This window comes from Trachypithecus francoisi, unplaced genomic scaffold (genome assembly GCF_009764315.1).
Source record: "Trachypithecus francoisi isolate TF-2019V2 unplaced genomic scaffold, Tfra_2.0 Lachesis_group7, whole genome shotgun sequence".
Lineage (NCBI taxonomy): Eukaryota > Metazoa > Chordata > Mammalia > Primates > Cercopithecidae > Trachypithecus > Trachypithecus francoisi.
In genome coordinates, this window is record NW_022681472.1 from 79,873,115 (window position 1) to 79,934,062 (window position 60,948).

A 60,948-nucleotide genomic window follows, 5' to 3' on the forward strand; every position below is an offset into this window, starting at 1 on the left:
GTTTCACTTGTTCCAAAATCACGGAACAAGTAATATATTACCTTTACAATTTGAGAATAACAAATCCAGATATTTTTAAAACCGGAAGTCCATTAGAGACCTGGGCTTCTGACCTGAAACTGCCACCTACTATCTCTATTTCCTTGAGCTAGTTCTGTAACCTTTTCAATTCTCAGTGTTCTCCTCTACAAAATGGGGATGATAGCCTCTGACTCATAAATAGGAAGATAAATAAATTCATCCAATGAAAAAAGCATGGTACCCAGCAAATAGGAAGTACTTCATTAAGTGTTTGCTGTTATTATTACTATTTTTTTTTTTTTTTTTTGAGACAGAGTCTCGCTCTGTTGCCCAGGCTGGAGTGCAACTGTGCAATCTCACCTCACTGCACCCTCCACCTCCCGGGTTCAAGTGATTCTCCTGCCTCAGCCTCCCGAGTAGCTGGGATCACAGGCGCACACCACCATGCCCAGCTAATTTTTGTATTTTTAGTAGAGATGGGGGTTTCACCATGTTGGTCAGGCCAGTCTCGAACTCCTGACCTCAGGTGATCCAAAGTCTATCCTTGGCCTCCCAAATTGCTGGGATTACAGCCGTGAGCCACCATGCCCGGCCTATTATTACTGTTACTATCATTATTGCTCCTCCTCCTCCTATACTACAGCAAGAGTGCTTGAACCAGATGTAGGGGAGATAGCAGCTGGAGAGCATAACAGAGGCACTGACATGTGAGCAGCTAATGAGGCCTTTTACAAGACATCTGTGACCACGCTGACAGGTAGAAGAAAGCCGTTAAAAGCATCAAGGTAGTTAGATAAAGCTGAGTCTGAAGTAAGTAAAACATTGTTATGGAATCCTTGGGGTGTTGCTTTTCTGGTCAGAAACCTCTGTAGCCAGTGGCACATTTGCCTGACCTTTGCTCAGGCCCGTTGGGCTCTTCCTGCCCACTTGGCCTGGCAACTTATATGTATTTTTGTATTTTGTGTGTATATTCGTATCTATCTGTCTGTCTATCTATCTATCTATCTATCTATCTATCTATCCATCCATCCATCCATCCATCCCCCACAGTGAAAATAATCTACAGGATAGGTAAATAAATTAAGGCATATTCATGCAGTGCGATACAATACAGTGATGAAAATGAACTAATTAGAGCTACATGAAGCTATACTCATGAACACAATTTGGGTAAAAGAAACTAGAAACAAGAATACACAGGGTTTTTGACAGCTGTACTATTTTACATTCCCAATAACAGTGCACAGGGTTTCAGTTTCTCCACATCCTTATCAACATTTGTGATTTTCTGGTTTTTTGATAGTAGCTGTGAAAGGAAAACAAAAACTCGGGCCAGGCACGGGGGCTCACACCTGTAATCCTAGCACTTTGGAGGCCAAGGCAGGCGGATCACAAGGTCAGGAGATTGAGACCATCCTCGCTAACTCGATGAAAACCTGTCTCTACTAAAAATACAAAAACAAAAAACTAGCCAGGCGTGGTGGCGGGCGCCTGTAGTCCCAGCTACTGGGGAGGCTGGGGCGGGAGAATGGCGTGAACCCGGGAGGCAGAGCTTGCAGTGAGCCGAGATGGTGCCACTGCACTCCAGCCTGGAGGACAGAGCGAGACTCCGTCTCAAAAAAAACAAAAACAAAAACAAAAAAAAACTTGGTACCCCAATTCCCTCTGCCAAAAGGAAAAAATTAAGCCAAAAGCTGAATCATGCAAGAATTTGCCTTTTCTTTTGTCCCTAAGCAGAGAGCTACAACTAAAGGTTAAACATCTCCACAGCTAGCTACTCTGTGTTCACCTTATCTTATGTAAAGTTCCGATTTTCTGAGCATGAGACATGAATACATAATTAACTATTCCCCAACTTGCTGCTTTTCTCTTGCAACATGTGGATTACCATACCCTTCCTCTTTCCTCTGCAGCCCACTTTTCCCCTTTAAATATGGAAGCCCTCAAATTCACCTTTGAAGAAAGACACAGACCACAGACTGCTTCTGGGGTTGTGTGCTTTTTTTCTTCTGGGCATGTCCTTAACTTTGGCAAAATAAACTTCTAAATTGATTGAGACCTGTCTCAGATACTTTTTGGTTTACATAACCATCCTAATGGATGTGATGTGGTATCTCATTGTGGTTTTGATTTGCATTTCTCTAATGATTAGCGATGTTGAGCATCTTTTCATGTGCTTATTGGTCATTAGTATATCTTCTTTGGAGAAATGTCTATTCAAGTCACTTGCCCATTTTGTAATCAGGTTGAGTTTTTTTAGTTGTTGAATTGCGGGGTTTCTGTATATATTCTGGATATCAATCTCTTGTCAGATATATGATTTACAAATATCTTCACCAATTCTGTGGGTTGCCTTTTTACTCTGTTGATAGTGTTGTTGTTGTTGTTGTTGTTGTTTTCGAGACAGGGTCTCACTCTGTCACCCAGGCTGGGGTGCAGTGGCATGATCTCAGCTCACTGTAACTTCTGCCTCCCAGGTTCAAGTGATCCTCCCACCTCAGCCTCTCCAGTAGCCGGGATTAGAGGCAAACACAACCACACCTGGCTGATTTTGTATTGTTAGTATAGACAGCCTGGCCATGTTGGTCAGACTGGTCTTGAACTCCTGACCTCAAGTGATCCACCCGCCTTGGCCTCCTAAAGTGCTGGGATTACAGGCATGAGTCACTGGGACCAGTCAATAGTATCTTTTGATATACAGTTTTTTTTCAATGTTCATGAAATCTAATTTGTCTATTTTTTCTTTTGTTGCCTGTACCTTTGGTGTTATGTCCAAAAAATCAGTGCTAAATCCAGTGTTATGAAGTTTTGCCCTATGTTTTCTTCTAAGCATTTGCATACTTTCAGGTCTTACATTTAACTCTATTTTGAGTTCATTTTTTAATATGATGTTAGGTAAAAGTCTAGCTTCATTCTTTTGCATAGGGATATCCAGTTTTCTCAGCACCATTTGTTTTTTTGTTTAGTTCTGCTTTTATTTTTTGTAGAGATGGGGTCTTACTTTGTTGCCTAGGCTGGTCTCAAACTCCTGGCTTTAAGTGATCCTCCTGCTTCAGCCTCTCAAAGTGCTGGGGTTATAGGCATAAGTCACTGTACCTGGCTCCAGCATCATTTGTTGAAAAGACTGTCCTTTTCCCATTGAATGGTTTTGGCACCCTTGTCAAAAATCATTTGGCTAAAAACATAAGGATTTTATTTTTTAGACAGGATGTCATTCTGTCACCTAAGCTGGAGTACAGCCTCAACCTCCTGGCCTCAAGGGATCCTCCTGCTTCAGCCTCCCACGTAGCTAGAACTACAGGTGGACACCAACATGCTCAGTTAATTTTTTAAAAATTTTTGTAGAGACAGGGTCTCACTATGTTGCCCAGGCTGGTCTCAAACTCCTGGGCTCCAGAGATCCTTCAACCTCGGCCTCCCAAAGTGATGAGATTACAGGTGTGAGCCATGTACCCAGCCATATGAGAGTTCATTTCTCACAAAATTAAAAATAGAATTACTATATGATGCAGCAATGCCACTTCTGGGTATATACCCAAAAGAACCGAAAGCAAGATCTCGAAGAGATATTTGTACATCCATGTCCACAGAAGCATTCTTCACAATAACTAAAATATATAAGCAACCCAACTGACCATTGACAGATGAATAGATAAGCAAAATGCAGTATACACCTATAATGGTATATTGTTCAGTCTTAAAGAGGAAGGAAATTCCAATATATACTACAACATTAATGAATCTTGAGGACATTGTGCTGAGTAAAATAAACCATTTACAAAAAGACAAATACATATTATTTCACTTATATAGTCAAAATTATAGAGACAGAAAGTATTAATAGAATGGTGGTTGCAAAGGGCTGGGGATGGGGTAAATGGGGAGTTGTGGTTCGATGAGTACAGAGTTTCAGTTTTACAAGATGAAAGGAATTATGGAAGTGGATGATGGTGATGATTACAAAACATTATGAATGTATTTAATACCTTTGAATTGTATACTTAAAAATGATTAAGATGGTAAATTTTATGTTATATTTTACCACAATCACGACAAATATTTAAAATGTTTTTAACAAAAGAATGCACACTGTGTGCTTCCATTTGTATATAATTCAAAAACAGGCAAAAACCGACCCATGGTATTAGAAATCAGAATAGGGGCTACCTTGGGGAGGAAGACAAAGATACTGATGCAGAAGGAGGGCAGAGGGACCTCGAGAGTGTCACTAAGGCTCTATTTCCTGACCTGAGAGGTACAGGTAGAGGATGTAGATTACCTGTGGTGATTCACTGAGTGTTTTTGATGTATGCACTTTTCTGCAGGCATGTTATAGTCCAAGAAAAAAATAAAAGTTTTTAAAAATAGAGAAAAATAGACTCTGAGTGAAGACCTGAGGAGGTTTCCTTTTATAGCTCCTCATGTTACCATTGAAATTGAAAAATCGGAAGAGCCAAGGTCAGGTACCCAACAGAGAGGGTGTGGTGGCTACAATTAGATCTGCAGGAGAATAGGACTTGGGAGAATGGGCTGGAAGCAGAAATCTAGTCAACAGCGGGAAATGCCCATTCAAACCAGAATGGAAGGTACAGCCCAAGGTCAGAGGTTGGCAGGAAGGAAAGGCTGGGCCACCAAAAGACTATGTAGCATGCATTAACTGAACTTTCTATTGAAGAGGTGCAGGAGGTGCAGGGGTGCCTGGCAATGAGTAACACTAGGGCTTATTGCCTAGGGGCCAGAGCTGGACCAGGGGGTTGCAACCCAAGGCAGCTAGTGAGGTGTGTTCAAACCCACGTTAGTGTTTACCCAAGAATGAGCTGGGGAAACTGAGATCTGCTGGCACATTCTGAAAGAGAGGTAGGAATAAAAAATTGGGTTAAAAACCAAAAAGTAGGCGCTATGACCTGGACTAGGTGGGGGGATTAGAAGAGAGTTAAAAATCTGAAGGAACTGTAGTCAATGTGTTACAGTAGGTAGCTAGTCAGACATGAGCAGAGAAGGAGAGCCCCTCCCGACCCCAACTAGGAATGTCAGGTGAGCATCAGGTGATGGTCAGGCAGTTGTTAACTGTCTCTAAAATAATAATTCGTTATAGCCAGTGCCAGGGAAAGGCAGTTTCCCAATAGATAGAAAAAAACCCGAAGTTGGTGATCAGCAGCTTCCCGATAAGATCTCAGGAGTTGGGCAAGTGGACTCAAGCATACGTGCTAAGAGGCAAAATGGCAGAGTTTAACTTGTATATGACCTTCTTCTAGGAACATTCGACTGGTAAGGGAATAATGCCTCAAGCGAGCATGTGTAAAACTCCAGTAAACACATTGCACATTCTTCCTTCTCAAGTGCTGGCAGGCCACTGCACATGTGGACAGCCCACCTCAAAGGAAAAATTGGGTGGAGAAGTAACGCAACCCTGGAAGCATGCCAGCGTGTCAGACCCCAAGTCAAAGGTCAGACCACGCACTTGATCTCTCAAGCCACCCAGCTGACCCTCTTCTAAGTGTGCTTTACTTTCTTTCGTTCCTGCTCTGAAGCTTTTTATAAACATTCATTCCTGCTCTAAAACTTGTCTTTTGTTTTGCTATCATTGTTTTGAGATAAAATTTTGTAATCCCAGGAGCCCCACCCCTTCCTGCTCGTTTCTTTAGGGAAGAGATTATGTATTAAGGGGTGAGGTCTGCTTTAAGGATAAGGGCTTTCCCCTTTATCATGAGCCCAAGTTGTTGGAGAGGAGGGCTGCCTTTCTTCTTGGTGGCCCCCTAATCCCACCTTTTATGCTAAACCTTAATTTTTGAAACATTCATGAAACATAAAACCCCAGATTATAGCTTTCATTAGACCTACCATGGACAACTTAAATTGATCTTGTTGTTGTTAATGTAGTTGTTTTCATCTAGAAAAAAAAAGTCAATAACACACAGATGGGTATTTTGAGTTCAGGAAAATGACTTCCCTTGCCCCTGGCAACTTGTAACCAAAGGACTCAAAGTCCTTTATCCTGCTATCCTGTGAACTAGAGGGTAGCTACCGTAGACGACAAGATGGAGCGTGCAAATTGTGCTTCCTGGAATCCAGGGGTTCGGAAGCCATCAGTTTGCAAGGGAAACCAACAGCCTGATGCTGGTGTCTGGTTAAACTCCACACCAGAAAGACAGGGTTTGCAATGGGAAACGGAGGGGCAAAAGTCAAGTGCTTGGCTATCATGCGGCTAGCAAGCTTGACAAAATGCAGGACACAGAGAGAAATTATTAAGAGCCCAGTCAGCTCCTGCAGACCTCATGTTGCTGCCCTGCACCTCCATGCGTCCTGGTCGCCTGAGTGCTGTGTTCCAACTGTGGAAAATGCCACTGTCCCTTGTTCCTAAGAGCTCCCAGGAAGAACTCTGCAGGCTCAGTCTTTTTTAACTGGCATGCAGAGTGCACTTAATGGCTAGTTCATGATGTCATGCACGTCCGTGTGAAGAGACCACCAACATGCTTTGTGTGAGCAATAAAGCTTTTTAATCACCTGGGTGCAGGTGGGCCGAGTCCGAAAAGAGAGTCAGCAAAGGGAAATAGAGATGGGGCAGTTTTATCGGACTGCGGTAAGCAATGGAAAGTAACAGTTAAAGGTGGTTATCTATTGCCAGCCGAGGAGGGGGTCACAAGGTGCGTGGTGGGGAGATCATGAGACTCATTGTCCAGAAGAAGAATGGCACGAGTTCGATCGATCGATCAGTTGGGACAGGGCAGAAACAAGTCATAATGGAATGTCATAAGGTTGGTCAATCAGTTAAGACAGGAGCTGGCCGTTTCACTTGTTTTGACACATTTTGGTTGCCTCAGGCCATATGGATGTTTATGTACAGGCTTGGGCTCAGAAGCCTGACACATGAAGCAAAGCACTTGCTTACATCTGTTATCCTCCTCTACAGGAGACAAACTTGCATATTTTATTTATTTGTTTGTTTGTTTTTAGATCTAGGGTCTTGCTCTGTTGCCCAGGCTGCAGTGCAGTGACATGATTGTAGCTCACTGCAGCCTTGAATTCCAGGGTTCAAGCTATCTCCCCAAGTAGCTACGACTGCAGACATATGCCACCACTCCTAATTTTTTTTAAAAAAAATACATATGTGTTTTTAGAGATAGCATCCTGCTATTTCCCAGGCTGGTCTCGAACTCCAGAACTTGGGGGCCCTAGCCATCCTCCCAAGTTGTTGAGATTACAAGTGTAAGCCACTGCACCTGGCGGTTGTGTATTAGATATTTAGATGTGCAGATACAGTTGTGTATTAGATATTTAGATGTCTAAATACGTGGGCTCCAAGTCCCTGATTTATTTCTAGAGCAACTGGATAAAGGGCTCAGGAAAACTTCCTCAGCTGGCTTGTGGTGCTAAAGAAAGATTTTTCTAGAATGGAGTCCAAATTAATGCTCAAATGCCTTCTATGGGCAGGCTGGGAATAAGTGAGAGAAAAGATGGGGGAGATTACAAATTCAGTTGTTTGTGTTTTTGTAGAAAGTAAAATGTTTCCTCTTCGAAGTTTCCCTTCTTGTTAAAGAATAAATCATAAGTGTTAGAAATAATAGCTTTTTTAAAGACTAATTTTCTTCAAGCCTCCTTGCTTTGTGCTAACAACTCTTTGTTAAGCCTTATCCTATGTAACTGTTGGACATGCTCACAGGCACATTCCAGTTCATAGCTTATGCCCCTTCCTTATTTGGAAATGTTATTGCTTCCTTAAACATTTTGTAAGCAACTTCCTCTCCTTCTTTTTTCTTCTCTGCACTTACCTATTTAGGAAAGTTTTAGGCTATTAGCAAACCAGGTGTCAGTTTAAGACTGTGAGGTCCTGCTCCAGCCAATGGATGCAGGATACAACAGTAAGGACGACACAAATGCAAAAGGATAAATTTGCTTTTCCTTTGTTCAGAAGTGCTCTCACCATCATTCCATCTGCAACTAAGCACCCTTTCTGCAGTAAGTAAAGATTGCCTTGCTGAGAGACCTTTTGTCTCTGTGCTGACTTTTCTTCAAGGCACCAATTATCTATTTCTAACAAACTTGGTGGCAATTATATGGGGATACATTCTCCTTCAGGGGCGTCTCTAGTCCTCTTTCATGAGGGGGCACCCCAGTGCCTCTTGCAGTGGTCTCAGGGGTAAGGGTCTGAGACCCACCCGGTGTGACGAATAAGCAATGCGGAAAGAAACTGGCCAGCAACCTGGGGTAAAGTATCCTCACATACCACGGCGAGTACTCTGTGCACAGACCAAGGAAGGAAAAGCCAAAGGAGCCAGTAAAGTACTTCCTTGGTGGTCAAATTCTGGAGGGCTGAATGTGTGTGTGCATGAATGATCCCAGACAACCCTCCTTGCGGTATTGTATGGGTGGTGACAAGTCCTACTGCTGGATGGAGTGAGTGGGTCCTCTCTGCAGTTCCATAGCTACCCCATATGGCTTAGGGCAGATCCTGCTGTGGGATTTATACTGGCATGCCAACACTAAGAGGGGCCTAATTCTACCTTGGGGGAACGGCCAGAGAGGGCAACACAAGTGGGAAGGAAGTGTGCAAGGGACCTTCAGAGGGGGAAAGGGAAGAAACAGGTCAACCTCCCAGGGCAGGCAAGGCAAGACACTCCCTGAAGGGTTGAGACTTCCAGGGCAGGCAAGGCAAGACACCCCTCGTTTGAGGGGTTGAGCCTTCCAAGACAGGCACAGCAAGACACCCCTGGTTTCAGGGGTTGAGCCTTCTGCTAATTTCAGGGATTGAACCTCAAAAAGAGGTGAGAAATCCCCGTTGGTGGGGGTTGAACTGTTATGGGTGGGTCTTTGTTCTTAGAGCTTCCAAGATGGTGGCGGCTGCTCTCAAGATATGGACAGCCGCTCCCAAGATGGCAGCAAGCCTTTTATTCTCTGACCTGGGGTTCTTGGACTTACAGATTCCAAGAAATGGAACCTTGGGCCATGTGGTGAGTGTTATAGCTCTATTAGAAACCGTGGGTCACGGAAGAGAACCGTGGAAACCAGTGACTAGTGTTCAGCTCGATTAGGATGAACTTGGGCACTTAGCCATGCAGGAACAATGACTAGCCTCTAGCCTGAATGGGAGCGGCAATGGGCACCTTACTAGATCAGAAACACAGTGGATACCTTGCCAGATCCCGAGGGTTGAAAATCAACAGTGGGTCTGCGATGGCAGCATTTAGCAGTGGGTGGACAGCAAGCAAAAGTTCAGCTCGAGCCGGAACAAACATGGACCAGAAGAGTGTGCAGTTGCGAGATTTAATAGAGTGAAAACAGAGCTCCCGTTCAATGGGAGGGGACCCAAAGGAGGTTGCCACTGCCGGCTCGAATGCCTGCGGTTATATCCCAATCACCATCCCTCCCCCTGTGCTCTCAGGCAATAGATGATTGACTATTTATTTACCTCCTGCTTTTAGCCTAATTGGTATTTTAGTGAGCTCTCTTTACTATCTGATTGGTTGGGTGTGAGCTGAGTTACAAGCCCCATGTTTTAAAGGTGGGTGGGTCACCTTCCCCAGCTAGGCTTAGGAATTCTTAGCCTAGGAAATCCAGCTAGTCCTGTCTTTCAGTCCCACCTCTCAACAGGAAAACCCAAGTGCTGTTGGGGAAGTTGGCCGACGACCGCTCTAACTGCTTCCTGCTGAATTGGGGCGTAGTAGGGGTCTTGCAGTTGAGATTTCCTCGGGAGGGGTGCCTTTGATGTCATCGACATCGGAGCATGGGCTAGCAGGCCAGTCCAGGGGTCTGTGATTGATCTTAGTCATAGACTGCATCTGGGGCTCCATTTGAAGAATAATTTGTAGTTTTACAGCTTCAATTCTGGAAGAGACAAACTTAGCAAGGAGGTTAAAGATACAGGGATTGAAATGTGTGGCCTGAAGTGCAGGGGCATGTAGGTGTGGGTGGTGAAAGTGGGTTTCCTTTAGAAAAACTCCTATGCAAGGGGGCATCAATATTTCCAGGAAGCCGTGCTCTCTATAGAAGCTCTTGGTAAGAGGAGCTACTGGTAGTACAGTGGCATGGAGGAGGTGCAGTGAGAGTGCAAGAGGGTAAGAGAACAGTAAAGAGAAAAATATGACAAGGGAGGGCCATGAGGGTCTATGATTCTAGTTGCTTTCCTTAGGGTTGTCGCTTGAAGAGCAGGTGCAGATCCTCTAGAAGTTCACAGGAATAAGTAGTGTTGTCTCCTGGAGTGAGGGGATTACTTTCAAGTATTCCATTATCACTGACCACTGCACACCCCACGGTTTGAAGTCCTTTTTCTACAAAGGAACTTCCATCAGTATACAGGGTGAGGTTGGGATCAGTCAAGGGAACCTCTAGAAGGTCCCCTCGAGTGGCGTAGGTTTGAGCAATTATTTCTTGAGAGCTATGTATCTTTTCTTCATTGCCTGGAAGAGATGTGGCTGGTTAAGGGTTTCACAAGTGTGCAGTTGCAGCACTGGCCCTTCAAGTAACAGAGCCTGATATTTAAGCAAACTGTTGTCTGACAGCCACAAGTCTCCTTTAGCAGTGAGTATGTCATTCACATCATGAGATGTCCACACAGTAAGATCTCTTCCCTGTATCATTTTAACTGCTTCAGATACTAATACTGCTACTGCTGCCACTACCCATAAACAGTGAGGCCAACCCTTTGCCACTACATCAATTTCCTTACTCAGGTATGCCATGGGTTGCAAGCTGGTCCCTTGGAGCTGTGTAAGGACTCCTAGAGCTATTTCTGTCTTTTCTGTGACATATAAACAAAAGTCTTTCCTGTCCCCAAGTTTAATACTGGGGCTTGGGTTAGGGCCTTCTTTAGGGCCTGGAAAGCAGCTTCTGCTTCAGGTGTCCATTCTACTAAATGGGTATTGGCTTTCTGAGTTTCCTTAATTAGTGTGTATAATGGCCCCTGCTTTTGCTAGAGTGTCTCTCCCTGACACAGGAGTGGGGCTTTCAGGCAAAATTAGAAAGGCATGTGAAAAGAGTAAAGTTCCCTAGTCACAGCTCAGTGTCTGGGAGAAGTATCTAGTGACTGGCTGTCCTACGACCCCTCGGATAGTGACACATCTGGAGGACAGTTGTCCGGGACAGGAGAGTAAGACTCAGAAGGCCATGCCAGTGTCCAGGAGACAGTTAACCTCCTGGCCCTCAATGGCCAAGCATACCTGGGGCTCTGTGAGGGTGATGGCATGAGCTGGAGTTTTCCCTGAGCACCCTCAGTCCTGCTGCTGGATCATCTGGTTGGTGACTTCTGACTCAGAGGACCTTCGTCCCCTGGGGCAGTGGGCCTTCCAGTGATTCCCTTGACATAAGGGGCATGGATGAGGGGGCAGCTTATTTCTATTCAGACAATCTTTTTTCAAGTGTCCTTGTAGACTGCACTGGAAGCAAGCCCTATTAGGCATGCGATTTGCCTAGACTTTCCCTTTTCCAGAGCCTCCAAAGTCCACTTGCCTGAGGGCCATGACTAAAGCAGTGGCCTTTTTTTTTTTTTAATCCCATTTGTCCCGTTCCACCTGCTTCTCCTGATTTCTCTTATAAAAAACCAAAGTTGCCAAGTTCAATAGGGTTTCTAAGTTTTGCTCTGGGCCTAAGGTAGACTTTTGAAGTTTTTTCTAATGTCTGCAACTGACTGAGTGATAAACTTAACTTTTAAGATCAGGTGGCCTTCAATAGAGTCAGGTGACAGAGAGGTATGCTTCCTCAATGCCTCCCTTAATCTCTTCAGAACGGCAGTAGGATTTTCTTCCTTTCCCTGTGTTATAGTGGACATCATTGAATAATTTATAGGCTTCTTCCTAGTTTTCCTTAGTCCTTTTAGCACTCAAGTTAGCAAATGTCTGCAGCACCAATCTCCATGTTCTGATTCTGCGTCCCAATGAGGGTTTACACTGGGAACTACCTGCTGGCCAGTGGGGAATTTGTCTCTTTCATAGGTTATCATCCTGTCATTGACCTGACTGAGATACGAGAGATCGCCACACTCTCAGGCTGCAGTTACGGTGGCACTTCTCTCATTTGGGGTTAGTGTCTGATCTAGCAGTAACATTATATCTCTCCGTGTCAGATCAAAGGATTGTCCTAACCCTTGTAAAACATCGATATAGCCCTCAGGATTATCTGAGAATTTACCTAGGTCTATTTTAATTTGCTTCAAGTCTGAGAGGGAAAAAGTTACATGCACTCTGGGCCGAATTCTCCTCCTCCCACCACTTGGAGGGGCCATAATCAGGGTATATGGGCACTCTGTGGTTCATTGTTTACCCCTTTTTCTATCTCTTTCTGGACCATGTGGGTTGAAGGGGGTTCCTTATTAGCTGGGGAAGGAGCCGGGGAAACCCCGGGGTAGGGAGGTAGACTCTGAGGGCTTCCTGTAGGGCGTACGTTACACTTTTTACATAATTGTGAGACAAAAAGAAAGTTTGCACATACGGCACTTCACTCCATTTGCCCTCTTTTCTACAAAAGTGTCTAAATGTAAGATGGTGTTATAATTTATACTTCCCTTGGGAGGCCAGGTTTCTTCCCCTTGAAGAGGATATTGTGGCCAGGCAGTACTGCAGAAGAATATAAGTTGATTCTTTCTTAGCGTCTGAGGGTCAAATTGGTCCTAATTCTATAGAATATATCTTAGGGGCGTTTTTGCCTTGAGGGGAACGTTTCCCATCTGGAAAAAGAACATAGGGATGGCAGCACCCCTAGTCATTTTCCAGTGAGCATTAATCTCAGAGCATCCTCTATGGTCCTAATGCTTATTCCTTTCCAGGGTGCCCAACCACCCATAGACCTTAGTTATGTTCACTGATGTAGCAGTCCTGCACCTGTTTTCCCACCTTTCTTGACCACAAAGAAAGGTATCCAGGCTGCTGGATTCTAGTGGTCCTTTACCAGCATGCCCAACATTGCCTTTGCGCTCAGAGGTGAGTTCTAGAGCTGGGCTGGGTTTCTGAATATTTGATAACAAGCCAGTTCCTCCATCAAGATGCATTCCCGGTAAACAACAGTTCTTATGCAAATTCATTTCAGAAGGTGTAGGTAACCTTTTAAGTTAGGATTGAGATAGAGTTTTTTTTGAAGATGATAACCATTTTTTCCAAAGCCAACTTCCTTTATGTCTTTGGACTAGACTGTCTAAGGCCACAAGATTAGAAGTTAGGATAATACAGGTTACACTGTTAACTTTTAGCAAACTTTACTTTTGTTGAAAACCTTGTAAGTTTGGGATTTCAATTATCCTTTGCTATTAATAAGACCTTGTTTAGTCCAAATTAACTTAGAATTGGTATAGATGGTTTTTTGATTATGCAAGGACTTTAAGGCTTGGCTGAGCGCAAACAGCTTGCACATTTGAGCAGACCATTTTTTAGGCAATTTTCCTAACTCTACTTTTACAAGAGTTTCCCTATCAATTACTGAATACCCACTGTATCATTTTTTTCTCAATCACCCGGGAGGAACCATCTATCGTCCCATCCTGAAGGCAGTTCCTCCTAGGTCTGGTTGGACCTTTGTATGGTAATTAAGATTTAAACCCCCTGTTAGGAAATCTGCTGGCTTAAGGGAATTTTTGGTGGTTAAGGTTAAATCATCTTTTTCTAACAGAATAGCCCTATACTTTAAGATTTTTGAGTTAGTAAGCGACATTTTGCCTTTTTTTTTTTTTTTTTTTTTTTTTTTTTTTTTTTTTACTTAGGATACTTCTGAACTGGTGAGGTGTGCTCACAATGACCTTTTCTCTAAAAGTTGTTTTTTCTGCTTGCTTCTACTAGCAAAGCAGTTGCTGCTACAGATTGAATGCATTTGGGCCATCCGTGGGCTACTGGGTTAAGGATTTTTGATAGGAAGGCTATGGGTTGTCAGTGGTCTCAGTGCTTTTGGGCTATGCCCTTGTTTCCACTGACACATTGGTATTGGAGTGTTATAGGGTCACGGAGAAGACCTTCAATGATTAATTATAGGTTCTAAATTTACCTTGCTTTTAAAGGAATAGGGTACACTGTTTTTTCTTTGCTACTTCTCTTTCTCTCTTTGACTTTGACTCCTTCTCTGTCTCTCTCTCTCTCTCTTCTCTATTTCCCTTCTCTCTCTCTCTCTTTTCCCTTTTTCCCTCTTCTCTCTCTCTCTTTCCTCTCTCTCTTTTTGTAGATGGATTTTGGGAACACAGCGGGAGGACGTTCACTCATTGCCCCCATTTGCCACTATAGGAATATGCGCCTCCCTTTACTTTACTCAATTCACTTTCATCCTGATGTTGTCATAGACCTAGTTCTAGTTGTTAAAATATTGGGTTATCAGTTCTAAGGTCCTGGCCAAGGAGCCAAGTCTTGGAGATTGTATTGCAGAGGGGTAAGCTGGGTAGAAATTGGGGGAGGAGAGCATCTTACACAATGGGAGAGCAATCTTCCCAGCCTTTTACAAACTTGGGACCATGGCTCCTAATAGAACTTGGGGCCCTGGCAAGGGTGATGGGGAATGAGTCCCACATAACTGCCCATGTTGAGAGCTATATACCTAAATTGGGAGGGGTACCAGGGGTACCAGGGACAAGACTCCCTGGGTTCATAGCATAGATGCCTAAGGACACAGTGTAGAGCTTCCCTAGATCCCTTTGGAAATACAACTTGCTCTAATACTTGGGCGAGGAAGTGAAAGTCTGAAGCATTAGTATATAGGAGGCAGGGATTGGAAGAAGTAGATTCAGAGGTCAGGAGACTTTTGGGGCTACACTTTCAAGAAAGTCGTGGTCAGGACCAGCAGGTATGGGTCAGAAGGAGAGATAGGGGTGCAACGCATGGGCGACTGTTGAGACTTCCGGGTATACCATGATTCCAACCGGCCAATGCCGGGAGTTCGGGACGACAGCTTTCTGCCTCTAGTCGGCCCTTGGCTTCCCCCAGGAAATTGTGAAAGCAGAAGCTGGTTCCAGGCAGACCAATGCTCCCAACCCAGAAGGGCTGGGGTTATTAGAAAGTCTTTTCCCAGGAAGCTTCACACCTGAGTGTTAAGTCTGGTGGCCATGCTAATCATTTTTAACTGGCCAACAGGTGCCTGGTATTTTCCTCCAATTTTTTTTTTTTTTTTTTCTTTTGAGATGGAGTCTCCCTCTGTTGCCCAGGCTGGAGGTGCGATCTCAGCTCACTGCAAGCTCCACCTCCCAGGTTCAAGTGATTCTGTTGCCTCAGCCCCCCAAGTAGCTGGAATTACAGGCATGTGCCACCACACCCGCCTAATTTTTTTGTATGTTTTAGTAGAGATGGGGCTTCACCGTGTTAGCCAGGATGGTCTCGATCTCCTGACCTCATGATCTGCCCACCTCGGCCTCCCAAAGTGCTGGGATTACAGGTGTGAGCCACCTTGCCCGGCCTATTTTTCTCCAATTCTAAGGAAGGATAGGACAGAATAGCAAGCAAAAGTGGTTCAATATTACTCACCACTTTGGAGAATCCCCATACAGTTGCCACCAAATGTTATGGGTCTTTGTTCTCAGAGCTCCCAAGATGGCGGCAAGCCTTGTGTTCTCTGACCTGGGGTTCTTGGCCTCACAGATTCCAAGGAACAGAACCTTGGGCCATGTGGTGAGTGTTATAGCTCTATTAGAAGCCATGGGTCACGGAAGAGAACCATGGAAACCAGCGACTAGTGTTCAGCTTGATTAGGATGAACTTGGGCACTTAGCCGTGCAGGAACAATGGCAAGTCTTTAGCCCAAACGGGAGCGGCAATGGGCATCTCACCAGTCAGAAACACAGCAGAAACCCTGCCAGATCCGGAGGGGTGAAGTCTATGGCGGGTCTGCCACGGCAGCATTTAACAGTGGTGGACAGCAAGCAAAAGCTGAGCTCGAGCCGGAACAAACATGGACCAGAAGAGTGTGCAGTTGCAAGATTTAATAGAGTGAAAACAGAGCTCCCATTCAACTGGAGGAGAACCAAAGTAGTTTGCCACTGCTGGCTCGAATGCCTGCATTTATATCCCAATCACTGTCCCTCCCGCTGTGCGCTCAGGTGATAGATGATTGACTATTTCTTTACCTCCTGCTTTTAACCTAATTGGTATTTTAGTGCGCTCGCTTTACTACCTGATTGGCCAGGTGTGAGCTGAGTTACAAGCCCCATGTTTTAAAGGTGGGTGCGGTCACCTTCCCCAGCTAAGCTTAGGAATTCTTAGTCGGTCTAGGAAATTCAGCTAGTCCTGTCTCTCAGAACCTCACACAAACCTGCGGTAGTGAGAAAAATATTCAGAAGTCCCCTTTTCCCTTCTTCTCGGGGGAAGAAAGAGGCTAAGCTCCACTCCTGCTGGTCCCTCCCCTAGGGGAAGAGGAAGGACAGGGGAGAACAGCAGCATAAGTGGCTAGCAGAGGCAAGGGAAAGACCAGCAGAGAGGAAAGAGAAACTGGGAGAGGAAGTCAGAGAGAGAGAGAGAGAGAGAAGTAATAAAGAGAAAACAGTGTACCCTATTCCTTTAAAAGCCAGGGTAAATTTTAAACCTGTAATTGATAATTGAAGGTTTTCTCCGTGACCCTTTAACACTCCAATACTGCCTGTAAAGAAGCCAGATGAGTCACACCAGTTAGTGCAAGACCTTAGAGCTATTAATCAGATTGTCCAAACTACCCACCCTGTTGTTACGGTAATAGATTTAAAAGATGCCTTTTGGGCTTGTCCGTTAGCAGAGGACAGCCAGGACCTATTTGCGAGTGAAAAGACCCTCACTCCAACCGAAAGTAGTAATACCAATAGTCTTAGCCCAAGGGTTTACAGAGTCTCCAAATTTATTTAGTCAAATATTTGAACAAGTCATTTAATTAGCAAAGGTAAACGGAAAATTGAGCTTGAACGGATTGAAAGCTCAATTCTTGCCTCTGCCGGAGACTAAACAAGAACTTAGAAAATTTTAGGATTAGTTGGAGGGTAGACTCTTATGCCCTAAAAACAAAACCCTTATACAAAAACCTCACACGAGACAGGCCAAACCCCCTCATTTGGCAATTACCAGAAATCCAGCAGGTGGAAAGTTTAAAACATCTATTAGTAACTGCCCCGTCCTAGCTTTACCCTCCTTGAGCAACCATTCCACCTTGTTGTCGGTGTAAACAAGGGCGTAGTCAGAAAGCACTGAGGCAGCTGACAATACATAGCCTTCCTAATAAAAAAATCCTTAACCCAGTAACCCGTGGATGGCCCAAATGTATTCAATCTGTAGTGGCAACTGCTTTGCCAACAGAATAAAGTAGAAAAATAACTTTTAAAGAAACCTCATTGTGAGCACACCTCACCAGCTCAAAACTACCCTAAATCAAAAAAAAAACAAAAACAAAAACAAACAGCAGAAAGGTAGTTTACTGACTCAAGAATCTTAAAGTATGAGGCTATTCTGTTAGAAAAAGATGACTTAACATTAACCACTGATAATTCCCTTAACCTAGCAGGGGATCTAAATCTTACTCTAAAAGGTCCAGATCTAGAAGGAACTCCCTTCAGGACAGGACAATAGATGGTTCCTCCGGGGTGACTGAGGGAAAAAGCTACAATGGGTATTCAGTAAGTGATAGGGACTCTTGTAGAAGTAGAGTTAGGAAAATTGCCTAGTAATTGGTCTGCTCAAATGTGTAAGCTGTTTACTTTCAGCCAAGCCTTAAAGTACTTACAGAATCAGGAAGGAGTCATCTATATCAATTCTAAGTTGATTTGGACTGAACGAGGTCTTATTAATAGCAAAGAATAATCAAAACCCCAAACTTACAAGGTTTTCAACAAAAGTAACGTTTGCTAAAAGTTAACAGTGTAACACGTTGACTTCTAATTTTGTGGCCTTAGGCAGTCTAGTCCACAGACATGAAGGCAGTTCGCTTTTCTAAAGAATAATTATCATCTTTGGAAAAAAAAAAAAAAGCGGAGAATTTATGTAAAAAGAATGTTATATGGTAAATTCTTGTCCTAAAATAAATTAACTGGTTGTTTAAAGAAAGGGATGTTTATGACAAGTCAGAAAATTGAGGCATGTTGAAGAATTGTCTGTGATAGAAGTTGTAAAAGGGAATTTATGCAAGAAATGTTGTATAATTTAAAAGTAATTAGGCCTCCTGAATGTAAAATTATTGAACAGTTTATGTGCAAGATATGTAAGGAAAGAAGGCACTAAGGACTATAAAGTCCAATGCTGATGTCCCCACATTTAAAACAAAAGATCAGTTCCTCAGAAATTATATACTTGATTTATCTTCCACTTTCCTTTCCCTCAAAACTAAAAATCTTTTAGCACAGGTACCACCCCTAGAATTTCCAGTAAACCAGCACTAGCCTGAGGATCACGTTCTCATCAAAGGGTGGAAAGAAGGGAAACTCAAGCCAGCCTGGGAAGGACCCTACCTTGTGCTGCTAACCACTGAGACTGCTGTTTGTACAATGGGAAAGGGATGGACACATCACACCTGAGTCAAGCAAACATCATTATCATCAGAATCATAGGCCATTGTTCCTGGATCAAGCCCTACCAAATTAAAGCTAAGAAAAGCTTAGTCTATCCATCTTTTCCTTTCTTTTCCTTACCCAGTGTTTTCATCCATTACTATTCCTACCACTAGCAACTCTAACCCCACTTTAGAGTGTTTCTATGGTTTAGGAGCAGAGGACACTGGAAAGGATCCTATAGGCTTCTTTAAGATGCACTTCGTTCTCTCTCCTCCACCTCCTACAACTGTCCCTTTCCCAAACCTATGAAATCAAACTATGCCTTGCCTCAAGCCAAATTACAAAAAGTCTCAGTAATAGAAATAGGAGACCTAAGGCAAACCATAGCCATTGAAACAGGGTATAAAGATGTAAATGCCTGGTTAGCATGGATTAAATATTCCATTCTCACTTTAAACAAAGGCAACTGTTATGCTTGTGCGCACGGTAGGCCAGAGGCCCAGGTTGTCCTCTTTCCACTAGGATGGTCCTCAGATCAAGTGGACATGGAGTACATGGTAGCTCTTTTCCAAGACTCCACCACCTGGAATAACGAATTGTGCCAAGCTTTTTCTCTGCTATTTCCCCTGAAGTTCAACACCCTGCAGGTCAGCCCCCGAGGACCATCCGGCCTCCATCTTCCAAGACCAATTTTACCTCATGTCCCCAGTGACAAGGGGAAAAATTTGGCATTCCTTGGAGACTTAACAGGATGAAGTCAAGCACTTCCAAGAGCTGACCCATCATCAGTCTGCCCTTATTCATCCCTGAGTTGATGTCAGGTGGTATTATGGAGAACCTTTACTGGACACTCTGCCAGATAATTAGGGCAGTACTTATGCTCTAGTTCAATTGGCTGTCCCTTTTACTCTGGCATGTCATCAACCAGAAAAAGAAAAAAGAAAAAAAAAATGTGGCCTCAATTCTTACCTTTTTAACAACTATAAATCTACTCCTTCTTCTTAGGTTATGTTGTACCCATACATCCAGGAGTTAATCAAAACAACTAAGCCAAGACATGTTAAGCAAGTTTGAAGAGGAAAACTATAAAGTAAAAGAGGAGGGAATTATAGAAAGTGAAAAGTTTCCTCTTCAAAGTTTCCCTTCTTGTTAAATAATAAATCATAAGTGTTAAAAATAATAAAGACTAACTTTCTTCAAGCCTCCTTGCTTTGTGCTAATAACTCTTTGTTAAGCCCTATCCTGTGTAACTGTTGGACATGCTCACAGGCACATTCCAGCTCATAGCTTATGCCCCTTCCTTATTTGGAAATGTTATTGCTTCCTTAAACCTTTTGTAAGCAACTTCCTATCCTTTGTTCTTCCCTACACTTACCTATTTAGGAAAGTTTTAGACTATTAGCAAATCAGATATCAGTTTAAGACTGTGAGGTCCCGCTGCAGCCAATGGATGCAGGATAGAGCAGTAAGGATGACCCAGATTCATAAGGCATAAATATGTCTGCTTTTCCTTTGTTCAGGTGTGCTCTCACCATTGTTCCGTGACTTAGCACCCTTTTTGCAGAAAGTAAAGATTGCCTTGCTGAGAAATATTTTGTCTCCGTGCTGACTATTCTTCATGGCACTGATTATTTATTTCTAACAATTTTGGTATTTCTAACAATTTTGGTACTTCTAAGAGGTTTTTAAATCATTGGCCAATGAAACTGAACAGTGCTGTGGATGGGCCATCTTTTGTTGCCAGGTGTGATTCTGTGAAATATTATTTGGTCCCCTTTCCTGGCATACAACTCCTAAAATCCTTGGAATCTCCAAAGTACTGTCTTTTTGTATGCTAGTGTTGACTGATAGCTTTAGGGAAAGACCAAGGCATGATTAGAGGGTTGGGCTCTCAGCCGCACCCCCCTATCTCCTGGGAGCAGGCAGGGCTGAAAGTCAAGTTGACCACCAATGGCTAATGGTTTAATCAATCATGCCTATGTAATGAAGCCTCCTTAGAAATCCAAGAGGAACATGGAGGCTCCTGGAGGGTGGCTCCCTGGGAGGCCATGGCAGCTCCAAGCTCCTTCCCTCACACCTCGCTTTGATACAGGAGCTAAAAATAAATTATTTAGGCAGTTAGTGAGGGTAATAGAGCCCTTGGTAAGGCTTCCTTTTTAACAAAAAGCAGGCCCTAAATCATTTCTTTTCTAACAAAAAGCAGCCTGAAAAATCAAGCTGCAGACATAGAAAAGCAAGCTAGAAGCTTGCACGTGTAAATGCCAGCAGCTGTGCCAGTAAGAAAAGGCCACCTGGTGGCCAGGCATGTTCAACATGGAGGCTTCATCTTCCCTTTTCTTTGTCAACCACATGTACAGTAAGGAACAGACAACTTTGTGTTGACCAGGTAGAGAGCCCATAGCCATAACAAAGATTAGGGTGGGGTGGCCAACTTCTTCATGTAAATGGCGCACCTGCTCTGACCAATCTTTTGGGCCCTACATAAATCAGACACCGCCTCCTTAAGCTTATCTGTAAAACCCTGTGCATTTCACCACAAAGCCAGAAGATCCACATGGGAGCCTCTCTCTCTCTGCAGGGGAAAGAGCTTTTCTCTTTCTCTCTATTAAACTTCCACTCTTAAACTCACTCCTGTGTGTCCATGTCCTTGATTCCCTTGGCGTGAGGCAGTGAAGCTCAGCTATCACCCCAGACAACAACACCGCTTCAGCCCTACACATCTCTTCATCTGCATTCGTTGTGATGTCCTTTATAGGAAACTGGTAAACGTAAGTGTTTTACTGAGTTCTGTGAGCCGCTCTAGCAAATAATCAAACCCAAAGAGGGGATGCAGGAACCCCAACTTGAAGCCAGTCAGTCAGCAGCTGCAGAAGCTGGGAATTACGGCTGGTGTCTGAACTAGGGGGCATCACTTGGTGATGGGGATGACATTTGGTCACAGAAGTCCATCTGTGTTGATAATTGTTGTGGTGTGAGGGCAAGAGACACCACCAGGCCAAAAGCATGCAATCCCCACCCACGCGGTCCCCTGGAAAGGCTGAATGTGCTGTGTTTCCCCACGTGGCCTTGGGTCAGGGATTAGGGGGTCACACAAACCCTCCCCACCCGCAAGCTCCACCCCTTCAGCCCGGTTTCACCCACTTGGTGACTCTGGACAACTCTCTGGCCCTCTCTGAGTCTCAGTGTCTTCATTTGTAAAATGGAGATTACACCCACTGCATAAACTCAGTGTGTGAAGATGAGGCAAGATTCTGCATGCAGAGCATTTGCCACTGTGCCTGACACACATCAGAGATGGCAAGGAAACTGCGAGCCACTTGCACACACCAAGACCCCAGTAAAAAGTAGCCCCAGACAACCAGCCTGGTTATGTCTGAAACCTCCCAGCTGCAGCTTCCACACCCGCCTGGCTCTGTACCTCCTGATCCACTCCTGGGTCTCTTTGGTTCCAGCCCCTGCTTTCCCATCTTTCCCAGGCCCACACTTGATCCTGGGACTCCACTACAGATTCAGCTTCTCTGATTTTGCCTCTGTCCTCCAGATCCATCTAGAGGTACCTGACTCATCCCTCCAACGTATCTGAAATAAGCTTTGCTGTCTCAAGTCTAGGTTCTGGGGAGCCCGGGCTGAAGCACCCATCAGTCGGGGAGACACTTGTGAAATTGAAAACTGATTAAAAATTTGCTGTGGAGCTCTGCTCATAGGGCCCTTCTTGGGGTCCCACCAGTGACCACATTCTATGGCCTTAGAATCTTCACAGACACTGTTTCCTGGCCTATTTCATCTGGCTAAATTCTACTCATCCAGTAAACCCCAGCTTAAATGTCCCTTCCTCAGAGAAGCCTTCCTTGACTGATAATTAGAAACCAGTCCTCCCCTGCTATATTCTCAGGAAAACTCTATGCGTGTTTCCTTCATTGCATTTATTATAATTTGTACTTAGCATACTTGAGTGACGATTTGTTCAATATTTTTCTTCCCTTATATTTATTAGGATACACATATAAAAAAAACTCCTGGCCGGGCGCGGTGGCTCAAGCCTGTAATCCCAGCACTTTGGGAGGCCGAGACGGGCAGATCACGAGGTCAGGAGATCGAGACCATCCTGGCTAACACGGTGAAACCCCGTCTCTACTAAAAATACAAAAACTAGCTGGACAAGGTGGCGGGCGCCTGTAGTCCCAGCTACTGGGGAGGCTGAGGCAGGAGAATGGCGTAAACCCGGGAGGCGGAGCTTGCAGTGAGCTGAGATCCGGCCACTGCACTCCAGTCCGGGCGACAAAGCGAGACTCCGCCTCAAAAAAAAAAAAAAAAAAAAAAACTCCAAAAGACAAAACAAGTTTATTTCTCTCTCACATGAAACTTTCGTTTTGCCATTCCCCGTGTGTCACCTTATTTATAAGGTCTGAAAGAGCTCACCTCAATGTCCTCATTCCTGCCAGTGAAAGGGATGGGGGTGAGGGGGTACGGGGAGGGTAGTCAGACCCTTTTCCTTTAAGGGCTAGAGCCAAAAGTTGCCCTTGTCACTTTCACTCAAATCCAATTGGTCCAAACCCAGCCACAAGACCACATGCAGCTGAAAAGTTGGCTGGGAAATGTAGTCTTTATTCTGGGCATCTATTTACCCGGCTGCCAACCAGAGAATCTATTAGAGCAGAAGGATGAGCAGATGTCAGGAGACAGCTCATGGACCTCTGCCTACTACACCCTGACTGTAAAAAACCTGACTGCGGGGACCCCACTTCTGTCTGTCAAGACTACTTGTACTCAGTCTCAACCCCAGTGCTTCATCCAGGTGAGAGCCAGGGTGCCTTGGGGTAGATGACAGTGGAAATTTAGAGAAGTGGACAGGCTTAGGATCCAAGTTGGTGGTGGGACCCATGGTATTTTCAGATAGATATAAGTGTTACAGGAGATAGAAAGAAATTATTTAGGCAGATAGTGAGGGTCAAACAGTCCTTGGCAAGGTTTCCCTTTGAACAAAAGCAGCCCCCAAAATTATTTTTTTCTAACAAAGAGCAGCCTGAAAAATTGAGCTGCAAACATAGATAAGCAAGCTGGACGCTGACACGGGTGAGTGCCGGCAGCTGTGCCTATAGTAAAGGGCTACCTGGGTGCCAGGCATGTCCAATATGGAGGCTCCATCTTCCCTTTACTTTGTTATCACGTGTACAGTAAAGAAACAAGCAACACAGCACCTGTCAGGCAGAGAATCCCTCTGCATAGTAAAAAATTAGGGTGAGGACAGCCAAAAATCCATGATCTCTGCAAATGGCACACCTATCCCTAACCAGCTCATCTATAAAACCCCCTGCATTTCACCGTGGAAGCAGAAATTTGTTTAGGACCCCTCTCTCTGCAGGAGGAAGCTCTTCTCTTTGTTTTGCCTGTTAAACCTCTGTTCTCACTCCTTGTGTGTCTTTATCCTTGATTTCCTTGAGCATGAGACAATGAACCTCGGGTATCACCCCAGACAATGAGGCTGCTTCATAAGCACAAGTACCTATGGAGGACAATAGAAAGGCACCCTCTTGTATTATTATTTGCTTTTTCAAGCATGTATTCCTTAATTACCCAACAAAACTCTAAGCTGCTCAAGCTGGAAATCAAGGTAGAATATAAACATGGGTCCCAATCTCATTTCTACCATTTAACTAGTTGTAGGAACTTGAGCCTCAGTCTTTTCATCTGTACATTGGGGATTAATATACCACATTGTGGGATGAAATGGGCAAATTCTGACATAAATATAAATGCTGAGCACAGTGCCTGACATATATTAGATACTCAATACATAAATTGGAGCCTTCTACTGCTGCATAGCCCCTCACCCATCCCAGATCCTAGTGCAGGGAGTATCAATCACTGTTTGTTGATGGCAGGATATGCAAGTATACGAGGTAATCATTATGCTCTGAACAAAGCCATACAACATTTTCTCCAGAAGGATTGGTGTCTGCTGGATCCCCACTGGACTTCAGGTTCATAGTGATGCTTTCTTCACATGCTCCTCTTTCCCAGGAAACAGCTTCTTCCTGGATTGGACCCTCTGAGTCTGTGGAGACACCCGTAACTCATTGTCATCGACCCAGCACCCATGCTCCGTTCAAATGTTACCTCTTTTCTTAAGCCTTCCTTGGCCTTCTTCTTCCCACTTGCTCCTGCCCAGGAAGACCTAGAAGAACCAGTCACTTCCTATATACTCTTCCTGCTCCCTGCTTTTGTATCTATTTGAGCGTTGATCTCACTGGTGACAGGGGAAGATCTGGGGCTGGTTCCATTTGGTATCAACCGAGCACAGCCTGTGAGGCTCTTCCTTCCACCCTTTAATTACTCAGGGACTCGGGCCATTAAAAGAAGATTGTCTGTGCAAGATTAGTCAGAATGTGATTGAGCAGAACCTTGCAGGCACACATGGGCACTACTTTTGCTAATTATCAGAGGGCAACATGCTGGTTGCAAATGAGGTCAGATGCCAAGGAGAAAATGTGCACCGTAGCTCCCCAGCATAGGCAAAGTGCATTGCTCAGAAGTATAGAAATGGCACAGGCTGCAGGTGCTAATCAAGTTTTCAGGGAACCCTCTGGTTCTGACATTGGTCTCTGTTTGCTGGGATGGAAGACAGGCAGATCTATGAAGACTGATTCAGCACGGCTCTGCTCTACATGGTTTCTCTAGGCTTGGACCCTTCATCTTGGTCCCCACCATCCCACTGACATTGCCCCTTCAGAGTTCCTGTAAAGACTCTTTTCTAGTCTCAGAGGAAGAAAGTGAAACGTTACCCTGTCTCACCTTGTAATATCGCAACTGCAGATCTCATCTGGGACAAGCTTTTTCCTCAATTGCAGATCTCATCTGTGACAACCTCTCTCCCTTTCTTCCTTCCTTCCTTCCTTCCTTCCTTCTTTCTTTTCTTCCTTCCTTTCTTTCTCTCTTTCTTTCTTTCTCTCTTTCTTTCTTTCTTTCTTTCTTTCTTTCTTTCTCTCTCTCTCTCTCTCTCTCTCTTTTTGTTAGATGGTATCTCACTGTGTCACCCAGGCTGCAGTGCAATGGCATGGTCTTGGCTCACTGCAACCTCTGCCTCTTAGGTTCAAGCAATTCTCCTGCCTCAGCCTCCTGAGTAGCTGGGATTACAGGTGCATTCCACCACGCTCAGCTAATTTTTGTATTTTTAGTAGAGAAGGGATTTCACCACATTGGCCAGGCTGGTCTTGAACTCCTGACCTTGTGATCCACCCACCTCAGCCTCCCAAAGTTCTGGGATTACAGGTGTGGGCCACCACGCCTGGCCAGGGACAATAAACTTTTAACAAGACACTTGAAAACTTTTTCTCTAATTCTTCTATAGCATCCCTTCATTGAGGCACAGGGGCAACTTGTTCACTTATCTGAACGAGGAAGGAGTCACAGGCAGCAAGAAGCATGAGTGGGTGCTTGGGGGAAATTTCAGTTAAGAGTTTGAAGATCAACTGCATTACACTGTCATGTGAATGTTTACTCTCACTCTGCGACTGACAGCTCCTTGCAAGCTGAAACTGTGCACTAGCACTATTGTCTTTACATGCAAGACCTCTTTGGGACACGTTTTTTGAAACACCACATCAATAGACCATAAATGTGAATGAACTCCCTTTGTTAGAAAATCATCATAACTTCATTAGCCTCTCTGGGTTCAAAGTTAAAAAAAAAAAAAAGGAAATGATCGTAACTTCCATTTGTAAGCACTTTACAGATTTGTCTTCATGACTTTATTTAATCCTCAAAACAATCCTGCTAAGGAAAGATAGGCATTACTATTTCTTACTTTATGCAGGGCTGAGGCTGAGATCAAGGTCTGCTTGCTTCATAGCCCATGTTCTTTCCATTAGGAGGAAGAACAGGAAAAAGAGGTGGGAAGGGTATGTTACCATAATCAGAATCCTGGATTCCCTGATAGCATCTTTGGTCAAACTTGGAAGTCAAGTCCCTTATTTCAGGGTCACATGGAACCCTAGGGTGGGTGAATAATCTGAGAAAGAATGCTAATGCTGGATAATGCCTCACTTGGTCACAGTGGCTAATAGGAGACTTCACCGCTTTAGCAAAGAGTTCTCCAACATATTTGTCCCCTCACATTCTTGAAAATTACTGAGGCTCTAAAAGAGCTTTTGTTTATACGGGTCATACAGATCGATCTTTGCAGTAGTAGAAATTAGAATGGAGGAAATTTTTTCAACTTTTATATTATGGAGTACATATGCAGGTTTGTTACATAGTTATATCGCATGAGGTACCTATGCATGATGCTGAGGTTTGGAGTAGAAATGAATTCGTCACCCAGGTAGTGAGCATTGGACCCAATAAGCAGCTTTTTTCAATCCTTACTGCCTCCCTCTGTCTCGCCTTGAATTCCCCAGTGTCTGTTGTTTCCTTTTTTTTTTTTTTTTTTTTAAGAAGGAGTCTCACTCTGTGACCTGTGACCCAGGCTAGAGTGCAGTGGCACGATCTCAACTCACTGCAACCTCAGCCTCCCGGGTTCAAGCAATTCTCGTGCCTCAGCCTCCTGAGTAGCTGGGATTATAGGCACGCGCCATCACACCCGGTTAATTTTTTGTATTTTTCGTAGAGATGGGGTTTCATCATCTTGGTCAGGCTGGTCTTGAAGTCCTGACCTCATGATCCACCCACCTCAGCCTCCCAACGTGTTGGGATTACAGGTGTGAGCCACTGCACCTGGTCTGGAAGCATACTTCTTTTGCAATTGCAAAAAAAAAATCACATGTATGAATATGACCACTGACATCCTCAGAAACATCTTTAAGTATTGGAAAGCTATCAAGTGCATAGTGGCAAATAAAATTTTTCTCAAAAATTCTAATTTTCACTTGAAAGCTCAAATGTTGTCATTGGTGACAGTCAGTGGCGTTCCTTGAAGTGACAGGCTCACTTTGTTCATTTGTTAAGAAAATGCCTGCCAAATACCCAAACCTGAATAAGTATTGTTTGTCAGCCATTATCTCAAGTAAAACTTGTATTGCATGCAAAAAAAAAAAAAGGAATAGTTCAGCTTGCAACTTAAATAATTGGAGAAGAACTTTTTCCTCAAGACAACCATTTTATTTTGGTATGCAGCAGAAATGCTTTTTGTGGACTTCCCATTTATTAAGAAATCAGTGTGAAACTGGCTATTATCTCTCATGTGAGTGATTGAGGGGATGAAGAATTAGTGCTACTGCCTCAATTCATGCTAAGGCAGTTTTTTTAACCTGTCTTTGCTTTGGCATCATAAGTGAAAATGGAGAATTTTCACTTACGGAGAAAAGGCATGGAGAAAAGGCAATATTTTTGCATTATTGGGGAAATAGCTTTGACCTTGAGGACCCTCTGAAAAGGTCTTAGGGATCCCTAGAGGCCCATGGATCATCTTTTGAGAACCACTGACCTCACGAAATAACTGGTGGCAGAATTCAAGATTCAGCTGGTAGAGAAGAACAATCATTCCTCTCCGTATCAGGAGATTGGTTTTCAGTCCCATCCCTTCTCTGGCCTCAGTTGTATCTTCTGTAAAAGGGGATAATAATATGTCCTCCCTACAGAGCTGTTATAAGAAGTCAGTCATGACAATGTAGTGAAAACATGTGATTGTGGATAAAGCTCTGAGTGAATCAAAGGACTAGATAATTTATTCAGGGTCCGTGAGTATTGTCGGGGAGGAAGAAACCTAAGCCTCCCGTCATATTGCCAAGAGGACCATCTGCTCTGCCCATGTAACTCAAGCTAGAAGGGGAAGGAGCTGCTACCCATACGTAGTGCCCTCTCCAGGGACCAGAAATAACCTTGAAGCCTCCTCCCTCTCCCATTGTCCCATTTGCCCTTAGTGACCCCTCAGTTCTGCCCAGATACCCTACATTGCTTTAGTCAATTTACTCTTACCCTTTCCAACACAAACACAGGAGAAAAATCTAGCTCCAGGGCTAGGCAAAGTGTTCCTACACTTGACACAAAAAGCACAATCCATAAAAGGTGAAATTAATCAATTAGACCTCATCAAAATTAAAAGCTTTTGCTCAGCAGAAGCCCTGTTAAGATGAAAAGGCAAGCTAGTCACAGACTGGGAGAAAATATTTGCTAGCCACACATCTGACTAAGGACTTGTGTCTAGAATATATAAAAAATTCTCAAAAGTGAACAGTGAAAAAACTGTTTAGAAAATAAAACATAGAAAAGGAGCAGAAGAGCACTAGGTAAGCACTGCAGACTGAGTCACCACAGTCCGCCATGAAGGCCTGGGGTCTGGCTGCTGCCTGCTCCCAGCTATAGCGCCATGAATGCCTGCCGAGCTTGCCCTGCCTCCTGCCCCATGCAGTGGGACTTCCCTGGCCTTGGATGTGACCTGTGTGGGCCCGCTGGCTATATGTGGCAGGTGAAATGCACTGGTTTAGAACTTCTGATGTCTCTTAAGCCACTTTAGCCGATGTAGCCCCAGTATTTACTGCAACAAAATTTGACAAACAGGGAAATGTTACTTCTTTTGAAAGGTAGAAAATGGACTTATACCAAGAGTTAAGTCTTCAAGACAGAGATTTGAGATTTCAGCACGTAATGAGTATCACAACCAAAAACAACAGGTTTATCACGACAATGGAGTATTTGAAAGCTGTGATAACTCCAGAGTGTCTCCTGATATGAGATGATGGTAACAAACTTAGAGCAATGGCTGTTCCAGGAACTCCCTTCACAGTTGTCCGGAGAGGGTCAACCTGTTACATACCCTTTACCTTTTGAGTTTAGTGCCATGGAAGCACCCTGCAATACCGGATCAACACACTTTAGAGGAAACGTAACGTTTTGCAGACACTGACCCTTGAGACTTTAGAAGCTTTGGTGGACTCCAAACATTCTTCTGTGGACAGAAGCAAACTGCATATTTTACTACAGAATGACAAAAGTCTATCAGAGTTAGAAACAGATATTAAATTTTTCCAAGAGTCAATTTCGGAGATCCTGGATGAGGAAAAGTTAGTAGAAGAGCTCTGTCTATCGAAGTGAGTGCCCCACGTGTCTTTGAAAAGAGCAGCACTGGGATTCACCATGCAGAATGTAAGGGTAGCTGAGAGAAAAGACGAGAGACAGACCCAAGGTCAGGCGAGGAAGTTTATTAACCTGCCGGGCTGCCCCGCCACAGTCAGAAGAGGCAGCCCTGAGCTTACAAAATGAGGGTTTATATGGGGGAGAGAGACCCTGGGGTTGTTCGTCAGTTAACTTTACCAAATATCATCTCGTGACCGGCTTACAATATATTATCTTGTGAAAATGGGAATTTAAAAGACGGTGTTACTTAGGTTTATCCACGTTTCTTGTGACCTCTCCAGTGCCATCCAGAGGGCTGTAAGCAAGTCTGGTGACCCTGCTGGAGCACCTAGATAAGGGTTCAGGAATGCAGCTGCAGAGTATTCAGGGTAAGGGTCAGCTGCATCTTGCAGGGCGAGTCCTGGGGCAGCTTGTCCCTAACACAGAAGAGATGGACCTGCTGTTGGAAAGCTACTACTTATTGGCAGACGATCTCTGCAGTGCAGTTTGGGAGCTTAGGGTACTGACTGATGATTCACGAAGTATTATTTTCATCAATCTGGACAGCCACTATAATGTGATGATGAGAATGAATCTACTGCTAACCGTGGGAATCTTCTCTCTTTCACTCTTTGGACTAATGGGAGTTGCTTTTGGAATGATTTTGGAATCCTCCTTGAAGAAGACCCTAGAGTGTTTTGGATGATTACGGGAATTAGGTTCATGGGAAGTGGCCTCATCTGGAGGCGCCTACTTTCATTCCTTGGAGGGCACCTGGAAACTCCATTGCCTCCTATGATGGCCTCTACCGAAAAAGATCCTTCTGGCAGATAGAAGCATGGAATTGAAAAACAGCCTCAGACTAGATGGACCTAGAGTCAGCTGAAGCATCTTCACAAACTGTTTGGATGAACCGAGGCAAGATGGTGCACTTCAGGGTTCTTCATCCCCCAACTTTTCCCGCGTGCGCGAAAATGCAGCCGGCGACCCGGGAAGGGGCAGACCAACCAGGCATGCGCTAGGTGATGTCAATCCGAAGAGACCAAGATTTACCTGGTCGCACCTGCAGAACGCCCCCGACACGCCCGTGCCCCGCCTATTGCCCTCCCACTCCTAGAAAAGCCGCTCCGGAGGGACGCCACGCGCGGCCTTCCTCAGTCCTTCACTCCTGTCGGGATGTCAGGACTGCAGGAATTCCGTCCGAGAGCCCCACTGGGGGACTCTGTTGGCCTTCTTTGCCGGAGGCCGACAGACCTCTTCCCCACACCTTAGGTGACCAAAATAAACTTGCAGTTTTGCTCCTACACTTGCCTACTCGCTGGTTCTTTTGTGCCTGCTCTGGTGGTCTTAGAAAAACAAATCACAAACCATTAGGAACAACCCCACGGATACTGACATTTTGTTATGGTAGTCACAGGAAACTTCTGATATTCTTTTATTATTTTCTTGGTTAGAGTCAGACACTTGAAAAAAATTAATGTCCGATGACAAAAATGTTTTGGCAGTCACAATACTAGAACGTGATTGCATTTCCAGAATTCTGAGTTTAAAGAAACAAAGTGTTTGTTTTGTAAAAGGTCAAAATTCTATTTCCTACAACTTTAAATGCTGTTACTGTAGACATAAGTTGAGCCAATACATGAACAGACAGTTGTGTACATTTTATTTAATTTATACTTATCAAGAAAAGTGCAATTTTGTGCTGAATGGCGCCTAGGAACTTGCCAAAGCCATAGGCAGCCACAGTTCTTTGTCAGTGTAGGAAATTACGTTAATGTGAATTTCCTGATTCTCAGGTAACTAAAAAGCTAGCATTTTATGTATTAACCTTAAAACAAACTCTAGAAGTTTATGGTTTAAAAACTAAACTTTGACATAACCTTATTTTCTTGTATTTGCACCCCTTTTTAATATAAGGTGAATAAAAAGAAATGATAATTTACAAAAAAGAAAATGAGCAGAAGACATGAGCAAACATTTCACTGCAGAAGATGTACAGATGGTAAATACGCACATAAAAAGATGTTTGCCATCATTACGTTAGGAGAATACAATTTAAAACTACAAAGAGATGTCCTGGGTATACTGTACTACACACAGTTTGGCCAGATGTTACCACTGGGAGAAAATGAGAAAAAGGTACACAGGTTTTCTCTGCACTATTTCTTACAATTATACATGGATATTTAATTGTCTTGAAAGAAATAGTATCTTTTTAATAAATTAAGTAAATAAATAGCACCGCAGCCCTGTTCCAAATTTTCACGTTTTTCCCATCACATTTGGAATAAATCCCAAGTACTGACCATATCTTAGAAGTCCAATAGGCTCTGGCCTTTGCCTCTGATTTCATCTCAGATGACTCTTCTCCACACATACTCCTTTCTCAGCACACTGGCTTTCTTATGATTTCTTGAATATCCAAGCTTATTCCTACCTGATCAGGGCCTTCGAATTATAAGTTTCTTCTACTGGGAACCCTCTTTTCCCAGGTCTTTGCATGGTTTTCCTTCATCACTCTGGTCTTTGTATGTTTGTGTATTGCCTGCCTCTCTAAGTGGACTGTAGGCTCAATGTGGGTGGGGTCTTTGCCTACATGTTTCACCATTGCATCTGTCATGCATGGCATGTGGTGTGTGCTCAATAAATCTTGTTGAATGAATGAATATTAAAGTGGCAGGTTGACTTGGGTCAGTGTTTGCTTTACCACATTACTCTGTGCTGAGCCTTCCTTATGCTCCTTACAAAACAGATCTGCTTAGGCACGGGGAAATAGTTTCAGAAATAGTAAGATCTAGGTTTGAGTCGCACTCAACACTAGTCTGCTCATTGTCCATTTCACCAAATCACATCAACTTCTTGAGCTCTATTTTCTTATCTGAAATATGAGTTGCCTTAAGGAGCCTGGGGATATTAAGATATCAATATCTCTCCCCTAGACCTGCTCCTCCTCCTGGTTATTCCCATTTCAACTCATGGTGCCTCCATCCACCCACACACCCAAGCCAAGAAGCTGGATGAATCAGCCTCAGTGCTTTCCTTCTTCACTCATCCCACGCCCAAGGAATTGCCAAGTCTTGACTAGTCTACTCCTAAATCTCTCCCATGTATCTCTTCTACTTCTGTCTTCCCCGATCATCATCTCTTGCCTAACCATTGCAATATCCTCCTTAATTGGTCTTTCCCATTCATCATCCATAATGCTGATGAAATAATCTATTATGCAGATTTGATTATATCAGTGCCTTGCCCTTAAATCGTTCTGCATTGGTTTCCAGATACAGAGCAAATTCCTTCCCTTGGCACTGATCTGGCTCCTACCCATCTCTTAATCCCTTTATTCACTCCTCCCTACCACTTCTCATAAGCTGAACAAGCCATATGCTGGAGCAAGCTGTCCTCAACCACACCCCCTGACTTTGCACATGTTGTTCCATCTGTCTGGATGGCCCTCCTTGCTGCCTGGCACCTCTAAGACTTCCAGAGTCCAGCTTAGCATCACCTGGTGGGCATCCCTGACTTGCCAGTCTGTTCGGTGCTTCTCTCTGTACTTCCATGATAACTCAAGTCCAAGTGTATCACAGCACACAATAAAGCTTAGCACATAGTAGGCACTTAAACAGTTAGCAAATCAATGATTTGGGCCAGACATTTGTAAGAGTATTGAACCTACAAATCCTTGTACATGCTGCAATGAGCTGTGAAGGGATGGGGTTTTTTCCTTCTTTTCTCTAGCACTAAATGAAGATATCTAGTTATAATATTCTGCTGATAACCTGGCTTCAGCCCTGCCCAGGGGCAAAAAAAAAAAAAAGGACAAGATGATCTTGGAAATCACCCATCTTCAAAGTTCTTCCAGCTCAGTGTGTGATCTTGGCTAACAAATGAAGTCTGGACTCAAAGAGATGTGGGTTTGAATCCCAGCCCTGCCACCTAGTAGCTGAACGACCTTGAGTCTTAAGCTCTGTCAGGAATATAATGGATCTCCACAAAGGGTTGTCATGAGGATTGAATGAAGTCACGCAGGAAAGGCACTTAGAATGGTGCCTGGCATTCATAGTAAGCATTCAGTAAGTATTTGTATATCTCCATCTAGTGGTCTTGGCACAAGAAAGGAAGGCAAAAGAAGAAAAGAATAAATAAATAACAGGAACCAAGAGGCACCCCAGATTCGAGGATGTTCAGGGAGGGGTGGTGAGCTGAGCCTGACTGGAAAAGCTGTAGCTCCTTCAATGTAGGGCAAATAAAGTGGACATAGAAAGGCAGAGAGGGAGCTTGTGGGGAGTGGGCATTGCTGTTTATAGACAATGAGGGCAGCTAAGGTTTAGTGACCTGGGTGTATATTCCCAGCCTGCAAGACCTCTATGTAGGCCTAATGTAGTCTGGCATTTTCCAGAGTTAGACAAAGTAGAGGCCTAGGCATCCCTGCCAGCGGCTGGCATTCCAGTCTGAAGGCCATTTTGGTGCCTTCATTCTGCCAATGTGTTACAAGCACCTAGTTAATGCCAAGTATGGGCTGTGCCAAAGAGTGAGCCCCAGGGTGAGGGCTGCAACTGAAATCTCAAATGATCAATCTGGTTGGTGTTCAGCAAACAGCACTAACTTTGGAGTCTAAGTGACCTGGGTTACACTCTGGCTGAGCTCCATACCAACTGTGTCGTCTTCAATTTTCTCATCTGTAAAATGGAAATAAACTACCAACCTCAAAAAACCTGTAGAGTACTAATTGAGATAAAGGAGAAAAGCGCTTCATACAAAATAGGCGATCTGACTTGCAGTAAGGACACTTTTATCCAACTTGCTCAGTTTTCCTTTATTCTTAGCACTTCTGAGCTAGTGTTTTGTATAATTTACTTGTTTGCTTTATCTCCTGTTTCCATCACTAAAACTTAAACAACGTGAGTGCAGGGACTCTTGTCTAGTGTCTTGTTTGCCACTGAATTCTCAGCACACAGCAGTACCTGGTGGTGTTGAATAAACAACAACAACAAATTCTATTTCATCTCTTTCACTAGAATGTAAACTCCATGACAATAGGATTGCATCGTTTATCTCTCGCTGCATTACAACTCACCCCAAAACTTAGGGGTTCTAAACAATGGTCAAGGCGTCTGTAGATCAGGAGTTTAGGAACGTTTCAGTTGGGCAGTTCTGGCTCAGGGTCTCTTTGAGGTTGCACCTCAGATGCTAACTTGGCTACAGTCCCCTGAAGTCCTGGCAGATCCTGGAAGATCCAGTTTCAAGGTGGCTCACTCACATGGCTGACTGGTGCTGCCCAACGGGGCCTTTCTGCTGGCCCTTGATGGAACTCTATGGACTGCTTTCCTGATATGGTAGCTGGCTTTCCTTAGAGCAAGCAATCCAAAACACCGTGAAGGAAGCTGAAAATGCTTTGATGATCTAGTCTTATGCCACATGGCAATAGTCATAGATCATCACTTCCTCCACATTTGATTGGGTACTCAGGCTGATCCCGATTCAGATAGGAGGAAACCATATAAGGGCATGAATACCAGGAGGCAAATATTGCTGGGAGCCATATAGAGGTTGGGCCACCCAAGGACAGTTTACCAGTGTAACACAATGACAGTGCCTGGCATGTGGTTGGCATTCAAAAAGTATTTGTTGAAGGCATGAATGCAAGTACATGGGACTGGGTTTTGCATAGTAAGGGACTCGGGCTCTGCCTCCAAGGAGCCAGCATTCAAGTGGAAGAGACAAACGCACAAAGAGGCATTTATCATTCTGTGTCCTGTAGCAGAACATGGCCTAAAAATCCAGATCAGGGAAGAGTTACTGCAGTGGGTGACATGTGGGTTGAGTTTTGAAGGGAGAGTTAAGTAAGCCAGGTGAGGAATGACAGGAAGGGTGTTCTGAAAAAGAGGGAATGGCACATGTAAATGTTCAAGGAAAGAGAAGGAGCCATGAGCTTGGTGGGGTGAGAAGGAGACTGTGACAGGTAGCATCTGAGACCTGTTTAGTTTTCCTTTTATATACATCAGACTTCCATGAGTGCCTTTACTACAGTAATTGTTAAAATGATGAAACAAGAATTGAAAGCAAATGTTGAGATGATGTGCTGTTGAGATTTATTTTCTCACAGTTATTTCTGTTCCACAAGCGTGGAGTACCTACCAGGGCCAGGCTCTTGCTAAGTGCTTGGGATGCAAAGATTGATAACATATACAGCCTTTGCTCCTGAGCAGCTAGGCATATGAGAGGACAGGAAAAGGGCTGTCCACAAATTATGATGATACAAATCGCAGTGATAATGTAAGTATCTGGAGAAAGGCTCATGGCCAGAACCCAGAGGGCCAAAGGAAGGCACTGTCGCAACCATTTGGACAAAGAACCAGCTATACATCTGAGCCTAAGAAAATCAAAGAGACCAACTTTATCTGTTGTCAATAAAGAGACAATTCTTTGCACAATTCCCTTCCTGCATGCCCTTATGACCTACTGTGAGGGGGTCTTGCCCTGTGAACCTGGAAGCCCAGGTGGAGATGACCTGGGTGGGAGTGGGGATGTGGCAGGGGCTGCTTCAAGGTGGTCTGAACACCCCTCCAGCCTGCTGTCCTTCTTCAGCAGTGTCAGGCATGAGGCCTCTCTGAGCCCATGGATTGGAAAGATGTGGGAGAGAAAACAGGCAGAGAGGGGGAGCAGACAGTAAGCATTCCGAGCCTCACCCCGAGATGGCTGGGCCTTCAATTATGATTTAATACTAGTGCTTCTTTTTGTATTCTCCTGCATCCTTATTCCTAAGGAAATGAAAGTACTTCCCAGGCATTCTCCCCTGGCACCCATCACCAAGTGAGACGAGTGGAATAGCAAGTCATGCTCCATTTTCAAAGGAAGAAGGAGGAAGCCGGGGGGACATGGCCAACTTGCCTACACAGTGAATTAAGGAGGGAGGCAGGGCAGTGGACCACCAAGGATGAGTGGGGAGAGGCCTCTGAAGATGGCCTGGAAGCTGAGCCCCAGAGGAGCAGCCTGAGAAGGGGGCATGAGGGCTGCACTCCTGCTCTGCAAGGTTGCAAGGCATTCATGAAGAGCCACTGGAATCTGATACTTTCCACTGCACGGTGGACCAGCCCTAGTCTCACCAGACCCCTTTGGGAATTTGAGGAATTGAGAACTCAAGGACAGCAGATAGCTCTTCCTGCTTTTCCTGCGCAATCTGTTGTCCCAGAGAAGCTGCTCCCCAGGCTCTGAGGGTCTCTGTTCTCCAAGCCATGCTACAATCCAACAACATCAGTAGGCCACACTGATCAGATCTGGTCCCCGCCCTCATCCACAGTAACAAACTAAGTCATAACGTGGGGTCCCAGCCACAGAAAAGCCCAAGGAAGGAAGAGGTCAGTACTCCAAGGGGTGGAAGTGGGAGGCAGTCAGAAAAGGCTTCATGGAAGATGCACCATTTCAGCTGAACCTCAGGAGATTGTCTGCCAGATGGACTGTATGGGGAAGGCATCTTGGGGAAAGAAACAACTTGAACAAAGATACCAGCAGGACGTGGGCATCCTGAGGTCCACAAGGCTCAAGCCTAGGGGGTCAGGGTGGAGCACAGAGAGGCAGAGCCTGAGTCACAAAGGACCCTGTGACCAAATTAAAGGTGTGCATTTTTCCCCAAAAGTCAAGATTTGGGGGTCATTGAAGAGTAACAGTTGAGCAGGCATTCCCTTTTAATGGCTATGGGACTCCCGTCAAGATATTTAACCTCTGTGAGCCTCAGTTTCCATATCTGTGAAATGGGAATAGTGAGAGTATATTTTTATAGGGTGCTTAGGGAGCTTTTAAAAGATATACACATATAAAGAACTCAGCATAGTGACTAACATATAGTAAATGCTCCACAAGTCATAGCTGTAATAACAAAAATAAATCATTTACGTTGGTACATTTTAGAAAGCTCACTCTAGTTTCTAGATGGAGAGTAAAGAAGAGAATAAGAATGACCCCAGAGGGACCATGTAGGAGGCTACTGCTCCAGTCCAGGTGTCAAGTGATCATGGTCTCACGGAGGCCCTCCCTGGAGAGAACTGCATCAGGAGACACTGAGAGCAGAGAACCACCTGGAATGTGTGGGTCTTGGGAAGTGGGGGTGATGATGGAGAGGGAGAAATGTGAATTTGCCTGCTAGTCACTGGGATCGGAGTGACAGCTTGGGAGACCAGAAAAGGGAATGATACAGTGATTATTGACATGACAAGCTGGAGAATGTCGACGGTCCAGGAGGAAGCAGTGAGATGTACGTGGCTGGAGAAGTTGGTCGGGAGTAGAACTGAGAGGCAGTAGCACAGAGCTGGCAGCCATGAGAGAGGACGAGATGGCTCAGGGGTGGTGTGTAGCCTTGAAGACAGGAAAAATAGAACTGACATAGTTTGTCTGTGTCCCCACCCAAATCTCATTTCGAATTGTAGCTCCCACAATTCTCATGTGTTGTGGGAGCGACCCAGTGGGAGGTAATTGAATCATGGGGGCGGATCTTGCCCGTGCTGTTCTTGTGATAGTGAATAAGTCTCACCAGATCTGATGGTTTTATAAAGAGGAGTTCCCATGTACAAGCTCTCTCTTGCCTGCTACCATGTAAGAGGATCCTTTCGCTTTCCACCATGATTGTGAGGCCTCCCCATCCATGTGGAACTGTGAGTCCACTGAACCTCTTTTTCTTTACAAATTACCCAGGCTTGGGTGTGTCTTTATCAGCAGTGTGAGAACAGACTAATACAAGAATCTTGTCAAAATATTTGAGAGGGTGGGCTGAGGCCTCCTCTCACCCCACAACCAGAGTAGGAAATAAAGGGAATCTTGAAGTTGTTGACTGTATCCACCATTAAGAATGCTAGGGTTTCTGTAAATTAAACTTTATTTTCCATGCTCTAAAAGTGGTTGAAGATTAAAAGTGAATAATAAACTCTTAATGTGAACAGTTTTCTAAATAGAGGCCTTCATATCTTGAGTAACAGGACTCATTTGAAACATTTGAAATTTGAAACCGGGCATTGCCCCATCCCATGATTTTAATCCCATTCCCTCTATGAACAGGTCAAGGCCATCAGAAAAGTGTGTCCCCACTCTCTAAGCCAGAATCCACCTGTCTTTTCAGACCTGACACAGACACCACCTCTTCCACTGGCTCTTCCTCACCTGCCTAAGGCAGCCTTGACGTATGAAAGTCCTTCTAAATGATGTTCCATGGCAAAAGCAATGAGACAGGGTTTTTGGTACATAAATGTCACAATTCTGCCTGCAAGTTAGAATTACTTACAGAGTTTTTATTGTTGTTTTCTATAAAGTCCCTGTCTGGGATCCTCTCTAGAGCTATCAGAATCCCTGGGGGACTAGCTGTGATGTTGATTAAGGAACCAGTTTTCCTCACCTGACTAACCTGGTCATGGGTCACTGGTCACTTGCGGGAAGACAGCACCAGAGACCTGCGTGGAGAAGTGCAGCCCCCAGCTGCACACCAGAGCCCCCAGGCCCATGGAGAAGGCACTTCTCTGGCGGGACCTCAAGCACAGCAGCCCACTCCAGCTCAAGAGTGACCTGAGCCAGGCCGGAGGGAGCCGGTGACTGTGAACGTTAGTGCTGTCGTGTCTAGACAACCGCTGTCTCCAATTGTGTGGAAAGGCCGTGAGCTGAAGTCTTGGCTCCATGTTATCCCAGGTCGTCCCTCCACTGTGAAAACTTCCCAGGAATCATCCTCCCAGTTAATTTTCTGTTCAGGGATCTTTGTTGGATGAGCCTCTGGCACAGTCACCTTGTCACTTTTCTTCTGCCTTGCATGACATTTTTCATGTCCATCACCATTGATATTTTGGATTAGATCGTTTGGGGGTGGAAGGCAATGGGTGGAGGATGCTGTCCTGTGTATTGTGGGAGGCTTAATAGCATCTCTGACCTCTGCCTAAAAGATGCCAGTAATACTCCCGTCTTCCCATCTAGTTGTGGCAACCCAAAATGTCTCCACACATTGCCGAATGTCCCCTGGTTGAGGACCTCTGCTCTAGAGGAAGAACTCATTGAAGGCAGGGTTCATGTTTAGTTCAGCTCTTTATTCTCTTCTAGTGCTACACAGAGTGCCTGGTGCATTGTGGGTGTCCACCCACTGACTGAGAGATGAACTTTCTGTGTGATGGCTCGTGTACTTCTAAACATTGGGAACAAAGAGCTTTGTGAGATGGTAATCTATGATTGTCCCCTCCCACTCAAGGACATAGGTAGCAGGCTCTGTGCTGCTTCTCTGCCTCTAGGGAGGTTTGTGATCTGACTTTTATATCCAAAAAATCCACTGAGGTCAACAGGATTTAAGAATAAAATGATTTTTCTCTGGGTTAAGAAGAGATTTCCAGAGACTTGAGTAAGAATTAAGAGAGAGGTTGGTGAGTCCCAGGAGTGTTCTGAGGCTGTGGCTGGAAATGATGCATCAGGAGGTTTGATTCTGGGCTGAGATCTCCAGGTTTAGCCACGACCTAAAGTCCCAAGTGTGGCAAGAAGCTGCAGGGACCTGCTGGGATGAGATAATGGACATCTGAGTGGATGGGGGACTGCTAACAAGACTGACTCTCTGGAAACCTGGGTATTATACAAGATCTCAGATCCCTGGCACAAACTCTGGAGGACCCAGGGAAGAGAAATTCCAAGAATGACTGAGGGAGTATGAAGGCTTGGAGTTGAAATCAAGTTGACTTATAGAAAATAGAGATGCCAGTATTTCTGGCACACCTTACTTTTGGCTTGGGATTTGTACAAAGTACAAAGTGCCAAATTAATAATAGCTAATAATTATTCAGTGGGTATTGTGTAGTAGACACCTTTTTCCGCTTTTAGTGAATTATCTCTTTTAATCTTTGCAAGATTACTTAGTAGTTTCCTTGTAATCCCCAAACTAGAAATAAATAATTGGAAACACATTCTAGTTAGATGACTTGCTCAAGGTCTCACAGCATCTCAGTGGTGCAGGTGGAATGATAAAAATAGCAAACGTATTCTGCATCAAGCACATTTTACAGACTTTGCCTCTATTTGTTTAGTCCTCACAACAACCGAATGAGGTAGATATTATTGCCACTCCCATTATATAGATAGACAAATGGATAAACAGAGATCAATAATCTGCCCAAGTCTGCTAGCTCATAGTTGCCAGACCTGGAATTTGAACTTGGGAAGATTGACTGCAAAGTCTGTGCAATCTAACCACGAAACCATGCTTTGGAGACTCCAGGACCCACACTCTTTTTTTTTTTTTTTGAGACGGAGTCTCGCTCTGTCGCCCAGGCTGGAGGGCAGTGGCGCGATCTCAGCTCACTGCAAGCTCCGCCTCCTGGGTTTACGCCATTCTCCTGCTTCAGCCTCCCGAGTAGCTGGGACTACAGGCGCCCGCCACCTCACCCGGCTAGTTTTTTGTATTTTTTTAGAGACGGGGTTTCACCGTGTAGACCAGGATGGTCTCGATCTCCTGACCTCGTGATCCGCCCGTCTCGGCCTCCCAAAGTGCTGGGATTACAAGGACCCACACTCTTAACCACGCTCTGCTGAATGGACCCCTGGATACTTACAAATGATTAAGGGTTTCAACAGGATTTTAGTAGGAACCAAAGGATGGTTAGAACCAATAGGGCTTGCTCATATCTGGAAAATGAGAATTAGGCAAAGCTTTGAGTTGATGTCTCAGATCTGCATTTAAAACTAACACTGAGCTCAAGACCAACCCACCTACCTATTAAGGTTATTAGCTCACTTTATCCTAAAATAGAAACACCAGTGCTGATCCAAGCTCTGATAACCGAAGATAGCAGCTCCTTGTAGTATGTCTGAGACATTCACCAACTGGAGCATGTTAAGAAGAGAAGAACGGGAAGGAAGAGAAAAATTGTGTCATAAGAGAAACAACGGGAATAATTGAGAATATGAACTTGGAGAAGAAAAGTCTGAGGTGCCTTCAACAACCCTCCAGCTCTGAAGATCACACCATCCTTGGGTTAGCCTGGTGCTTCTTGTCCTCGACAGTCTGTTTTCAGCTTTTGGTGAAAAGGCTCCTTTGTGTTCACTTTTTGTCAGTTCTTGCCCTATGGTAGGCTCCCCATATACAATGAATGGTTTTATTTAGACCCTGATTTAAACTAATGGCAAAAACAGGTTTTGGGGGCTTTTAAATTTTTTTTTTAGATAGAAAATTCTAAAATTAGATTGGATATTGGATGATAACAAAAAACCAATGCCATTTTTATCACTGAGATACTGACCCTGTAGTTATATAAGAAAATACCCCTTCTTACCCCTCATCACCTACTTTTTTTAGAAGATGTATTTAAGATAGAAATGATCTAATACATGGAATTTGCCTTAAAATGCTTCAGAGAAACAAAAGTTGGGATAGATGAAACAAGTAAGGCAACATGATGATGGCTGTTGAAACTGGGCAATGATTACATAATTCTTTGCATTCTTTACTTTTGTGTTTGAAAATTTTTATAATAAAAAGTAACACATTTATATGTAAAAATAAATTTATATTTATATGTGAAAACTTATATGTAAAATTGACCCATAGGTATTTTGATAGGAAATACAGAGGTCATATGCCTAAAAATGACTAAAAACATTAACAACTCATTTAATGGAATTCAGTAGCTAATACAAAGTACAAGGGCAGGATCTAGGCCTAGGTCACCCCACTCCATTTCTACACTTGCTTAATCTTTACCTGAAGCATCTTTAGGAACACATCCCAGGCAAGCCAGGGAACATTCTCTAAAGGAACTTTCTGCGGTCTCAAGCAAATTGCCTCACCTCAGCCATTTCTTTAATCAAAAACATTCTCATCTGTGGATACATGAAAGACTTCTCAGCACATTTATCCCCAGAAACAAGAGCTTCATCAGAGGTCAGATTTAGGGTGGCCCCCAATCACATGGGAGAAATCAGCCGTAGGATTTGAAACTTTGAAATTTGACATTGAGTCATAGAAATGACCTGGTGTATAAGTGTTTCTTCTCCATTGAAGGCTTGACTCTTAAGGCCTACCACCCAGCTTTGTATCTTGTAGTCATTCGGATACTTCAATTAATACATCTGTATTAGAGCTAGATAGAAACCCTAGCTCTGAGCCATACACACCAGTGTTTATAGTGTGCAAGCCTTTTCATAAGAAGGGGGGTAATAAACATAATAGACATGTAAACATGTAAATGCATATTGGCTTATATTTTTGAAAAGAGACAATGGAAGGATAAATCCCAAAACTAATGGAAATCATTATTATAGAGGATTGGAGGGAACAGGATAGAGAGATGGAATGGCAACCTTTTTGGACAATGTCAGCTATTCAACATGTTTTACATGGCTGAAAAACAAAATTAAACTCAAATCAAACTACCTGGGGACATATTTTGATGTTGGAACAATGTGCATGTTTTACATTTTTAAAAAGAAGCAATCTCTAACACCTGAAAACCATGGAAACGAACGAACCTAACTACACATCAAGTTGGTGATATAATCATGCAGGGAAAAGAATTTATTTCAAAACATGTCAAGACTCAGTATTTTGACTGTATAGTCACAAAGCAGAGGTCTTTTATAATAATAATATTTCAGATAGTAATATTTGAAATTTCAATTATATTTGAAATACATATTTATATATTGTAAGAATTACAATACATAAATATTGTAAGACCAGTGATCTTATTTATCGTATATATATTTATTGTATATATAGATTGTAAGATCAGTGCTGATGTTAATAAATGCCATTGGGATTCTAGATTTTAAGTATAGGAGAGATACAAGTATAGAATCAGATAAATTGTTAAAATTCCGTAATATTAAAATTTCTGGGTCTGGTGCCTTGTGATCTTGGCCTCTCTCTCTCTCCACAGGGCATTTCCTCCTGTAAGACCTCTCCAGTGGGCTCATGGGCTGCTCACAGCATAGTGGTCTCAGGATATACACAAACTTCCTTCATGGTAGCTGGCTTCCAAGAGGCAGAAAGCAAAGCCACCAGGTCCATGAAAGGCCCTCCCTGGGAGTAGCACTGCATCACTACTCAATGCTGAGTAGCATTGCCTGCTCAGCAATCCAAGGGCCTGCGCAGCTTCAGGGGGTGGCGAAACAGACACCACCTCGTGATAGAAGAGTGGCAAGGTCACGGTTCAGGAAGCTATGCAGGAGGGGACATACTGTTGTGGCCAACGCCGGGAAATACAATCAACCACAGTGAAGTGGTGAATAATGGAGCAGGTCCCAGCCTCCCCACCAATGGCTCAAACAGGGCTTCTAACTCCAGAAACAATAAGAAACGGCAAATTCCCAACCCACTTGCCACCTGACATTAGCTTACCAACCCTTGTAGATCATCAAGAGGCTTTCAGAACTCTCTGAGTTTCTCCTGATTTACAGACACACTTTCATTTCCCTTAAGGGTGGTATGAGCGAGTGGGCAGCATCAGGTAGCTGAGAGGGAAATTTCCAGCAATGTCTACACTAGAGAAGACTGAGCTTGAGGCTCCTGTGCTCTGGAAAGTGCTGCCTGCAGCTGCTGCTAAGGGATAAGCAGCAGAGGCAGGAAACCATCCCTCAGGGCCATTCCACTCACCACTCCATCACCCTGCGGCCAGAGTGGGACAATGAGACGGAAACATCAGGAAGTCTTGCTCCAGGAACTCAGGGAAGGTGGGGGCACAGGAAGGATGCTGGGATGGAGGGTCACAATATCAAAGGAACAAATGTTGCCTGAGTGCTTAGTCATCTTGGCAGCTTCTCAAACATGTAGGGACAAGCAGCCTTGTGGGCACAGCGCCCATGCTCAGAAAGTTCTAGGGATGGATACGTGGGTGAAGGAGAGCGAGTTGGGACTTTGAGGCAGGATCGTGGTGGGAGAATGGAGAGCCTGTGGACAAGGAGGAGGGGGCTGCAGGCCAGGACACACCTACGTGTAGAAGAGTCCTACCGTTGGCTTAGATTTCCCTGGTTGCTCTGTGGGCCCACCCACTCACAAAGGTGATGAAGACTGAGACTCTATTCCCCACTGAGCAATTTGGCCAGTGAGGCTGGTATAGGAGGTGTCTGGTCTCTGCCCTCACCTACCTCCCACCAGCGATGAGGGACTTCACTTCCACCCTCCTCGCTGCCAGCCAAGCCCAGCTCCTCTATTTTAGCTCTGAGGCCAGTGGAGGGGCCAAGATCAGGGTAAGGAAGCCAGCGGGAGGTTCTTTTGGAGAGAAGGCAAGAGAAAGAGGAGGGGAGGGGAAGGACGTTTCCTTCTGAGCTTTACCTAGCAGGGGCAGGACCAGAGGCTGGGGTGCACCAGGCTAGGCCTAAACTTAGCCGAGTTCTGCAGAAGAAATGCTGCCTTGTCTCTATGTGGCCTCCACCCTGGCCTGCTCTGGGCATCTGAACTAACAGTAAGCTCTTGCTAAGGACACTTGCAGAGATGGCCCAGGTTTTAGCAAACCTTATTAATTACTATTGTGTAGTTCCACCCATCTTTACTAAGCCTTCCAGACCCTGAGAGCACTGTGGCCCCTGCTGGTGGCCGGATGTCTCAGATGCCTTTCATTTTTGCTTCCCCTTTTGTCTGACAGCACCTCCCTCCATTTCTTTTGGGAGGAAAAAGAGGGCCACCTCTAGTGTACTTTATGTGGTCCCAGTCAGATCCCCTATCATGACGCTCCATGCTGTGGTGGGCAGATGTCCCAGGCTAGCCAAAGAACTCCATTCCCTGGGCCTAATGACTGATTCAGGTGGGTATCGGATGTCAACTGGGCCAATTGGGAACTTTTCCAATCCTTCGTATATGGATACTAGAGGAGATTATGTGTGTCTTCCTGGGAAATTAGATGTGGTAAGGACTTCTGTAAGCTTAGGAATATTGATGAAGCCTGCCTAAGACCCAGAGGACAGCACAGCCAAGAGACGGAGGGAGAGCAAGCAAGAACTCATGACACCATCTGAGTGTCATGCACCGGTGCATGCTTCCTCAAGCACCGCTATCCAGAGCTCTCTGCCAAGTAACAGACAGCAGCAAAGATCAAATCAAGGATGTGGCCTCTCACCCAAGCCTGTTTCTTCAGATAGACTCAGGACAATTGCATTTAAATTGAGACATCGGGGCTAAGCAGAGCATGGACGTCAGTAAATGAAGTTTTTAGGCTAAAAGCATGCCAAACCAGATTTTGTCTTTAGTTATTTGTGCATGAACTGGACCAGAAGCAAATATTCTTAAAGCCTACGTGAGTTTCTTAGGGAATTTTACTGCCCAGGAAACTCTAAGTCTGACTTGTCAAAGCCCTGGAGCCAGGAGGCGGCCTGGGCCCCAACCATGCCCCTTCGGGAAGGAACTGTAAAACTCTGCAGCCCCTCCCCACCCCTCCCAGGGTTATCGCCTAAATGCCTGCTTCAGATGGACAAGGGAGAATCTTCTGGAGCATGTCAGCCAAGGGAGGCTCTCCTAGAAAGTACAACCAGGGTTGCCAGATGGGCTGACGGAGAGATTCGCCTGCTGACATAGAAAAAGGAGTTTTCAGCTACTGCTCAGCAAGATTTGAGCATTGCTATGGACCTGAGTAACTTATATGTGTTTTCTTATCTTTTTTCAGAATGGGAAAGGTTATTGCAATTTTCCTATACATAACTACTGTTAGGTACGGGGCAAGGGAGAGTTTGGGGGTGACAGAGTGATCCAGTTTCTCCAGGAGCTCCTCCTTCCTTATTCCGAGTGCTTTTCCTGCAGGTGCTCCTGATCTTTGCAGTGAATTGAGGCATTTGGGCCTTGTCTCCCTCAGAGAGAGGGCAGATGTGTCTGTGAGGAGGACCCACAAATATTTGGTAGCCAAAAGCATGGACAGTGGCAGACACTGTTGGATGTCACTCAGTGCTAGTTCCTCCCTTCTTTTAGACTAAAAAGACACCCCATTTTTTGGTCTGGGCATGGGCGGCGTATTTCCAGCCTCCCTTGCTGCTAGGTATGGCCAAGTTCCCAGATAAAAATGAGCAGAAGAGAGAGATGAAACTTCTAGGTCACGCTTGTCAAAGAAAAAGGCATCTCTTCCCTTCCCCTTCCTCTCTGCCCCCTGCTGTTGGAATTCTGATGTGCTTGTGCCCATCTTCAACCACACAGGCAAAGACAGTCCCAGGAAAGGCCAGTTCTGTGTCAAAACTCCTGAACCTGTAAACTCAGCTGTTCTGAAGTCCTATTTTTTTTTTTTTTCCTTTGGGGGCTTTTGTAAATTCAGCAACTCTGGGAAAGTATAGAAATTATATCCTATAAAAATTACTGTGATACTGGAAAGGTATAACACTAATAATCTTGGGAAGCTGTAACATTAAACAGTAACAATTAGAATGAAGAGAATAAAGACAGAAATTTAAATTCATAGTGCACTGTATTAGCACTTTTATGACTGGTTTTAATAGTGCAAGTCGCTATAGCTTTTCAGGTGGATTATAGCACTGGTGAGAAGAGACCTTTCTTGATCGTACTCTCGTGTTCTCACTCTTGTTCTCCTTTTCACTGTAAAATTCCTGAGAGAATTAACCAAGGATGCAGAATATGATCAGAAATCTGGGGCCATAAGAAGCTGGAGTAGCAAAACACATTCACAGTGCAGCCAGCCCTTGGCTCCCAGAATTCCCAAAATAAGTGTGCTCCCTTCAGAAATACAGTCCTTGGAATAGGAGACTAACAGAGCTAAGGTGCTCATTTTCACTATACAATAGCCTGGTTTCGCTATGGAATTGTATCATCATTTCAGAAAGAATTTATGCCGACAACTCATGCACTTAATTGAAAATATGCTCATAGACCACCTCATACTTTTTGAGCCACACAGCATCAGCAGGCTCCCATACAGAAGGAGGAGAAAACAGAGTGTGTATCCTTCACATGTGTGAGCAGTATCTTCTCTCTGGCTCTTCAGGGTCTCGGCAAGCCATTCCCCATAGTATAATAATTTCTGTAATCAAAGTGACATTCTGTCCATGTGTTGTCGCTTCTTAAGGTGTTTAGAGCATGCCAAAAAATCTGATTTATTAGATTCATAGTTTTAATTATTTGTTTATCTAAGAGCTTGATTACAAATTTGTAATGAATGCTTAAATGTCTGGGGAGATTTAATGTGAAGTTTTGTGCTTTGCTGATTATGTGTAAATAGTGAATAAATATTTAGAATTGTTAAATGCTAAATATTAGAAGAAGTGTTGTTTATAGATTAATGAGTTAGCACATTCATAAAAGACAGGTAACAGTGAGTTTTTCTCTCTGTATTAATAACCACTCAGACATTAATGGGTGTCAGTTTCCTTATCTATGCGGGGAAGGGGTTGAATTCAATCAAGCTAAGTTTTCATACATCTCTAAAATGCTGGATCATAATGAAAATTCAGAAACTCTTTTCTCTCATGTTCACACCAGATTTTTACCATCCTGCAACAATCAGCCACAGAGATAAACAGAAGTCACATCCTCCGTAACAACTTAGACCTTTAGCATGCCTTTCATGCTTTCATAATATCACAGCTGCCTCTGTGTAAATAGACTGTCAGCATTACATCAAGGCACATGTCTGATTGATAGGTCTACCAGGCGCAGTTACATACAATCAAAACTTGCCTGTCTTGAAGATAATTACCAGCTTCAGCACATCTCAGCTGCTGTCAATAAACTTTATTGTGTGTGCCAGCTTCCTACAGCAATGGAAGAAAACCAGAGCTGCCCACTTCTTATGACAGTTTCCATCAGTTTTTTACAAAGCCTGAGCATTTGAACAGTGCTTCACAGTTTACAGAGCAATTTCCCTTTCTCACAACCATCCTCATTTAAGAGATGAAGGATCTAAAACCTGAAAAGAGGCCAAATGACTCCTCAAAACCACGCAGGTACTAAGTAGCAGAGAAGACCTCAAACCCAGGTGTGTCTGACTTCCAGCCTAATGGCTTTTCCATAAAAACACCCCCAAACTCTTGGTAACAACTATGCAATGAAAAGGGTCATCATGAAAACTGCTTCCCAGTTTCTTAAATTTTTATGCAGGTCTCCAGTGTCAGAAATACTGAGTATCAGTAATCTCAAGACCTTCTCTCTGCTATATGAGCTCTGGCGGAGCTTGTCTCTAAGGGCTAGACAGAAAAAAAAATTCTGGGTTCAATTAAAACATATTGATAAAGAGAACTAAAAGGAGCTCCAAAATGTTGCTGCCCTTCTGTGGGCTGTCTGTGCGTAATACCGGCTCCTTCACTCTTTTATGGCCCTCCTGACTGTTAACTGCCGACTGTTAACTGCCCAAGGTTGCCCTGCTGATGTCATGCCTGACCACATGACTTGTTCCAGCCAATGAAATGTGAGCAGAAGTGACACGTGCAGCACACCAGTAGAAGCTTTGAAGAGGTATTGCCAATTTCCACTCTCTCTCTGGAAACTGTCATTAGGGTTAGGGAAACTGTCATGAGATCCGCATATTTTAGATAGAGGCTGCTTGCCTTAGTTTGGGCCCCTAATGAAAAAGACGTGGAGGCGGGGCATGGTGGCTCATGCCTGTAATCCCAGTACTTTGGGAGGCCAAGGTGGGTGGATCACCTGAGGTCAGGAGTTCGAGACCAGCCTGGCCAACATGGCAAAACCCTGTCTGTACTAAAAGTACAAACACAAAGGGAACTGCATGGCTGGTTTCTACCTGAACATTGTCAAGTGATTTCATTCTTTGAAACATGAGTGTGAAGTGTGTCCAGCAGTCTGAGAACAAGAAGAAGAAGAAGAAAATCTAATCCCTCAGGGTTGCTGTGTGCCAGCCCCGCTCTCAGCACTTCCCATGTGGAACTCCTTTACTTCTAACAACTCCATGACATGGGTTCGACTGTGATTGTTCCCATATTGTTGATAGGGAAACTGAGGCATGCAGGTGTTACAGAGCTCACCCAAGTGGCAAGTTTTCTGGGTGGTTACAGAGTGGCAGAGCTGGGGTATCCCATGCTGTCACCACACTGCTATATGGAAAGGAACATTAATCGAGCACCTACGTGCTTGAGTCTCTTAATTCTGTGACTGAACTCTCAAAAAACCCTGGGTGAGCATTATCATCTCCTATTTCACAAATGAAAAAACTAGGATTCAAAAAAATTAAGTGACTTACCAAACATTACAGAGCTAGTAAACCAAGACTTGAACACTGAGATGGAATTCTACCTTTTTAGGTGGCTAAGCAACAGAAGGATGTTCCTTTCCTGAGGAGGTAAGAAGCAGTGGCCATGTTCAGCACAATTGCCCTATCACAGGTTCATGGCAGGGACCGAGCAGTGAGGACGGGCACTGCCCTGTGTCCTAGCAGATGGCTGCCTTCTGGCTCCCTAGCCTTGGCCAGCAGCCCTTCTATCTTCATGCCATGACCTATTTTTGCTCACCCAGTTGGTGTGTGGCCTATTTCTTTCCTTAAGAATTACTTCATAACTTTTCACAGAGTAACAGCACATGCTGAGCACAGCGTTCATGAACTTGGACACACACACAAAAAATGTCCCTTTAAATTCACAGAGCAATATTTGAGATCCAGGTAGAAAGACCAAAAGGAAAATTAAGAACAGACTCTTAGACCTGCCTTCCCTTTGCATTCAGGTTGGTTTCCTTTTTACAACTGCCCAAGTCATGAGTTCACAGGGCCTGGATGGTTATACCGGATTGCTCTCCAGCTGGCCTCTCTGCATCCAGAAATGTCTACAACCTACTGGGGTAAAATCTCTCAACCATGCTTTTCATCATCACATCTTAAATACCTCGAGTTGGTTCCCTATTGCCAAAAAAAAAATCCATTGTCCATGCAGGGTTCTTCTGCCGAAATGAGGAAAGAGTGAGTTAAATGTTGGTAGGTGATGTAGAGATAGTAATTAGACAATGTAATTAGATGCTGTTGAAAGAGCTGAGCTATGAAATGCGTTGTGATAAAGGGGCTGCCTATGTAAGTAAAGCTCTCTCTCTTTCTGCTTCATAGGCCTTTCTGCTTCTCAAGTCCAGACCTGCTGTTTTTGAGGTTTCCTTCCAATTTTTTTTGCTGTATCCCTGGGGCCTTGGCTCTTGGGCCTGCTGCCTCTTCCCACTCTACACCTTTGGATTCCTTATCTTTGGCTCCACCTTATTGCTCCTTTCTCCAAAGACAAATCCACAAGGCATAGGATTTTACAGAATATGGGGTTACAGAAACAGCATAAGGAAGTGTAAAAGCCTACAAGCTTCTTACAGATGTAGCCCCTCGTCTGTAGCTCCTGACTCCCACTTGAACGTCTGTTTGGAAGCACCCTGGGGTAGCAGGACTCAGCTCAGAAGATGAGGCTTATCCACCATGGCTTCTCCTAACCTGACACCCACCCAGATAATCTTTTCAACATGCAAGCTAGAGCGTATCACCCCCTGCTCAGAGCCTTTCTGTGGCTTCTCGTTATGCTTCACAAGACCTCCTTGCTCCTTGGCCAGGTCTCCGGGTCCTCCGTGATCAGATCTCTGCTCTTCTGCAGCCTCATCTCTGCCACTCTTCACCTTTTGTGCTCCAGCCCAATCTGGTTTTCTTCTCATGGTTTGAACACCCCAAGTCTGTCTGCTTCAGGAGCTTTGTACTGGCTAATCATTCACCATAGCATACGCCCATCTATAGGGCTGGCTCTTATATTATGGGTCTCAGCTAAAATGTCATCACCTCAAAGAGACTTTCTTGGACCACCCCAGCCATTCTCTATCCTATTTCCCTCTTTTATTGTCTTCGAAGCACTTACCCACTTTCAGGAACTATCTGGCTTGCTCATGTGTTTGTCTCTAGATTGTCTACTTCCCCTGCTAGACTGTACTCTCCACATGAGAGCAAAGCTGTGTCTATTGCATTCACTGTTGTCTTCCCAGAAGCAAACAGCATGCTGGAGACCCTCAAATACATGTGAAATGAAGGGACACCTTGTGTTACTTCACCTAGTTTCCAAGTGGCAAGCTTGCCATGTGGTTGCAAAGTGGCAAAGCTGGGGTATCACATGATGTCACCATGATGCTATATGAAATGTAACATTAACTGAGTACCTATATGACCAGTTCTCTAATTCTGTAATTGAACTCTCAAAAAGCCCTAGGTAAATATTATCATCTCCAACTTTCACGGATGAGGAAACTGGAATGTTTTAAAAAATGCCTTAACCAAACCTCACAGAGCTGTAAGCCAGGATTTGAATGGGTGAGCTACACTCAGCCTTCATCTCAAATCAGTTTGCCTCTTACTCCAGGAAGCCACAGTTGATCCTGACCACATCACATATGGGTTGCCTGCATTGCAGTCATTCATTCACTAAGCATCTTTTAGGAGGTCACATGCCAGGCACCGTGTTAGGTAATGATTTCTCCAAGTCACAGGAGCCGTGGTTCTGCCTTTAGAAAGTTTCTCATCTGGTGGGAGGGCAGGCAAGTAAATCAGGGAGGGTGGTCCCTGTCAGGACACTCTGGTTGAGAAATACCCAAAGTGCCAAGTGACAGGGAAGAGAGGCATCTCCATTGGACCAGAGAGCTCTAAATTCCTCTTAAGCTAAGTCTCTGGAGGTACGTGTCAGCTACAAGGAGAAAAGCAGTATATTTTGAGATATGGGATGTGGGGCCTTTTAGTCCCATAAATTAGAGAACCATGGTGTGAATATCACATGCACTGGGCTGACCTAAGTGGGATCTGGGGGAAGGTATACTGGGCAGGGCGTTTGGAGAACTGGTTTCTGTCTAATCCTTCTCTAACAAACTCTGTGACCTTGAATGTATCACCTCCCCTCTGAGTCTCAGATTCTCTTTCTGGCTGGCATTGAATGAAACCTAAACTTAATATTCCAGACCTTCTACTTGTTCCATAATTGCTCAGTCCTACACTCACTGTCCTCTGACACCAATATACTGATTACTCATTTTATGCCCAGCAGAGCACCATGTGTTTTGAAACAGTGGGAAAGTAAATCTTTGTTCTGGATGCAGTTATAATTTGGAAAGGGAGGAAATAAATTGTAATAAAATTAGGGGAAAAAAACAGTTTAGCACAGTATCTTACAACATTTGCTAATTATTTCACATGTGTTGGTCTTATCACTACAATTAGATGTCAAGCTTTAGGTCAGAAACTCTGTGTTTTTTCTTTTTAATATAGTCTCTACCATTTTCTAGCTGTAAGGAAACGTTCTAATTACTTTGCCTTCCTAAGCTTTCATTTTATAATCTGTCAAATGAAGACAGTACCTAATTTGTAGGGTTGCTGTGAGGAGTAAATGAGCTGTTGCATGGGAAGCACTTAGCATGGGGCCTGGTACATAGTAAGCCCTCAGTAATAATTACATATTCCATGCTGCTAGACAGAGAGGGATTGAAATGCATAACAACAGAGATGAAACACGAAGAGTGATAAATGAAGATTTAGTGTACACACCTTCTGGAGGAGCCCTGATTGAGTTTTTTAAGTAAGTGAACTAACTGTATTATTGTTAAGGGATTAGCAGCATGTAGGTAGAAGGCTGTGGTAATGGCTCAAATAGATGGTGGGGTCAGGACTGGGATGGAGGCTAAGAAGGAGACACTGTAGAGAAAGAGTCAATAGGATCTTGAGGATGCTCTCAGTCAAGGGTTTTCATATCTTCTCTGAATAGGCAAGCCATTAGCATTTTTTCATTGTCCATGGCTACTTGTTGCAGGGACTTAATTACAAGTGAGTGCATCCGAGCGGCCTGGTGCTCCCTGTTTCACCTGCCCCCCCTTCTCATAGACAGGTACAGCATGCTGAAAATACTAGAGTCACAATTACTCTCACCCTAGTTTGTTCATAAAGCAAAGGTTTTATGCCAGGAGAGGTAAGCCAATAAGAGCAAAGGCCAGCACCTCCAGAAGCACCTGATCTAAAGCAGGGGTATCACTCAAAGAAAAGTGCACCATTGTCCCTACTCCCAACTATGGAACCATGGTTCAGAGATTTCTGTCAGAGTAGGAGTTAACCCATCAAACAGCTCTGAAGATCCCCCCTAGGAATTAACTTTATCTGTAGATTGATAAAGAGTATACCGTCTGAACAACAAAGAGGAAAAATAATGAAAAATGAACCGAGCCTCAATGTGGAACACCATGAAGCACACTAATGTATGAGTAATGGAAGTGTCAGAAGGAAGAGAGAGAGAAAAAGGAGTAGAAAAAATGTTCAAAAATAAGAATAGCTGAAAACTTTCCAAATTTGATTTTAAAAAAATTAAACTTTCAAGAAAATCAACAAACTTCAAGTAGAATAAATGTAAAGGGATCCACACACACATATAGCATATAAAAATTCTGAAAGCCAATGATAAGGAGAAAATCTTAAAAGCAGTAAGAGAAAGATGACTCATCACATATAAGAGAACCTCAATATGATTAACAGCTGATTTTTCATCAGCAACAATAGAGCCAAAAGGAAGTGGGATGACAGATGTAAAGTGCTGAAAGTAAAAGAAAACTGTCAACTAAGAATCTTGTATTCAGTAAAGCTTTCAAAATGAAGGAAAAATCAACTTTTCTTTATTAGAAAAGAAACGAATTTATTGCTAGTAGATGTATCTCACAAGGAGTACTAAAGGCAGTTCTTTAGGCTGAAAACAAATGACCCCAGAAAGTTATTTGAATCCACACACACGTACATTAAGAGCACCAATAAAAGTAATTATGCAATTATAAAAGATAGTACACACGAATATTCTTTCTCAATTCTTCTTTCAATTGATTTTTAAAAATTGTATAAAACAATATGTAGATAATTGTATTGTTTCACTCTAACATATTGGAATATGACTTATTTACCAATAACAGCACAGAAGTGGGTGAGAGCAAAATTGTATCAGAGTAGGACAATGACACCAAGCCAGATGGTTATCGAAATCCACAGGAACAAATGAAGAGAACCAGAAATTGCAAATAAGAAGGACAGAGTACCAGAGAGGAGAGAGATATACAGAGAATTATGGAGGTGGCTTCCCTTGAGTATGCAGCTAAGTAATGATTAATGCATACATATAAGAAACTATTAGAAGATAAAGAACCACCTGTAGCAATTAAAGGTAGCAGCACCCAACACTCACACATGACTGGAAATTGTGCCTTTTCCCACCTGCCAGACTGGAAAATTGTGTGTTCACAGGGCATTGAGTAGAGTACACAGAAGGATTTTGCTTCATTAGTAGGAAACAATTAGCCCTAGCTAATTGTTTTTATTAGCTTTATTAGCAGTATTTATATTGCTCTGGTTCCACTTATCAAATCTTTTTTTTTTTTTTTTTTTTGAGACAAAGTTTTGCTCTTGTTGCTCAGCTGGAATACAATGATGTGATCTTGGCCCACTGCAACCTCTGCCTCTGGGGTTCAAACAATTCTCCTGCCTCACCTTCCTGAGTAGCTCGGATTACAGGTGCCTGCCACCATGCCAGGCTAATTTTTGTATTTTAAGTAGAGATGGGCTTTCCCATGCTGGTCAGGCTGGTCTCAAACTCCCAACCTCAGGCGATCTGCCCATCTCGGCCTCCCAAAGTGCTGGGATTATAGGTGTGAGCCACCACAGCTGGCAAGCTATCAAATCTTAAAAGCAAGACATGAAAGGGTCAAATTATTTCCAAGTATTAATAATTTAACTGAGTTCTAGAACAAAACTCAAAAATATTTATCAGAATACGAAAATATCCAGGCCCCAACAAGATAATGTCTAAAGTATACGTCAGCCAATAAAAAATTACAATGCATGCAAAGAACCAAAAAGATCTGGTCCAGAGTAAGGAGATAAATGAATCAGTCAAAACCAATCTGGAAACTGACACAGATGTGAAAATTAGCTGACAAAGGCATTACAGATACTGTTTGACTTGTGATGAGATTATATCCTGATAAACCTTTATAAATTGAAATTATTATAAATTGAAAATGCATTTAATACATCTAACCTACCAAACATCATAGCTTAGCCTAGCCTATCTTAAACATGCTCAGAAAACTTACATTAGCCTACAGTTGAACAAAATCATCTAACACAAAGCCAATTTTATAATCAAGTGTTGACTTTGGCTTCCAAATACCATTTTCCCCTAAAAGGAATCAAGGTTCTTCAGAGAAATGACTGATTCTAGGGTTTGGACTAAAATAGTACAAGCTGAATCTAAAAGATATTTTTATGCCAGAAAGCAAGGAAGCTCTCAAAGACTATGGAGTCATATCAGAAGGACCCAGGAGCTAACTTGTCAATACTTCAAATAGCCAATTGGAGACAATTTGACCATCAAAATAAGTAATATTCATAAGGGATTATAATCCTTGTGGTAGGCAGAATAATGGCCTACAAAGATGTCTATGCCTGAATCAATGGATTCTATGAACGTGGAATCTTGCATTGGAAAAGGGAATTGGCAGATTTGATTAGAGACCCAAAGATAGAAAGATTATCTTGGATTACGTGATGACTAATATTGAGTGTCAACTTGATTGGATTGAAGGATGCAAAGTATTTTTCCTGGGTGTATCTGTAAAGGTGTTGCCAAAGGAGATTAACATTTAAGTTGGTGGACTGGGAGAGGCCGACCTCCCCTCAATATGGATGGGCACGATCTAATCAGATGCCAGCACGGCTAGACTAAAGCAGGCAGAAGAGCCTGGAAGGACTAGACTGGCTGGGTCTTCCAGCCTTCCTGTTTCTCCCTTGCTGGATGCTTCCTGCCCTCGAACATTAGACTACAACTTCTTCAGCTTTTGGACTCTTGGACTTACACCAGTAGTTTGCCAGGGCCTCTCAGGCCTTCTGTCCTAGACTGAAGGCTGCACTGTTGGCTTCCCTACTTTCAATGTTTTGAGACTCGAACTGACTTCGTTGCTTTCTCCTCAGCTTGCAGACGGCTTATTGTGGGACTTCAACTTGTCATTGTGTGAGTCAATACTCCTAATAAACTCCCTTTTATATATACATCTATCCTTTTAGTCCTATTCCTCTGGAGAACACTGACTAATACAGATTTTCTAGACAGGCTCAGTGTAATCACGTGAGTCCTTAAAAATAGAAATCCTTCCTGACTACAGAGAACCAGAGAGATGGAAGCACAAGAAGGACTCAACCTGTGTTGCTGGCTTCCAAATGGAGGAAGGGATCCAGGAGACAAGGAATGTGAGTGGCCTCTAGAAGACAGAAAAGGCAATAAAATGGATTCGCCCCTAGAGCCCCCAGGAAGCAATGGCACCCTGTCAACATCTTGATTTTTAGCCCAGTGAGTCCTGTGTCAGACTCCTGACATAAAGAACTGTTAGATAATGCACTTAATGTTCTTTTAAGCCACTAAATTTATGATGATTTGTTTCAGCAGCAATAGAAAACTAATGCAATCCCTTGAATAAAATAGGAAGGTATAAGTCCATAAAGATAGAAATAAATGAATAAATTGAAAGTTTGATGAGGAATAGGAAATCTATTTCAAAATAACTCTGCACAAAACACTTATTACAAAGGGTTAATGAGCAATGTGGAAGTTATTCCTAGTTCTCTGCTAGGAGGAGCCTAGTGGACACCACTCTAATAAAGTGATCTAACTGAATATCAACAGCAGTGAGACAGATGTAAATTGTGCCCCAGCCAATAGTACCAATGAGAAGAATGCAACACTTCTGTGGTATTTCCACCCAAGATACATAACTTAAGAAAACATCAGAAACATTGTAAGAAACTCAGATTGAGGGACATTCTATGTAATAACTGATCAGTTATCATCTAAGTTGCCAAGGTCATTTAAGTTAAGGGAAGACAAAGGAACTGTTTCAAGCTAACAAATGCACTAAAGAGCCTTGACAATTAAATGCAATGTGTGGTTTTGAATTGGATTCTTTTGTTGGAATCACTGGCAAAAATTGAATGGGTTCTGAGAATTCGACTGTAGTTAGTATCAATGTTAATTTTCTGGTTTTAATGGTTATTTTTTGGTTATGTAGAAAAATTTTTGAAAAGTCATACTAACAAAGATAAATAACTATGGTAGCTTGTCTCCAAGATGGCTAACCAGCATAAATTTCTTCTTCCTGTATCCACACAAGCCAGGGTTGCAGTTTATTCCTTTGCTCCCTTGAATGTAGCCTGATTTGTGACGCTTTGGTCAACAGAATACTACTAAAGTCATGCTGTGTGACTTCTGAAGCTAGCTCCTAAGAAGTCCTTGCAGCTTCTGCCTGCAACTCTCAGAACACTTGCTTTGAAGGCCACCAGATGCTATGTTAAAAGTCTGAGCACTCTGAAACCACCATGCTGTGAGGAAGCCCAAGCTAACCACATGAGCAAAAAAGAAGATGCCCTCTGACTGCCGCCATTTGAGACATTCTAATTAAGAACTGCCTCATTGAGCCCATGAGGGCCTGTGAATGATAATAATAAATTGTTGTTTTTAATCACTGTATTTTTGGATTTGTTATTAATTTATAGATAACAAGAAGTTATATTAGCATGGTAATAAAATTATGGGTATGTGTAAGTTTGGTGTTTCTTTTTTTTTTTTTTTTTTTTTTTTACATTAAGCCTATATTACTGTTAAGTTAGGAAATCACTTGTTTTCCTCCAGCACTTCAGTGAAAGAGTGGCACTACTTAGAATGTACTTCTTAAGATATGGCTGTACATAGAACAAATTATTCACCATGATTTCCTTAGCATCCAACAGAATACCTGAGTATAGTAGATGCTTAATAAATATTTGTTGAATAATTGACATATGGGAGAGTGCTGGATAAACTCTTTGAGGATGACAAGCTATTGATTCATTTATCTACTTCGATTTATGTGAGTCTGGCATCATATTTTTTTGCAACTAGTTCTATGCTGTCTTTAAAGAAACCAAGAAGAAAGGCCGTGTGTTGAAGTTATGATTTATTGCTTTTCTCCCCTATACATTTATTTCTTCACATGATCATCTCCTTTGCTTTCTTCTGTGACTAACTTGCTCTAGCTGTGTGAACATTTTGCCACTATTCTGCTCCCTTTATATATGTCTAGGCAAAGACTGCACAAAAAATAAAATGATAAACCAAGCACTGTTGCAAATGAAACTTAGATGACATGCCAACAGCTCACATCAGTCACTATGTAAAAAGAATAATACCCATGGACAAGTAGGGCTAATTTCAAGGATACAAGAATAACATTGGGGAATTAGTTAATATAAATAAATCATGTTTCATAGATCAGAAAAACATGATCATCTTGGCTTTCAAAACATTCTTAGGAAATAAGATCTTGAATACTTTATTAACATGATAAAGAAGATTTACATTAAATGAGCATTTATTGAGACATAGCATATAAAATATAATGTTGAATTTTAGGGATTAAAATATTAAATAAGGCAAATCATTGTTCTCATGAACTTAAAATATAAAATATTAATCACAGAGCCTTACCAGTCTCTTTTTCTGCAGTGGATCTATAATGTCACAACTGGAATTAATGCAAAGGAAATGTTTCAAATTAGGACATTTGCATCATGATCATTGCAGTACTATGTTCAGTAGCAAAATGTCTTAACCTTAATGCCTGACAACAAGGGGATAGTTATGTAAATTACTTCATATTAACTTAATGGAATATTATACACTCATTAAGTTTCATTCAGTATGCATGATATACAACAACCTAATACACAGATTAATTCAAAGGCAACGTAGGAATATTGAACACTGTATATTAAGTAAAAGTAGTTGTAAAAAGGATAATACAGGCCGGGAACAGTGGCTTATACCTGTAATCCCAATACTTTGGGAGGCCAAGATGGGCAGATCACCTGAGGTTAGGAGTTTGAGACCACCCCGGCCAACATGGAGAAACCCCGTCTCTACTAAAAATAGAAAAATTAGCCGGGCGTGGTAGCAGACACCTGTAATCCCAGCCACTCAGGAGGCTGAGGCAGGAGAATCACTTGAACCTGGGAGGTGGAGGTTGCAGTGAGCCAAGATGGTGCCACTGTACTCCAGCCTGGGCAGTAGAGCAAGCAAGATTCCATCTCAAAAATAAATAAGTAAAAATTTAAAAATAAAATATTAATCACAGAAACTTAGCCTCTTTTTCTGCAGTGGATCTATTAAGTCACAACAGGAATTAATGCAAAGGAAATGTTTCAAATTAGGACATTTGCATCATGATCATTGCAGTACTATGTTCAGTAGCAAAATGTCTTAACCTTAATGCCTGACAACAAGGGGATAGTTATGTAAATTACTTCATATTAACTTAATGGAATATTATACACTCATTAAGTTTCATTCAGTATGCATGATATACAACAACCTAATACACAGATTAATTCAAAGGCAACGTAGGAATATTGAACACTGTATATTAAGTAAAAGTAGTTGTAAAAAGGATAATACAGGCCGGGAACAGTGGCTTATACCTGTAATCCCAATACTTTGGGAGGCCAAGATGGGCAGATCACCTGAGGTTAGGAGTTTGAGACCACCCCGGCCAACATGGAGAAACCCCGTCTCTACTAAAAATAGAAAAATTAGCCGGGCGTGGTAGCAGACACCTGTAATCCCAGCCACTCAGGAGGCTGAGGCAGGAGAATCACTTGAACCTGGGAGGTGGAGGTTGCAGTGAGCCAAGATGGTGCCACTGTACTCCAGCCTGGGCAGTAGAGCAAGCAAGATTCCATCTCAAAAATAAATAAGTAAAAATTTAAAAATAAAATATTAATCACAGAAACTTAGCCTCTTTTTCTGCAGTGGATCTATTAAGTCACAACAGGAAATTAATGCAAAGGAAATGTTTCAAATTAAGACATTTGCATCATGATCATTGCAGGGCTATTTTCAGTAGCAAAATATCTCAACCTTAATAGCTGACAAGGGGATGGTTATGTAAATTATTGCATATTAACTCAATGGAATATTATATACTCATTAAGTTTCATTCCATATGCATGATATATAACCTAAGACACAAATTAAATTAGTTCAAAGGCAATGTAGGAATATTGGACACTGTATATTAAGTAAAATTAGTTCTTAAAAGTGTAATACAACCAACAGAATGGGAGAAAATTTTTGCAATCTACTCATCTGACAAAGGGCTAATATCCAGAATCTACAAAGAACTCAAACAAATATACAAGAAAAAAACAAACAACCCCATCAAAAAGTGGGCAAAGGATATGAACAGACATTTCTCAAAAGAAGACATTCATACAGCCAACAGACACAGGAAAAAATGCTCATCATCACTCGCCATCAGAGAAATGCAAATCAAAACCACAATGAGATACCATCTCACACCAGTTAGAATGGCAATCATTAAAAAGTCAGGAAACAACAGGTGTTGGAGAGGATGTGGAGAAATAGGAACACTTTTACACTGTTGATGGGATTGTAAACTAGTTCAACCATTATGGAAAACAGTATGGCAATTCCTCAAGGATCTAGAACTAGATGTACCATATGACCCAGCCATCCCACTACTGGGTATA

At 43.3% G+C, this 60,948-nt stretch overlaps 1 long non-coding RNA gene and 1 pseudogene across 1 annotated transcript; both read left to right on the forward strand.

The window, feature by feature from the left end:
• The first annotated feature begins 28,789 nt into the window (after nucleotides 1-28,789).
• Nucleotides 28,790-30,353, forward strand: LOC117079080 (annotated as a pseudogene).
• Nucleotides 30,354-48,757: 18,404 nt separating this feature from the next.
• LOC117079112 lies at nucleotides 48,758-57,966 on the forward strand. The gene is made up of 3 exons (XR_004435265.1): nucleotides 48,758-49,695; nucleotides 52,817-52,921; nucleotides 57,603-57,966. It is a non-coding gene; the product is annotated as an uncharacterized LOC117079112 (long non-coding RNA).
• The last annotated feature ends 2,982 nt before the right edge of the window (nucleotides 57,967-60,948 follow it).